The 72,089-nt window shown below is 45.1% G+C and overlaps 2 protein-coding genes across 2 annotated transcripts; both read left to right on the plus strand.

The window, feature by feature from the left end:
• Nucleotides 1–14,576: 14,576 nt before the first annotated feature.
• Nucleotides 14,577–29,326, plus strand: AVP (arginine vasopressin). Its single transcript, XM_073586743.1, has 3 exons — nt 14,577–14,795; nt 19,304–19,505; nt 29,014–29,326. Exons 1-3 carry the CDS (start codon nt 14,676–14,678, stop codon nt 29,178–29,180), a joined length of 489 nt encoding a protein of 162 aa, XP_073442844.1. The 5' UTR covers nt 14,577–14,675; the 3' UTR covers nt 29,181–29,326.
• On the plus strand, nt 19,692–21,073 carry LOC141098738 (uncharacterized; the record flags this gene model as incomplete). The annotated part of the gene is made up of 1 exon (XM_073586708.1): nt 19,692–21,073. A coding segment is annotated over one exon (1,035 nt), but the record flags the coding sequence as incomplete, so codon positions are not given.
• Nucleotides 29,327–72,089: the final 42,763 nt, after the last annotated feature.

Below are 72,089 nucleotides of genomic sequence, written 5' to 3' on the forward strand. Positions count from 1 at the left end.
GAATTGCATTTGCCTTTTTTGCTGCTGCATCACACTGTTGACTCATATTCAGTCTGTGATCTATTAGTATACCCAAGTCTTTTTCACATGTGCTGTCACTTAGCCCTATTCCTCCCATTCTATATATGCTTTTTTCATTTTTATTGCCCAGATGTAGTACTTTGCATTTCTCCCTGTTAAAAACCATTCTGTTAGTTGCTCCCCACTTCTCCAGTTTATTTAAATCTTTTTGAATCCTCTCTCTCTCTTCTCTAGTATTAGCTATCCCTCCTAGCTTTGTGTCATCAGCAAATTTAATCAGTTTACCCTCAATTCCTTCATCTAAATCGTTGATAAAGATGTTGAACAATACAGGGATAGATTTAGTTGGGCCCCTTCCACGGTCTGCACATGGACACCAACATATCCTGGTCATCTTGGATTATGCCACTCGTTACCCGGAGGCCATCCCTTTGCGTAACACGGCCACCAAGACGATTGCCAAGGAACTGGTGCATGTGTTTAGCCGGGTCGGTATACCAAAACAGATACTCACCGACCAGGGGACCCCCTTTATGTCCAGGGTAATGAAGGAGCTCTGCCGATTGTTACAAATCGAACCGTTACGCACATCCGTGTATCACCCTCAAACAGACGGGCTGGTCGAACGGTTCAATAAAACTCTGAAGCAGATGCTGAGAAAGGTGATAGACAAGGATGGGAAGAACTGGGACTATTTACTTCCGTATTTGCTTTTTGCCATCAGGGAAGTACCCCAGTCTTCCACGGGATTCTCGCCTTTCGAGTTATTGTACGCCCGACGTCCTCGCGGACTGTTAGACGTTGCAAAAGAAACCGGGAGGGTCAGGTCACTCCGTTTAAAACAGTGATAGATCACGTCACACAAATGCAGGACCGTATTGCGGCTGTTATGCCTATCGTCAAAGAACACATGATACAGGCTCAAGGAGCCCAAAAAAGAATCTATGATAGGGGCGCCAAGATCCGTACGTTTGCACCCGGAGATAGGGTGTTGATCCTGGTCCCCACGGTGGACAGTAAGTTCCTGGCAAAGTGGCAGGGCCCTTTTGAGATCAAGGAAAGAGTTGGTGAAGTAAACTACAAAGTATACCAGGCAGGTAAACGGAAATCTGAACAGATTTATCATGTGAATCTGATAAAGCCCTGGAAGGATCGGTCTGCCTTGTCAGCGGAGCTGGCCCATCCTGTCTGCTCGCATACCGTACCGGAGGTACGGGTTGCAGAGACTCTCTCGGAGCGGCAAAAGACTGAGGTCCGGCAGTTTCTACTTCACAACCAAAAGTTTTTCTCAGAAAAACCCGGGCAGACTACGCTAGTAAAACATGACATCGTAACGGAACCTGGTGTCACAGTTCACGTAAAGCCCTACCGAATCCCGGAAGCGCGCCGTGAAGCCGTTTCCCGAGAAGTGAAGGCAATGTTAGAGTTAGGTGTCATTGAGGAATCGCACAGTGCTTGGTCCAGCCCGATTGTGCTAATTCCTAAACCGGACGGCACCATCCGGTTCTGCAATGACTTCAGGAAACTGAATGCGGTCTCAAAATTTGATGCCTACCCCATGCCCCGGGTCGACGAGTTAATAGATCGGTTAGGAAAAGCCCGGTGTATTACGACCCTAGACCTAACAAAGGGGTATTGGCAGATCCCTCTGGTGGAGGCTGCCAGAGAAAAGACAGCATTTGCTACCCCAGAAGGTCTATTTCAGTATGTGTATATGCCGTTTGGACTGCATGGAGCACCGGCGACCTTCCAGAGACTGATGGATCGAGTCCTGAGGCCACATAGGCAGTACGCTTCGGCCTATTTGGACGACATTGTCATTTACAGCTTGGACTGGGAGACTCATCTCCAGAAAGTACAAGCTGTGATTGACGACCTGTGGGAGGCAGGTCTAACCGCGAACCCCAAGAAATGTCACATCGGGCTAGAGGAAGCCCGGTATTTGGGGTATGTAATTGGGAGGGGGGTTGTTAAACCCCAGGTTGATAAGATTCAGGCGGTTCAGGACTGGCCGCAACCTGTCTACAAGAAGCAGGTACAAGCCTTCCTGGGGATCGCCGGTTATTATCGCCGGTTCATACCCAATTTTGCAGCCATCGCTACCCCCCTGACGGATCTTACAAAAGGGAAAGACTCCATCATGATTAAATGGAGTTTAGCGGCTGAAGAAGCCTTCCATCGCCTAAAACGGGCACTTTGCTCTCAGCCCGTACTGGTGACTCCGGACTTCCGCAGTGAGTTTGTGGTACAAACGGATGCCTCTGATACCGGTATCGGGGCCGTACTCTCACAAGTGAGGGACGGAGTGGAACACCCAGTCCTCTATCTCAGCAGGAAGCTGAATAAACACGAGCAAAGGTATGCAGTCGTAGAAAAAGAGTGCCTCGCCATTAAGTGGGCTCTAGAGGCCCTCAAATATTACCTGGTGGGCCGAAGGTTCAGGCTGATCACTGACCATGCCCCTCTCAAGTGGATGCACTTGAACAAGGAACGGAATAGCCGGGTGACCCTGTGGTTCCTTGCCCTGCAGGCCTACACTTTTACGGTGGAGCACCGCCCAGGGGTACAGATGGGAAATGCAGATGCCCTGTCCCGAGTGCACTGTTTGGCGGGTGTCATTGCTCGACCGGAGTGGTCTGAGCAGAAGGGGGGGATATGTGAGAATCATGTGGGAATAGTGGATGAGGGCAGGTATATCTCGCCCAGATTCCTTTCCTAGTCTGGTCAGTATCGCACCTGCTTGCTAATGAATAATGGGAGGTGGATATAAAAGGATGCCAGGTGCTTGTGTGAGTGTCTCAGCCTGGGAACACAGAGAGCCTGTCTGTGTGAGAGACACACGTGAGTGGAAGCAGTGCCCACTGCAACTGTGGTTTGGCTGGACGGGAGAAGCCCGCCAGTTGGTAGTTAGGTTGTCCATTGTTTAGTTAGTGCCGGACAGGCAAGGATTTGTTTTATGTTTTATTTCCTTTTGCATTGCTTTCACCGTTAATAAACCTGACCCAGGGTCAGTTACACCCGAATCCCAGCTCTGCGCCTGAGTTTCATGCTGAATGCACGTGACCTTTGACCCCAGCAAAGGCGATCCCGGAGTGTTTTATCACAGAGTGTACTATGTATAATATGTATTCCTGATGTACCCCGTACTGACTGATTGTATATATTATGTTTACTTGTAGTTTCACCGCTCCAATATATCAAGTTCAATAAAAGCACAGACTCAACCTACAGTCTCCTTATTGGGCCCCAGTATAGTGGTTTAGCTGATCTGTATAACTGCAAATAAAAGTCTGCCTTATTCAGTGAGGACAGAACACCATTATACTCACCAGGAACGTACATTGAAGTCATAGGTCACATAGCGGAAGCATAATGCACTTCCCATTATACTTCATATAGTATAATCCACAGTGCATAGTCCTCCCTATAGTATAATGCACCCACATAGTCCTCAATATAGTATAATGCACACCTCATAGTCCTACATATAGTGTATTGCATCCCCTTTAGTCCTCCATATAGTAGAATGTATCTTATAGTTCTCCATATAGTTTAATGAAACCCATAGTCCTACATATCATATAATGGACCCCCATAGTCCTCCATATAGTATAATGCACAGCCCATAGTCCTTCATATAGTATAATGCACAGTCCATAGTCATCCATGTAGTATGCCCAGCCCATAGTCATGTATGTAGTATAATATGCACCGCATATGTAGTATAATGCACAGCCCATAGTCATACATGTAGATATAATGCACAGCCCATAGTCATACATGTAGTATAATGCACATTCCACAGTAATACATGTAGTATAATGCACAACCCTTAGTCATCCATGTAGTATAATGCTCAGCCCATAGTCATACATGTAATGTAATGTAATGCACAGCCCATAGTCCTCCATGTAGTATAATGTACAGCCAATAGTCATACATGTAGTATAATGCACAGCCCATAGTCCTTCATGTAGTATAATGCAAATCCAATAGTCATGCATGTAGTATAATGCATAGCCCATAGTCCTCCATGTTATATAATGCACATCCCATAGTCATCCATGTAGTGTAATGTACAGCCTAAAGTCATCCATGTAGAATAATGCACATCTATTAGTCATCCATGTAGTATAATGTACATCCCATAGTAATCCATGCAGTATATTGCACATGCCATAGTCATCCATGTAGTATAATGCACAACCCATAGTCATTCATGTAGTATACTACACAGCCCATATTCATCCATGTAGTATAATGCACAACCCATAATCATCCATGTAGTATAATGAACATCCCATAGTCATCCATGTAGTATAATGTACATCCGATAGTCATCCTTGTAGTATAATGCTCAGCCTATTGTCATACATGTAGTATACCCAGCCCATAGTCATGTATGTAGTATAATATGCACCGCATATGTAGTATAATGCACAGCCCATAGTCATACATGTAGATATAATGCACAGCCCATAGTCATACATGTAGATATAATGCACAGCCCATAGTCATACATGTAGTATAATGCACATTCCACAGTAATACATGTAGTATAATGCACAACCCTTAATCATCCATGTAGTATAATGCTCAGCCCATAGTCATACATGTAATGTAATGTAATGCACAGCCTATAGTCCTCCATGTAGTATAATACACAGCCCATACTCATCCATGTAGTGTAATGCACAGCTCTTAGTCATCCACGTAGTTCAATGCACTGCCCATAGTCCTCCATGTAGTATAATGCATAACCCATAGTCATACATGTAGTATAATGCACAGCCCATAGTCATCCGTGTAATATAATGCACAGCTCATAGTTATACATGTACTATAATACACAGCGTGTTTTTTTGTTTGTAGATAGATAGACAAAAGATGGATAGATAGATAGATAATATATAAATAATGTATAGATTGTGGATATATAGAGAAATGATTGATAGATTCTAGCAATGATAGATAATAAATGGATAAAAGGTGGACAGACATTATTTAGATAGATAGATAGATAGATATTGTAGATAGATAGATATTAGATAGATAATAAATAGATGATAGATAGATAGATAGATAGATAGATAGATAGATAGATAGATAGATAACAGACAAATAGATAATAGATAGTGATTAGTGATGAGCGAGTACACTCATTGCTCGGGTTTTCCCGAGCATGCTCGGGTGTCCTCCGAGTATTTTGGCGTGCTCGGACATTTAGTTTCTGTCGACACAGTTGCATGATTTGTGGCTGCTGGACAGGCTGAATACATGTGAGGAATGCCTGTTTGTTAGGGAATCTCCACATGTATTCAGGCTGTCTACAAGTCGCAAATCATGCAGCTGAGACGAGGAAAACTAAATCTCCGAGCACGGCAAAATACTCGGAGGACACCCGAGCAACGAGTATACTCGCTCATCACTAATAGTGATAGATAGATAATAGATAGAATGATAGATAGAGACAGATAAATGATAGATGATAGATAGAAAGATAGATAGATAACAGATAGATTTTCCAGCTTTCTTTTGATGGGAAGAGTCTCATTTTCGATCAGTACACATGACAGAGACGGTTCCTATGGATGTGAATGCCTCCTCACCACATAGCTGCACATTATCCATCCCTCATCACTCCACTAATCACAGAAGTTCCCTGTAATCACCAGAGAGAGGCCTTGCAGCCATTCCCTGCTGCCTGTGATCGTCCATCACAGTCAGTGGAGACCTCTCCACTTACCCAGCGGTGATGTTACACTGAGTTTATGAATGGTGGGGGGTGCAGAGATGCGGATGATTTACAGCCCCCGGGAGCAGCTGACGTCATCACTAATACACTGATGCTTGGTTGCATCTTAATTTCACGTAGCCGGGGTCACCCCCTGCGTAGTTGAGGTCCTCCGCGTCTCCTCCTGGGGGAACCATCCTGACACGTTACAGGGAATAATCCGGCACAGATTGAATATGCCAAGTCACTCCCTAATCAGAAGATGAGACAGAGACCTCTGTGAATCCAGATCAAGCAGTTAATGGTAACATATGCCTGCGCAGAGCAGTTCAGGCGGGGTCGCCCCTTATACATAGGTTGGAGTGCTCGCCCTTGTTTACGGGTGTTGAGGCCTGATGACTTTGTGCCAAATGTGCCCGTCATTAATTATCCAATTACCATCACTGCCTCATCTCAGGGGGTAGTTGACTCTTACACTTGGCATGAAGTGGGGTCAATATATACAAATAGAATAAAGCATCATCCCCCACTGGAATTATTCTATAGAAGTTTTATATATCTCGCCTACTGTATTATCACCCATCCCTTGTAGATTGTGAGCCCTCGTGGGCAGGGTCCTCTCTCCTCCTGTACCAGTTATGACTTGTATTGTTTAAGATTATTGTACTTGTTTTTATGTATACTCCTCCTTACATGTAAAGCGCCATGGAATAAATGGCGCTATAACAATAAATAATAATAATAATAATAATTTTCTGAAGGACATGATATCGCTGCAGCCAGCTGGTGGTGGGAAAGTGGTAAGAATTGGAAAACAATTTAAGGATATTAATGGACGGCAAATTGATCTGTGGACACCAGTGCCAGGTGGCTGCTGCCAAGCCACATACAATAAAGTCATGGATGTGAACAGAGATATCATTTAATTCCTGGATCCCAAGTAAAATTCGTTAGAGGCCCTCCACCTATGTGCAATTTATAATACTGGTGAGACATCTTTGGTCTCCTTCCGGGGGCCGATAACGATGGTCTTCATTGGTTCTCTATCTGTGCAATACTTGCATTGTGTCCCACATGTTTAGAAATCAGCCTAGCAAAATTTTAGGATGTTCTGTATCGAAAAGCGGCATGGTTTACATAAACCATACCTAAAACTGGGGTTGGGGTTAAAACACCTTAAAATTGTCAACACCATTATCAGTAACCTTGGCATGTAAAGCACTAGTCAGATGACCAATGGCACATGAGATATTTTTGGTGTGAGAATAAAGTTATGGTGTGAGTGCTAAGACCTACATTGTAAGTGTGGAGCTCCTAGGGAGCCATCTCTTAGGAAAAAAACACTTTGTCCACTATTTTGGTCAATGACTCAATCTAAATGAAGCCGATCCTGGCGGAAGGGGAATGTCGTGGTGAAGTAAATCAAAGCCTTTTTATCCTAAGAATCAGGATGAGCTCAGTGAAATTTTCATTCTGTAATTTTCATTCCTTCATTTATTTTCAGACAACCAGATAAGCAGTTTGCGGCCTGTGGGAGTGTCTCTCTCAGTAATACAGGCTGTGACCTGTGTATATTAGCACAGCCTCAATCCTGCACTCATTTCCTCTTCAGGTACTTTCCCGTTTTCATACAACCAGATATCTCTCTCCACAAGGTGTGTAGTATTACAGCCCAGGTCCATTGAAGAAAAACGGGGGCTGATGGGCAATGCCACTCACAACCTGTGGACATATGTGGGGAAGATTTTAAAAGAAAGCAGGGATATTTTAGAAATAGTTTTGCAATCCAGTTTGATAAATCCCCATTCATAGCACTATGACTTTTAAAAAAAACTGGAGATTTTAGGCTTATACTGTATATTTGGCCAGATCCATTTGCGAAAGTGGAGATTGGCTGCAAAAAGTGCCTGTCTCTGGAGGACCCGACGAGTCAGTCCTTTTCATACACAGTCCAGTCATCTCAGCCGTGTAATTCTTTTTTCCCCCTGTGGAGGCACTGCAGGGGACTCGTACATTTATTGACAGCTTCCTGAAACATTAGAGCTGATTGTGGGGAGTCAATTTGGGATTGGTTTATTATCAGAAGGTATTATCCAGTAATAGCAAAAGTTTCAGTTCTATGGTATGCAGAAAAAAATGTATTTAATAGAAATCCAAGGGTAAAATTTAGGCATCAAATGTCATGTACAAAGTCCATAAAAACAGTGTAGATCTACGCGTTTCATATGACAACCATCCTTAATCTTTCTATATAGCATTATCCAATAATGGACAAGTCCTTTAAATCAAGGTTTGTAGGTAAAGATATATAATATATCCTTGGCAATGTACGTTAAGCACTTTGTACATCACTGTTTCTCCAAAATATTTGTCTAGGTTTTCTATCTTGAAAAAGAAAAGATCTCAAGAACACAGTACAACATCAGGGGGCTTTGAAGAATAATTGTTAGATACATGCAAGAGTTAATTTTTAATAAATGTGCATGAGCCTTGGACCCCAGATACAGCTCTCGACGCAAGGACGACACAGAGATGGCGCGGTAGAACTCAAACTGCCTCAAGTGCGGCAGGCAAGAACAGTGGTGACGGTCTCTTACATGATGGTACAAGCAAAGTCGTAACAACAATGTTGGCACTAATGTTGGTTGTTACGCTTCCATAATGACGCATACAACTTGATGGTTACATTACAATAATGGGGAATAAAGCTTGGTGGTTACATATCAACAATCAGACATAGAGCCTGGTGGTTACAGTTCAATACTGAGGCACAGAGCTTCTTTGCTACTCTTACTTACGAAAGAAACATTTCACTATGGAGGTGCAGAGCTTGCTGGTTACATTTCAATACTAAGAACAGAGCTTGTGGTTACATTTCAATTACTGAGGCACCGAGCTTGGTGGTTACATATCGATACTAAGGCACAGAGCTTGGTGGTTACATATCGATACTAAGGCACAGAGCTTGGTGGTTACATATCGATACTAAGGCACAGAGCTTGGTGGTTACATATCGATACTAAGGCACAGAGCTTGGTGGTTACATATCGATACTAAGGCACAGAGCTTGGTGGTTACATATCGATACTAAGGCACATAGCTTGGTGGTTACAATATTGAGGCACATAGCTTGGTGATTACATTTCAGTACTGAGGCACAAAGCTGGTTGGTAACTTTTCAATACTGAGGCATAGAACATGGTAGTTGATTTTCAATGCTAATGCTCGAGCTCGATGATTAGTTTTTAATTCTAAGGGACAGAGCTTGGTAATTACATTTGAATACGAAAACACAAAGTTTTGCAGTTACATTTCAATACTTAGGCACAGAGATTCATGGCTACACTTCAATACTAAGGTACTTAGTTTGGTGGTTACATTTCAATACTAAGGCACAGAGATTAGTGGTTACATAATAATACTGAAGTACAGAGCTTTTTGGTTACATTTCAATACTAAGGCACAGAGATTAGTGGTTACATAATAATACTGAAGTACAGAGCTTTTTGGTTATATTTCAATACTAAGGCACAGAGCTTGGTGGTTGTATTTGAACGCTAAGGCACAGAGTTTGGTGGTCACATTTCAATACTAAGACACTAAGCATTTTTATACTGAGGCACAGAGTTTGGTGGTTACATTTCAATATTAAGATACCGAGCTTGGCGGGTACATTTCAATATTAAGGCACAAAACTTGGTGTTTACGTTTCAATTCTAAGGCATATAGCTTGGGGGTTGCATTTGAATACTGAGGCTCAGAGCTTCATGTCTACACTTCAATACTAAGGCTCTAAGCTTGATGCTTACATTTCAATACTAAGGTGCAGAGCTTGGAAGTTACATGTCAATACTAACACTCCCCTTTCTGAGGTATTTTATCTGTATAGCTTCTCTTTAAGGGTAGTCTCAGTCGGGGCCCTGTTCTGCTCTGCTATTATTCATTTGGAAGTCCTTTGACACATGGTAAGGTTTTATTACTAGAGAAAGGTTAGGACCATCACAGTGGTTACACCGTGTCGTAGTGGAATGACTTTTATGCTTTTTGATCAAAATATATAAAGTACATTTTTTTCTACTGGCTAACACGGTACCAAACCACTTTTTTCGTTTTGATCAAAATAGTGTTACATTTTATTACTGAGGCAAAGCTTGTGGCTACATTTCAATTACTGAAGCAAGGAGCTTGGTAGTTACATTTCAATAATAAGGTACAGAGCTTGGTAGTTACATTTCCTTACTGAGGCACAGAGCTTGGTAGTTACATTTCCTTACTGAGGCACAGAGCTTGGTGGTTACATTTCATTACTGAGGCACAGAGCTTGGTGGATACATTTAAATACTGAGGCTCAGAGCTTGGTGCTTACATTTCATTACTGGGGCACAGAGCTTGGTATTTACATTTCATTATTGGGCCACAGAGCTTGGTGGTTACATTTCATTACTGAGGCACAGAGCTTGGTGGTTACATTTCATTACTGAGGCACAGAGCTTGGTGGTTACATCTCAATAAAGCACAAAGCTTGGTGGTTACAATTCATTACGGAGGCACATAGCTTGGTGGTTACATTTCATTACGGAGGCACAGAGTTTGGTGGTTACATTTCAATAATAAGGTACAGAGCTTGGTGGTTACATTTCAATAATAAGGTACAGAGCTTGGTAGTTACATTTCATTACAGAGGTACTGAGTTTAGTAGTTATGGTAGTTACATTTCAATAATAAGGCTCTGAGCTTGTTGGCTACATTTCCTTACTGAGGCACAGAGCTTGGTGGATACATTTAAATACTGAGGCTCAGAGCTTGGTGCTTACATTTCATTACTGGGGCACAGAGCTTGGTATTTACATTTCATTATTGGGCCACAGAGCTTGGTGGTTACATTTCATTACTGAGGCACAGAGCTTGGTGGTTACATTTCAATAATATGGCACAGAGCTTGGTGGTTACATCTCAATAAAGCACAAAGCTTGGTGGTTACAATTCATTACTGAGGCACAGAGCTTGGTGGTTACATTTCAATAATATGGCACAGAGCTTGGTGGTTACATTTCAATAATATGGCACAGAGCTTGGTGGTTACATCTCAATAAAGCACAAAGCTTGGTGGTTACAATTCATTACGGAGGCACATAGCTTGATGGTTACATTTCAATAATATGGTACAGAACTTGGTTACATTTAAATACTGATGCTCAGAGCTTGGTGATTATATGTCAATACTTGGTGGTTACACACCACCATGAACAATCTCTCAGTTTGCCAGTTGCGCTACTATACTGTGACATATAACAGGCAGCTATTTAATTTACTTTTACAGTCCCTTTAACAGAAACAGTTGGTGATATCAACTCGCAACAAATACCGTCCAACAGCTTTGGTTAAAGACAATGGTCAGTGCATGAATATTACACGCGGAACAGACCATGGTTTCCTTCTCACAGGAACAGTCTATAGTACTATTACTCAGGGCCCTGCAGATCTCCAAGTCCAAGCCACATCCTTAATCAGTATACCAGGTCACAGAAAGCTCAGTGTCCAGACCACAGGGATCTTCATTTTCTCACATCATCCTTTAGAACAGGGGTGGGGAACGTCTGGCCCGCGGGCCGTATACGGCCTGCCATATCTTCTGATCTGGCCCGCAGCCACTCCAGAGCCGCGATCCGGTACATTGTTGCAGGAGCCAGAGGAGCAGAGGAGGACTCTTGCTCTGCTTCCTAGCCCTGCCCGCCGGATACCACGCACTAATACGTGCACTGACGGGGACTGAGCACACCCCGCCGGACCCCAGCGGCCCCAGTGCACTGATACCGGCTAATCATGGGTATCTGGAGCTGGAGGAGTCACCGCGCGCCGCTACCCAGTGTGAGCTGCGCTGGACTCTGTCTGCGGCCTGCCTTCTTCATCACCCCGGCCTGCCTTCTCCATCACCCTGGTCACTGGTGCGGTGGTGACCGTGTGCTGCTGTGTGTGCAGTGCGGGGCTTGGGGGCCATCCAGCAGGCCTGGTCAGCGGGACTTACTTCCGTCACTGTGTACTCACTGGACCACTCTAACACCAGGTCAGTATGTTCTGCCTAATGGGGACCTGTGTGGCCTAATGGGGACCTGTGCTGCCTAATGATGACATTTACCTGCCTATTGGGGACCAATGCTGCCTAATGGGGACCTGTGCTGCGTAATGTGGACCTATGCTGCCTAGTGGTGACCTGAACTGCCTAATGGGGACATTTACCTGCCTAATGGGGACCTGTGTTGCCTAATGGGGACCTGTGCTGCCTAATGGGGACATTTGCCTGCCTAATGGGGACCTGTGCTGCTTAATGGGGACATTTACCTGCCTATTGGGGACCAAATATAGTTGGCTAATGTTTAAGTTATTCATGAGTGATGAGCGAGTATACTCGTTGCTCGGGCTTTCCTGAGCATGCTCGGGTGTCCTCCGAGTATTTTGGCATCCTCGGAGATTTAGTTTTCGTCACCTCAGTTGCATGATTTCTGGCTGCTGGACAGCCTGAATACATGTGAGGAATGCCTGTTTGTTAAGGAATCCCCACATGTATTCAGGCTGTCCAGCAGCTGCAAATGTTGCAAATGCGCCGATGGATACTAAATCTCCGAGCACTCCAAAATACTCAGAGGACACCTGAGCATGCTCGGGAAAACCCGAGCAACGAGTATACTCGCTCATCATTATTAATAATTTTATGCGGCCCCCGAACTCTATTATAAAATTCCAAATGGCCCTTGGCAGAAAAAAGGTTCCCCACCCCTGCTTTAGAATGTGTTAGACCACAGCGCCACATTGTGACACAGGCCACAGTCCGTATCGCTGTCACAGGTCATGTTGTTATCTCACCACAGGTGGTATCCGTGCAGATATGGTCATTTTAGGGTGTAACTTGTTCTGACTTTGATCAGGCGTATACTCTTTAGGTCGGTCAGGATGTTCTTCCACTTCTGAGGAAGCTTTTACAGTAGTTGTAAGGTGACAGGTCATAACCATTCGATGTTTCCAGAGCCGCTCCACACTCGCAGGTTTCTCACCCGGCACCATTATAATGATATCCATTGGAAATTTACCATCTATTATATGATGAAGGGAATAGACATACATATTCCAATCAGTGTCAGTAGTGAAAGAGGTGATACAGTATATCTTTGCATATATCCAATGCATGAGTAAGGAAAATGGCTGCGCACTGAAGGCAAATCAAGAACCTAATGTTCTGGGCAGCACAAGGCATTACACAATCCCCTGCGGACATTCCTGCAGCGTCTAGACCTCAAGGCTCAACACAGGTGCTACGAAGAGCGTGTCATTGCTAGCGTACAGAGGAAGAAGGATGAGTAACCGCATGTGGAGGAGGTAATGGGTCTCACTGCGTAAGTGGACTGGTAATCCCTGGGGCAAAGAGGATCAGTGAGTGCAAGGATAGTCCAGGAAGAACAGATAGAAATGCTGAAAATGGACTGTATTAAGAAAAAAAAAGTGTTGTACCTGGTACTGCGTTTTACAATCTGATGAACCTGAATTGTCCAGTAAACTTCTGTGTTGAAATAAACTGGGTGTCCCCTGAGTTATGTGTGGCGGCTCTGGAAGATGGAGGCCTGGAGACAACGGCGGCCACTGGCTTACAAGTGAGTGTAACACACTCCACACACGCCAGCACATTGGGACGGGGACATGATTTTTATATAAAATGCAGGAACGTCATGGAGCAGCAGCTTGTCCACGGCTACTGCCTTCCTGCACTATATATAGACAAGCAAAAAAAGGCGGGCAGCGCTGAATAGCAAATTCAATGCAAAAAAATTGGTGTATTTATTGGCCCATGGGAATAGATGGCAACGTTTCAGCTCTTGATAGAATAAAAATAGAAGAAAAACAGAAAAGCAGCACTCCATAGACTTTTCAGTGAAAAAAGTGGATATATTCAGACCCACATGGCATGCGACATTTCGGCTCACACTGAGCCTTTCTCAATCCGCCACAGTATCACTGTGCTTGATTGGCAGCAAAGTCGCCTGACCTTAACCCATAGAGAATCTATGGAGTATTGTCAAGAGGAATATGAGAGACACCAGATCCAACAATGCAGACGAGCTGAAGGCTGCTATCAAAGCAACCTGGGCTTCCATAAACCCTCAGCAGTGCCACAGGCTGATCGCCTCCATGCCACGCTGCATTGATGCAGTAATTGATGTAGAAGGAGCCCCGACCAAGTATTGAATGCATTTACTGAACATACATTCCAGTAGGACAACATTTTGGATTTTAAAATCATTTTTTCAAGCTGGTGTCATACAGTATTCTAATTTACTGAGATAATGACTTTTGGGTTTTCATTGGCTGTAAGCCATAATCATCAACATTAACAGAAATAAACACGTGACGTAGATCACTCTGTGTGTAATGACTCTATAGAATATAGGAGTTTCACTTTTTGTATTGAAGAACTGAAATAAATGAACTTTTTGATGATATTCTGATTTTGTGAGATTCACCTGTATTATCTATTATCTAGGAAGCCAAAAATGGAGGCAACACACCAGTATAAGGTGGAAAAAGTGCTTATCTATCTATCTATCTGATCACATGTAGTGTACCTAGTCTCAGGGCCCGGTTTTGTGTACAGGGGTGCAGTGTTTTGTCCATACAGGGTATTAGGGCGACTAATGACGCTGATGAATGAGCCTTCTCGCCCCAATGCTCTGCCTGCTAATTGCTTGTCACTCATTGTTTGCGTGCTTTGCAGGCGGCACAACAATAGGACACAAACAATTACGTCGGCATTAAGAAGAAATGAATGGCGTATAAATAGGGATCTCGCCCAGAAGTGGCAAACACTGGTACAGCCAAGAGCATCGCTCAGCAGACCGTCCTCTCATCACTGCTGCTCCTCCAGACTGTCAGGATGCCTGAATCCTCCATCCCTGCCTGCTTCCTCTGCCTTCTCGCTCTGTCCTCAGCCTGCTACATCCAGAACTGCCCCAGAGGGGGCAAGAGGTCCTACCCCGACACAGAAGTCCGACAGGTGCAGTATGCAGCCTTTCATTACCGGGACCCCACGTCACATGCGTGTGTATATACTGTATATTCATTCCTGGGACCCCACTCCATGTGTGTGTATATATATATATATATATATATATATATATATATATATATTCATTACCAGGACCCCACGTCACGTGTGTGTGTGTATATACTGTATATTCATTACTGGGACCCCACTCCATGTATATATATATATATATATATATATATATATATTCATTACCGGGACCCCATGTCACGTGTGTGTGTGTATATACTGTGTATTCATTACCAGGACCCCACTCCATGTATATATATATATATATATATATATATATATATATATTCATTACCGGGACCCCACGTCACGTGTGTGTGTGTATATACTGTATATTCATTACTGGGACCCCACTCCATGTATATATATATATATATATATATATATATATATATATTCATTACCGGGACCCCATGTCACGTGTGTGTTTGTGTGTATATACTGTGTATTCATTACCAGGACCCCACTCCATGTGTGTGTATATATATATATATATATATATATATATATATATATATTCATTCATTACCAGGACCTATATATATATTCATTACCAGGACCCCATGTCACGTGTGTGTGTGTATATACTGTGTATTCATTACCAGGACCCCACTCCATGTATATATATATATATATATATATATATATATATATATATATATATATATATTCATTACCGGGACCCCACTCCATGTGTGTGTATATATATATTCATTACCGGGACCCCATGTCACGTGTGTGTTTGTGTGTATATACTGTGTATTCATTACCAGGACCCCACTCCATGTGTGTATATATATATATATATATATATATATATATATATATATATATATATATATATATATATATATATTCATTACCAGGACCTATATATATATTCATTACCAGGACCCCATGTCACGTGTGTGTTTGTGTGTATATACTGTGTATTCATTACCAGGACCCCACTCCATGTATATATATGTATATATATATATATATATTCATTACTGGGACCCCACTCCATGTGTGTGTATATATGTATTCATTACCGGGACCCCACTCCATGTGTGTGTATATATATATTCATGGCCGGGACCCCACTTATATGTGTGCATATATATATTCATTGCCGGGACCCCACTTCATACGTGTGTGCTTGTGTATATATATATATATATATATATATATATATATATATATATATTCATTACCAAGACCCCACTCCATGTGTATATATATATATATATATATATATATATATTCTCATTACCAGGACCCCACTCCATGTATATATATATATATATATATATTCATTACCAAGACCCCACTCCATGTGTGTGTGTATATATATTCATTACCGGGACCCCACTCCATGTGTGTGTATATATATATTCATGGCCGGGACCCCACTTATATGTGTGCATATATATATTCATTGCCTGGGACCCCACTTCATACGTGTGTGCTTGTGTATATATATATATATATTCATTACCAAGACCCCACTCCATGTGTATATATATATATATATATATATATATATATATATATTCATGGCCGGGACCCCACTCCATGTGTGTGTATATATATATTAAGTGCCGGGAGCTCACTTCATATGTGTGTGCTTGTGTATATATATATATATATATATATATATATATATATATATTCATTACCAAGACCCCACTCCGTGTGTATATATATATATTAATTGCCGGGAGCTCACTTCATATGTGTGTGCTTGTGTATATATATATATATATATTCATGGCCGGGACCCCACTCCATGTGTGTGTATATATATATATTAAGTGGTGGGAGCTCACTTCATATGTGTGTGCTTGTGTATATATACAGTATATATATATATATATATATATATATATATATATATATATATATATATATTCATTACCAAGACCCCACTCCATGTGTGTGTATATATATATATTAATTGCCGGGAGCTCACTTCATATGTGTGTGCTTGTGTATATATATATATTTTCATTACCAAGACCCCACTCCATGTGTGTGTGTATATATATATATATATATATATATATATATATATATATATTCATTACTGGGACCCCACTCTCTCTCGCTGTATTTATTTTTTCTCCATTGCGATCACTTAAGTGTGAAGTGTTAAGATCATAGGCTTACTTGCAGTCCTATGTAAAGGAAACTGTCTTGTGCCCTCTGACACACTCAGCTTTACTACTTTACACATGTGGATATTTTTATTTTTGCAGTCCTATGTAAATCCAAAATAACAATTTGTAATTTTAAATAGGAGTTGGGCTAATTGTTAAGCATTTGTTTATCTTTCACTCTCGGCTCTGCTTCATTTTTTGATATCCTGTGAACTTTATGTTCTGAGTAGCGGATGGAGTTACAGAGTAGATATCTCAGAGCTGAATTTGGGGATAAATTATCTGTGCTTGTGCTTTACTCGCAGTCCTATGTAAATCCACAGGTAAGAATAATCTCATAATCTACATTTTTTTGTGCGGTGTGATTGCTCATTCACCTAAAATCAGTTAAATAGGTTTAGGTGCAGTCCCATGTAAAACCAAATGTACAGATTAAGCAGAGCTGAGCTATGCAGTTGTCGCAGCGTGCTGTAATATCATTAGTTCTCTTACTCCCGGGATCTGCATTATACTGAGTGTATAATCCTGGTATTAAACATAGACGACAAATTCAGCTCTGCTACATCTGTGCAGCCATCTTTGGGATCTTGCTCTGATACCTTCAGGAAAAAATTAATCTCTGGTTGCATTTCAGCACCATGCAGAGTGGTCAGACCAGCTGATGGCTTCATATAGACACTTTGCACCTGAGTTTGTCAGTTCGCACAACTTTTTGGAAACTTTTGCACATTGGCCGAGTAGTCAGGGCTGCTTTAATGTCGGTGACACGTTCAGCCCTGCTATATATGTGTACACTCGTAGTAGTGTTTTATGACCATGGATGTTACGTCTGTGTCATGGAAGAGTCTCTGTTAGGCAGAAGAATTGTAGTTGCTCTTATACTCACAGATGCAGCAGAGCTGAGTTTATTTTTTTTTTTTATACCAGTATGAAAATCCAGTAAATATGCCCCTGCTTATCAGGGAAGACTCGCAAAACATTGGGCTGGAGCACAAGAAAAGTACTCCAAAGTAATTGTGAGCCCAGGAAATCTAGTAGATCACAGTGAGCACTTTTATTACTTTTTCTAATGCAGTGATGGGCCCATTTATACTCACCATTTGCTCACAATAGGGTGAATGAGTTTCCCGGGATGGTTACATGTAGTCCACACTTGATCGATGGTCAGGGTCCCTATAATATGAAACAATAGTGTCAGCATATAGCGTGGGAGCATTATAATAATAAAGCCATTATACAGTACACATAAATAACACTTCCATAGTGTGCATAGAACACATAAATACTCCTCCTATACCGTACACATATGTAATGCCATTATACGGTACACATACAGAAGACTGAATTACTATACAAATACCTAGTGCCATTATACAGGTAAAAGAAAAAAACACTGCCATACAGTACATATAACTAATACAATTATACAGTGCATATAAATATCAATGCCATACTGTATTCATAACTAATGCCATTATATAGTGCACATAAAAAGCAATACAATGTTAAACACACCATTTATGTAATTATAGTACACATAAGTAACACAGCGATACCATCCGTACATCTAATGCTATTATACGGTACACATAAATAACACTGCCACACTGTACAGGAAACTAATGCCATTATTAAGTTCACACAAATAACACAATTACAGCTACAGTATAATGGTATTTCCACTACACATATATAACACTACCATGCACATAATTAATGTCATTACATAGTACATGTACATAACATTGCCATACTGTACACATAACTAATGCAATTATAAAGATCACATAAATAACAAATCTATTAGATCCGTATATCTAATGTCATTATCAAGTATACAGAACACTTCCATACTACACATATAATTACTGCTATTATGCTATTATGCAGTACATATAAATAATGCTGCCATTCTGTACCTATAGGCAATGGCATTATACTGTGTACATAAATTACACTCCCATAATGTACACATAACTAATGCTGTTATACAGTATGAATAACACTGCTTTATTGAACACATAACTACTGCCATTATACTGTGCACATAAATTACACTGCCATATAACTAATATCAGCATACAATACAAATAAATAACACTGCTATATTGTACATCTGACTAATGCTATTATATAGTGTGCATGAATAACTGCCATACCATGCACAAAGCTAACTACTGCCATTATAGAGTGCACATAAATATCACATAAGTAATACTAATAAGTAATACTAGTACACAGTAGACATACTGTATATCTCTGCCATACTGTACACATAAGTAATGCCATTATGATGTTTCATTGCAGTGTATACCATGCGGCCCGGGGAATAGAGGGAACTGCTTCGGACCAAACATTTGCTGTGGAGAAGATCTAGGATGTTACGTCGGTACTCCCGAAACGCTTCGTTGTGTGGAAGAAAACTACTTACCCTCTCCATGTGAGGCAGGTGGGAAACCCTGCAGCAGCGGAGGGCGATGTGCTGCACCAGGAATATGCTGCAGTGATGGTAAGACGCCAATCCGAGCAGTCTCTGTGAGGGATCCAGAAAAGAAAAAGGGATCTTTTATTGAGTTTAGCACAAAAAATACTCATTACATGGTGGAAAGCCCTAATAATACTATACTGCGGATGATGGTAGTGATAGGAGATCAGTAGTAGTACCACTGCCGGAAAGAAAGGGATATGAGAAATAGTACAGACTGCTAAAACACTTACTACTATTATACAACTACTACTATCACTACAACTGCTACCACTACTACCACCACCACCACTGCTACTGCTAACACTACCACTACTACTACTAACACTACCTCTACTACTACTAAACACTACTAGTTTTACCCCCACCACTACTACTACCACCACCACTGCAACTACTAACACTACTACCTCTACTACCACTACTATTACCACCACCACTACTACTACTAACACTACCACTCCTACTACTACCACTACTTCTACCACCACCACTACTACTACCACTACCACCATTACTACTACCACCACCACTGCTAACACTACCACTACTACTACTACCACCACTATTACTACCACCACTACTACTATCACCATCACTATTACTACTAACACTATTACAAATACCACTACTACCACCAATACCACTGCAACTACTACCACTACTACTGCCACTACCATTACCACTACTACTACGACTACTACTAACACTACAACTACATCTACCACTACTACTACTACTACCACTATTACTACCACCACCACCACCACTACTACTGCTAATACTACCACCACTACTACTACCACCACCACTACTACTACTATTACCACTACTACTACTACCACTACTACCACCACCACTACTAAAGCTACCACTACTAAAAATACCACTACTACTACCAATACTACTACTACTACCACCACTACCACTACTACTACCACCAATACCACTGCAACTACTATTACCACTACTACTACCATTACCACTACTACTACCAATACTACTACCACTACTACAAATACCACTACTACCACCAATACCACTGCAACTACTATTATTACCACTACTACTACCATTACCACTACTACCAATACTACTACCACTACTACAAATACCACTACTACAAATACCACTACTACTACTACCACTACTTCTAATACTACTACCACTACTTCTAATACTACTACCAATATTTCTACTACCACTACTTCTACCACTACTCCTACTACCACTACTAACTCATGACAAAATAAAGTTACGTTAAAACCAATCACACCATTGTTTTCTTGTGAAATTCTCAATAAGTTTGATGTGTCACATGACCCTCTTCCCATTGAAAAAAATAAAGTTGGATCCAAAATGGCTGACTTCAAAATGGCTGCCATGGTCACCACCCATCTTGAAAAGTTTCCCCCCTCCCATATACTAATGTGCCACAAACAGGAAGTTGATATCACCAACCATTCCCATTTTATTTAGGTGTATCCATATAAATGGCCCACCCTGTACTACTACCACCATTACCACTAGCACTACTACTACCACTACTGCTACCACCACTACCATGGCTACTACTACTACAACTACTGCTACCACTACTACTAGTACTATAACTACCACTACTACTACTAATCATAATAATACAACTACTACTATCACTACAATTGCTAATAACAGAATTAGTACTACCAGACTAGAACTACTATTATTAATCCTGTTATTATTGCCATTATTAATAATACTGCAGATATTATTTTTATCACTACTATTAATTGTAGCAGAAACAGAACAAACCACTCGAATAGAGCTGCTATTTCTACTCCTACTACTATTGTTATTATTGATAATAATAATAATAATGCACGTACCCCTGTTATTATTACTTAAACCAGAAATAGTACTGTGACTACTAGACTAGAACGACTGCTACCAATATTGCTAATAATAATATTACTACAGATATTACTTGTATCACTGCTAGTAACAATATCAGCAGGAATAATACTGACTACTGGACAGGAACTAGTTGTACCAATAATAATACAGTTACTAATAAAATGAATAGTACTGTAACTAGTAGACTAGAACTACTGTTAGTGCTACTATGACAACTAATAATAATAATACAATTACTACTGTTATCACTGCTATTACTAGTAACAGAAATAGTGCTGACTACCAGACAAACTATTAATATTACTTCTACTATTATTACTGACACTATTACCAATAATTAAAACGCTAATAATAATAATAGTGTAATACAAATACTACTTGTACTATTACTAATAATGATTGCTACATTAGAACGACTACTGATAATAACAGCAGTAATAACACTAATATGCAACAATACTGTTATCACTACTATTACTAATACTACTATCAACTACAGCTCTTACTAATCACACGTATTATCACATAAATATTACAAACATTGTACACGTGCATATTTTATACATATAGTGAAAAAAACAATACTTTTAATACTTTTATAGAAATAATACCACCACAACTACCAATATTATTACTAGGAAAATAAATAATACTGTAGCCAATGTCATTAATAATCAAATTACTATTACAATACTAAACATCACAATAATGGAACAATACTGCCGCTGCTAATATTAAGGGTTATTATTGCAGCACTCGCACTCTTATTATTAGTGCTCCAGTATTAATGACTATAATACTAATCATTCTACCACTATTACTGCTACTTCCACTACGACTATAATTACTGCTAATATTACTACTATTACTGCTGCTACTACCACTATTATTATTTCTAATACTATTACTGCTGCTACTACTACCACTACTATTACTCCTTCTACTATTACTCCTAATACTATTACTACTAATACTGCTGCTACTACTACCACTACTATTAGTGCTACTGCTAATATTGCTACTACTAATACTATAATTACTGCTACTATTACTGCTGCTACTAATACCACTAATATTACTGCTGCTACTATTAATACTACTATTTCTACTAGTATTACTGCTGCTGCTATTAATACTACTACTATTACTACTTCTACTATTACTGCTACTTCCACTACTACTATAATTACTGCTAATATTACTACTATTACTGCTGCTACTACTACCACTACTATTACTACTAATACTGCTGCTACTACTACCACTACTATTAGTGCTACTGCTAATATTACTACTACTAATACTATAATTACTGCTACTGTTACTACTATTACTGCTGCTACTATTAATACTACTATTTCTACTAGTAGTATTACTGCTGCTGCTATTAATACTACTACTATTACTACTTCTACTATTACTGCTACTTCCACTACTACTATAATTACTGCTAATATTACTACTATTACTGCTGCTACTACTACCACTACTATTACTACTAATACTACTGCTACTACTACCACTACTATTAGTGCTACTGCTAATATTACTACTACTAATACTATAATTACTGCTACTGTTACTACTATTACTGCTGCTACTATTAATACTACTATTTCTACTAGTAGTATTACTGCTGCTGCTATTAATACTACTACTATTACTACTTCTACTATTACTGCTACTACTATTACTACTATGACTATATTTACTGCTACTGTTACTGCTGCCATGACTACCACTACTATTACTACTACTATTACTACTACAACTGTTACTATTTCTATTATTACTCCTATTTCTACTATTACTACTACCACTACTACTACCACTGCTTTTACTTCTACCACCACCATTATTACTACTACTTCTACTACTACTACTGCTACTACTACCACTACTATTACTACTATTGCTACTACTACCACTACTATTACTACTATTGCTACTACTACCACTAGTATTACTACAACTAATACTATTTCTACTACTATTCTACTACTATTGCTTCTACTTTTATTACTATTACTGCAACTAATATTGCTACTATTATTATTGCTACCATTACCACCGCCACTGTTAGTTTCTCTACTACTTATATTACAAATATTAATACTTCTACAAGTCCTACTACTAATATTCCTATTACTATTACTGCTGCTACTACCACCACTACTACTATTACCACCATTACCATTTCAATTACTATTACTCGATATCGGATTCTGGGCTGAATCCTGACTAATTACCGCCCATTTTTGCCTCATCAGTGATTGGAGTTTATCATGATTTGGACGGGGTTAGACTTGCGGGAAACTCAGACGAGTCTCGCACGTCAACAGCACTCGGATCGGAGTGTTCAGCTGCATGTATTTCTATGCAGCTGAACGCTCTGATCCGAGTGCCCACAGCAGTGCCGGGTATTGATGTGCAAGACTCATCCGAGTTTCTCGCAAGTCTAACCCCAGCCTTAGGTGTTTTAGTTTGTTTCCTTTTTGAGTATTGACTACATGGTCTCAATGGGATTGAGATCTGGCCAGTTTCTGAGCTGTGACCTAAGATTTCAATATTTTATTACCCCGAGCCACACAGTGACCACTTTTCCCCTTAAATATGGTCTTCATCATGTTGAACAAAGCATTGTTCAGCACCAAATTGATCTTCGATCTTTGATAGAAGTTTCTCTTGGAGGATTTTTAGATTTTATTTTTAACTAGCTGAAGAGCTCGGCGCTGCCCGGGCATAGTAACTAACTACGGTTAGTTATAACAAATTATAATGATTATATATATAAAGCTGAGTGTATAGCCCCGCCCACTCCGCATAACCACTACTACCCCTAAAATCCCACATCATCCCGTCACAGCTACCAGACTACTCCCCCTAATATCCCACATCATCCCGTCAGCCAGAGCCACCGGACAACTACCACTAATATCCCACATCATCCCATCAGCCAGAGCCACCGGACAACTACCACTAATATCCCACATCATCCCATCAGCCAGAGCCACCGGACTACTACCCCTAATATCCCACATCATCCCATCAGCCAGAGCCACCGGACTACTACCCCTAATATCCCACATCATCCCATCAGCCAGGGCCCCCGGACTACTACCCCTAATATCCCACATCATCCCGTCAGCCAGAGCTACCTGACTACTACCCCTAATATCCCACATCATCCCATCAGCCAGAGCCACCGAACTACTACCCCTAATATCCCACATCATCCCATCAGCCAGGGCCACCGGACTACTACCCCTAATATCCCACATCATGCCGTCAGCCAGAGCCACCGGACTACTACCCCTAATATCCCACATCATCCCGTCAGCCAGAGCCACCGGACTACTACCCCTAATATCCCACATCATCCCGTCAGCCAGAGCCACCGGACTACTACCCCTAATATCCCACATCATCCCGTCAGCCAGAGCCACCGGACTACTACCCCTAATATCCCACATCATCCCGTCAGCCAGAGCCTCTGGACTACTACCCCTAATATCCCACATCATCCCATCAGCCAGAGCCACCGGACAACTACCCCTAATATCCCACATCATCCCGTCAGCCAGAGCCACCGGACTACTACCCCTAATATCCCACATCATCCCGTCAGCCAGAGCCACCGGACTACTACCCCTAATATCCCACATCATCCTGTCAGCCAGAGCCACCGGACTACTACCCCTAATATCCCACATCATCCCGTCAGCCAGAGCCACCGGACAACTACCCCTAATATCCCACATCATCCCATCAGCCAGAGCCTCTGGACTACTACCCCTAATATCCCACATCATCCAGTCAGAGCCACCGGACAACTACCCCTAATATCCCACATCATCCCGTCAGCCAGAGCCACCGGACAACTACCGCTAATATCCCACATCATCCCGTCAGCCAGAGCCACCGGACTACTACCCCTAATATCCCACATCATCCCGTCAGCCAGAGCCACCGGACTACTACCCCTAATATCCCACATCATCCCATCAGCCAGAGCCTCTGGACTACTACCCCTAATATCCCACATCATCCAGTCAGAGCCACCGGACAACTACCCCTAATATCCCACATCATCCCGTCAGCCAGAGCCACCGGACAACTACCGCTAATATCCCACATCATCCCATCAGCCAGAGCCACAGGACAACTACGACTAATATCCCACATCATCCCGTCACAGCCGCCGGACTACTACCCCTAATATCCCACATCATCCCATCAGCCAGAGCCACCGGACTACTACCCCTAATATCCCACATCATCCCATCAGCCAGGGCCACCGGACTACTACCCTTAATATCCCACATCATCCCGTCAGCCAGAGCCACCGGACTACTCCCCCTAATAGCCCACATCATCCCGTCAGCCAGAGCTACCGGACTACTACCCCTAATATCCCACATCATCCTGTCAGCCAGAGCCACCGGACTACTACCCCTTATTTCCCACATCATCCCGTCAGCCAGAGCCACCGGACTACTACCCCTAATATCCCACATCATCCCGTCAGCCAGAGCCACCGGACTACTACCACTAATATCCCACATCATCCCGTCAGCCAGAGCCACCGGACTACTACCCCTAATATCCCACATCATCCCGTCAGCCAGAGCCACCGGACTACTACCCCTAATATCCCACATCATCCCGTCAGCCAGAGCCACCGGACTACTACCCCTAATATCCCACATCATCCCATCAGCCAGAGCCTCTGGACTACTACCCCTAATATCCCACATCATCCAGTCAGAGCCACCGGACAACTACCCCTAATATCCCACATCATCCCGTCAGCCAGAGCCACCGGACAACTACCGCTAATATCCCACATCATCCCATCAGCCAGAGCCACAGGACAACTACGACTAATATCCCACATCATCCCGTCACAGCCGCCGGACTACTACCCCTAATATCCCACATCATCCCATCAGCCAGAGCCACCGGACTACTACCCCTAATATCCCACATCATCCCATCAGCCAGGGCCACCGGACTACTACCCTTAATATCCCACATCATCCCGTCAGCCAGAGCCACCGGACTACTCCCCCTAATAGCCCACATCATCCCGTCAGCCAGAGCTACCGGACTACTACCCCTAATATCCCACATCATCCTGTCAGCCAGAGCCACCGGACTACTACCCCTAATATCCCACATCATCCCGTCAGCCAGAGCCACCGGACTACTACCCCTAATATCCCACATCATCCCATCAGCCAGAGCCACCGGACTACTACCACTAATATCCCACATCATCCCATCAGCCAGAGCCACCGGACTACTACCCCTAATATCCCACATCATCCCGTCAGCCAGAGCCACCGGACAACTACCCCTAATATCCCACATCATCCTGTCAAAGCCACCAGACTACTACCCCTAATATTCCACATCATCCTGTCAAAGCCAACAGACTACTACCCCTAATATCCCACATCATCCCATCAGCCAGAGCCACAGGACAACTACAACTAATATCCCACATCATCCCATCAGCCAGGGCCCCCGGACTACTACCCCTAATATCCCACATCATCCCATCAGCCAGAGCCACCGGACTAATTGTGAGTGAGCTTCTCCATGGATGAAAAGTCCCCCCACATGTGATCTCAGGAGTCTGTACTGTTGGCATAACACAGGACTCATTTTAGCATTCACCTTCTCTTCTGTAATCATTTTTCCAGATGATTCAAGCACTCTGAAGGAGACATTGCACTCTGGCTCATTTTTTTTGTATTGATTCAGTTTTTTTGTACACTTTGAGCTGTTAATTTTGTTTATAAATCTTTCCACGGATGAGTGGCTCCACAGTCGGGACCCATGTCCTGCTCTGCCCTTATGTAATTTTATGTCTGTTGACACATAGGTGAACTACAAGAGTTAGGTATCACACCGATTTGGTCACCGTGTTGCAGTGGGATGACTTTTATGCTTTTTTTTTGCAAATAATGTTAACTAAGTCCTCAATGTTATTTACATACATTATTGCTATTCATTTACTTACGTCTGTAGGCATCATAATATGGGGAGGACATCATAGTGTCGGGGAATATGGGGACATCATATTGTGTGGAGGGGTGAATGAGGGGGCATAAATCTGTGTGTGATTACTTTAATGGCAAAGGGTTTCATACTGTAGGGGTTTCATACTGTATGGTGGGCACTGTGGGGTCCATGAATGGATACCTTACTGTGTGGGAACACTAATGGGCTTAACCAGGAAAATATTTTTGTGTGGGCTCATATAAAGGACTGGACGAGGTTATGGAAATGTGTTTCTCTTTCCTGACATTCAAAAATGGGAGGTTCAGTAGGGGAAATAAGTATTTGATCCCTGATGTTGTAAGTTTGCCCACTGACAAAGACATGAACAGTCTATAATTTTAAGGGACGGTTATTTTTAACATTGAGGGATAGAATATAAAAAATAAAAATCCAGAAAACATCATTGTATAAATTATATAAATTTATTTGCATTTTGCAGTGGGAAATAAGTATTTGATCCCTCTGGCAAACAAGACTTAATACTTGGTGGCAAAATTCTGGTTGGCAAGCACAGCAGTCAGATGTTTTTTGTAGCTGATGATGAGGTTTGCGCACATGTCAGGAGGAGTTTTGCTTCACTCCTCTTTGCAGATCATCTCTAAATCATTGAGAATTTGAGGCTGATGTTTGGCGACTCGGAGCTTCAACTCCGTCCATAAGTTTTCTATGGGATTAAGGTCTGGAGACTGGTAGGTCACTCCATGACCTTAATGTGCTTCTTTTTGAGCCACTCCTTTGTTGCCTTGGCTGTATGTTTTGGGGCATTTTCTTTCTGGAACATCCAGCCATTACCCATTTTTAATGTCCTGGCGGAGGGAAGGAGGTTGTCACTCAGGATTTTACAGTACATGGCTCCATCCATTCTCCCATTGATATGGTGAAGTAGTCCTGTTCCCTTAGCAGAGAAACACCCCCAAAACATAGTTTTCACCTCCATGCTTGACAGTGGGGATGGTGTTCTTTGGGTCATAGGCAGCATTTCTCTTCCTCCAAACACGGCGAGTTAAGTTAATGTCAAAAAGCTCAATTTTTTTCTCATCTGACCACAGCACCTTCTCCTAATCAGTCACAGAATCATCCAGGTGTTCATTGACAATCTTCAGACGGGCCTGCACATTTGCCTTCTTGAGCAGGGAGACCTTGCGGGCCCTGCAGGATTTTAAACCTTTACGGCGTAATGTGTTAACAATGGTTTTCTTGGTGACTGTGGTCCCAGCTGCCTTGAGATCATTAATAAGTTCCCCCTGTGTAGCTCTTTGGTCTTGCCCATGTTGTAGAGTTTGTAGTTTGACTGATTAATTGAGTCTGTGGACAGGAGTCTTTTATAAAGGTGACTATGTAAGACAGGTGTCTTTAATGCAGGTCACAAGTTGATTACGAGCATCTAACTGGTCTATAGGACTAGGAGCCAGAGCTCTTAATGGTTGGTAGGGGATCAAATACTTATTTCTCACTGCAAAATGCAAATAAATTTATATAATTTATACAATGTGGCAGACTTGGGCAGGTCAAGGAAAAAAAGGTAAAATGTCTTGTGGCATTAATACAGTGTCTGCTCTTCCCACAGACAGTTGCATGGTGGACACCAGCTGCCTGGATGACGACAGTGAGAGGAGACGAGTATCCCCGGAGCAGAACATGACCCAAATGGATGGCTCTGCCAGCGATCTCCTCTTGAGACTCATGCACATGGCTAACAGACAACAGCAGCAAAGCAAGCAGCAGTTCTACTGAGCCCCGCCCCCGCGGAGCTCTGTGCTTCATGTACTACGCCCCCTGGGGGCTCTTCTGTCTCCGGACATTTATTTAAGAATGTATTTACAGAAATGGCTGACAGTTCATTGTACATAGAGCAAATAAAGTCTTATATTGCACTGTCATGTGACTCTGATGTCCTTATTATAACATATACTGTGAGATATCTATTCTCTATCACATGTGCATTATCTATGCGTTTACAATGAAAGCAGCACTAGACAAGACTAACATATCAGAACGGTGCAAGCCTCGGGGTACCGACCCTGAAGCCTCCATAGTTTTTTCTCACGTCAATAGTTTACCTTATGGATAGGACTTACGGTACATGTCACTGTATAAGATATATTCTACATTCCCATGTACATGTAGGATAGGCCATCAATATCAGATTGGTGCAGGGTCACTTCAGTAGCAGCTCAGCTTCAGTACTTAAAAGCGGCAACTACACGGTGTACGGAGCGGAGATGTTCTGTACGATGTATACATTCGGCTGCAGATGAAGCTGCAAACTGCTGTTGCTCACTGATCTGATATTGATGACCTATTTATTTGTATGTTATAGTGATACTCTTTATGTGTACAGCATGGCTGTACTCTCTATGTGCATGGTGTATAACTTATGTGTATGGTATAGCAGTACATTTATGTGTATGGTTCAGAGATACATTTATGTGTATAGTATAGCAGTACATTTATGTGTACGGCATGCCTGTTCTCTCAATGTGTATGGTGTACAACTTATGTGTAATGGTATAGCAGTACATTTATGTGTATGGTACAATTGTACAATTTATGTGTATAGTGCACTAATAAGGTATATATTATAGTGGTACATTTATGAGTACGCTATGCCTGTTCTCTCTACGTGTATGGTGTACAAGTACTTTATATGTATAGAGTATAGTGGTACATTTATGTGTATTGCATGGCTGTTCTCTCTATGTGTATGTTGTACTAGTTATGTGTATGATATAGCAGTAGATTTATATGTATTGAGTATTGGTACATTTATGTATGATATTGTTGTATAATTTATGTGTATAGGTGTAGTATTAATGTGCATAATATAGTACAGTGGCGGCGAACCTATGCCTCCCGGTGGGCACGCGCGCCATTTCCTCAGGACTAGTGCCGCCATCACTCTTCTCAGCCCCTTCACCATCTCCCTCATCACTAGCACTGTGGCAACTCTCCTCTGCAAGCACACTGTCCCATCAGGTCACAAATCCTCCCATCAGTCTGTACGCGGGTTGCGGAGAGTGACGACGCTAGTGCCCACAGGTAGGATTGTGACATATGAAGAGACCAGATCAGCGTGGAACAGGCGGAAGGGAGTAGTTACCGTATTTATTTTTTTTAATGTGAGGCAATTATACTGTATGGAGCACTATGTTGGGCCATTATACTGTATGGAGCACTATGTGGGCACATTATACAGTATTAAACACTATGTGGGGCTATTATACTGTATGGAGTGTCACGTGGAGCCATTATACAGTATGGAGCATTGTGTGGGGACATTATACGGTATGGAGCATTGTGTGAGGCCATTATACAGTATAGAGAATTCTGTGAGGCCATTATCCAGTATGGAGCATTGTGTGAGGCCATTATACTGTAAGGAGCATTATGTGAGGACATTATACAGTATGGAGCATTGTGTGAGGCCATTATACTGTATGGAGCATTATGTGGGGACATTATACAGTATGGAGCATTGTGTGAGGCCATTATACAGTATGGAACATTGTGTGAGGCCATTATACAGTATGGAGCATTCTGTGAGGCCATTATACAGTTTGGAGCATTGTGTGAGGCCATTATACAGTATGGAGCATTGTGTGAGGCCATTATACAGTATGGAACATTGTGTGAGGCCATTATACAGTATGGAGCATTCTGTGAGGCCATTATACTGTATGGAGCATTATGTGGGGACATTATACAGTATGGAGCATTGTGTGAGGCCATTATACTGTATGGAGCATTATGTGGGGACATTATACAGTATGGAGCATTGTGTGAGGCCATTATACAGTATGGAACATTGTGTGAGGCCATTATACAGTATGGAGCATTCTGTGAGGCCATTATACAGTTTGGAGCATTGTGTGAGGCCATTATACAGTATGGAGCATTGTCAGGATAAAGTCACCACATGAGAAACTTTTTAACTCTTTATTCCCAACGCTTTTCGAAATGAAAAACCATTTCTTTCTCAGGGGATGACAAGTGGTGAATAGATACAGCCTTCTCTGGTTAAATACATAAAATGTTTGAATTTAGGCGCCAAAAACCACATGGGATGAGAGGACAGATGTCAGAGTTCAGGGGTTAATGGAGCGTAAAAACCTTTTACAATTGTTCATATTAACAATTATACTTTCTTGATTTTCATTTACAGATAATATAAAAAATATGAAAAGAAAAAGAAGCTTTATTACATATATTGAAAGAAGAAAGAAAAAAAGAAAAAAAGAGAAAAAATGGAACGAACCCATTGAAAAATTGTATGTATATATCTCATGGTCCAAAGCCTATACCATTCGTACAGAGCGGAGTTCGTTTGGAAAGGGAGGCTGCAAACGTCAGATGAGGGAAAAAAATGAAGAAATATTAAAACTGTGTATATAATAAAATATCATAAAATTCCTTTTAATAAAAATGTAAATGTGTTTAAAATATGTATAAAAATGTATAAAAATATGTATAAAAATTATGTATAAAAATGTAAATGTAAATTACACATAATTTTTATACATATTTTAAACACATTTACATTTTTATTAAAAGGAATTGTATGATATTTTATTATATACACAGTTTTAATATTTCTTCATTTTTTTCCCTCATCTGACGTTTGCAGCCTCCCTTTCCAAACGAACTCCGCTCTGTCCGAATGGTATAGGCTTTGGACCATGAGATATATACATACAATTTTTCAATGGGTTCGTTCCATTTTTTCTCTTTTTTTCTTTTTTTCTTTCTTCTTTCAATATATGTAATAAAGCTTCTTTTTCTTTTCATATTTTTTATATTATCTGTAAATGAAAATCAAGAAAGTATAATTGTTAATATGAATAATTGTAAAAGGTTTTTACGCTCCATTAACCCCTGAACTCTGACATCTGTCCTCTCATCCCATGTGGTTTTTGGCGCCTAAATTCAAACATTTTATGTATTTAACCAGAGAAGGCTGTATCTATTCACCACTTGTCATCCCCTGAGGAAGAAATGGTTTTTCATTTTGAAACGCGTTGGGAATAAAGAGTTAAAAAGTTTCTCATGTGGTGACTTTATCCTGATCTCAGCAGCGCACAGTAAGCCTAAATTATTTATCCAAAAGGAACTATATTAAACAGTATTGAGCATTGTATGAGGCCGTTATACTGTATGGAGCATCGTGAGGGGACATTATACAGTATGGAGCATTGTGTGAGGCCATTATACTGTATGGAGCATTGTGTGAGGCCATTATACAGTATGGAACATTGTGTGAGGCCATTATACTGTATGGAGCATTCTGTGAGGCCATTATACAGTTTGGAGCATTGTGTGAGGCCATTATACAGTATGGAGCATTGTGCGAGGCCGTTATACTATATGGAGCATCGTGAGGGGACATTATACTGTATGGAGCATTGTGGGAGGCCATTATACTGTATGGAGCATTGTGTGAGGCCATTATACTGTATAGAGCATTCTGTGAGGCCATTATACAGTTTGGAGCATTGTGTGAGGCCATTATACAGTATGGAGCATTGTGTGAGGCAGTTATTCTGTATGGAGCATCGTGTGGGGCCATTATACAGTATGGAGCATTGTGTGAGGCCATTATACGGCATGGAGCATTAAGTGAGGCATTATACAGTATGGAGCATCATGTGGGGACATTATACAGTATGGAGCATTGTGTGAGGCCATTATACTGTATGGAGCATTATGTGAGGACATTATACAGTATGGATTATCACGTGGGGACATTATACAGTATGGAGCTATATGTGAGGACATTATACAGTATGGAGCATCATGTGAGGCCATTATACACTATGGCGCATCATGTGGGGCCATTATACTGTATGGAACACTATGTGAGGCCATTATATACTATGGAGCATTATGTGGGGCCATTTTACACTATGGAGCATCATGTGAGGCCATTATACAGTGTGGAGCATTATGTGAGGCCATTATACAGTGTGGAGCATTATGTGAGGCCATTATACGGTATGAAGCACAATGTGGGGTCATTATACTGCATGGAGCATTATGTGGGGCCCATTACACTTTATGGAGATCTATGTGAAGCCATTGTACTGGATGGAGGTCTTTATGTGCCCATTATACTGTATAGGGGGCTGTGTGGGGATTACAGTGGAGAATCATACTGTGATGGGGTCACCATTCTTTGTTGGGGGAACTGAAGGAGTGGGGTACAGCAGGGTCATCATACTGTGCGTGTGGAGGAGTTCACTGTGGGGGTATCATACTGTGTTTGGGAGCACTTTTGTCCGCATCATACTTTATTATCTGTTTTATTCAAGGTTTGGTTATCCTTTGTTATTACATATTTTTATTAGGACATTGGGTCATATGCTTTTTACTGCTGCATATTATACTGTATTATTCCACTATAATTCCAAAAGTTAATCGTTTTATTAGATAAGAAAAAAATGTCCTCAATTATAGACATTTTCTTTTTAACAAATATCAAGGTTGGCCGGCAACTTTCTGCAAGCTTTTAACTTTGGCCCTCTGTGTAGTTGAGTGTGATATCCCTGCCTTAAAGGCTTTGCTCTCGTCATAACAAAGGGTTACAATTGTGAAGAGGTTGTAAAAACAAACAACTTTGCAATTTTACTTTTGATTAAAAATCCTTTCCATTCTCAAGAACAGACCTGCAATACAATTGGTGGCTAGTATCTTAGGCTTGGAGTGCAGCGCTTACAAGCTCTTCGATATTGACTCTATAGCGCGCTAATGTACGAGTTGTCTTTCTAATCTAAACCCTCAGTACTCAGGGCACTTTGCGAAAGATAAGTGGGTTTTGGATTCCACTTTGGGCACTCAGTCTCTAACAGGTTCGCCATCACTGGTATAGGGGTACATTTATGTGTACGACACGGCTGCACTGTCTCCGTGTATAGTGTACTATTTATGTGTATGGTATACCTGTACAATTTATGTGTATGACATGGCTGTACTATCTACATGTTTGGTGTGCTGTGCTATTTATGTGTATGGTATAGCTGTACGTCTTATGTCTGTGGTATACCAGTACTATTTATATGTATGATACAGAGGTACACCAATATATATGGTGTAGCATTACATTTATTAGGTGTATGTTCTAGCTGTATTATTAATACGTATGGTATAGTGATCCATTTTTGTTTATGGCATGGTTGTACTATCTATGTATATGATGTAATATTTATGTGTACGGTATAGCAATACTATTTATGTGCATGATGTAAAGATATATTAATGTGTATGGTGTAGCAGTACATTTAGGTGCATGTTCTAGTGGTAAAATTTAGGCATATGGTATAGCTGTACCATTTATGTACAGTATTATTTATATATAACATAAAATAGTCATGTCTGTGTGTAGAGGGTAACAACATTACTTTTGTGTAGGGTATAATATAGATATTCTACATCCTGGTGAACCCATAGACAGAATGCAGCACATTGTATGGTGGTCATCGCTGGGCGCCGGCGGTCGATTGCCCGTTACCTTCTCCATAAATAATAATAATACAATGTTTTCTATCTTCAGAATCATTTCAACAACCAGAACCCAAGATGTTTTATTCAACGCTAATAAATCTGATAATAGGAGCTGAAGGCGCATCAATTAATCCCATTGAGTCTGGGCGGGAAAATAAATTCTCCCGTTATTTCAGGTCTCATTGATTAAATATGGGAAGGAGCGAATAATCTGAAGATAAGTCACAAGTGGAGTGAAGTTTGGATGGGGATAAGCCACAGCTACAGCTGTCCATTCACAGTCTGGTAATCCTCCCCTTCCCCTCAATTCTTAAAGGGATGGTCCACCTTTGGGGGATTTTTTAAAAGTTTTGACCCCCCCAGTTAATTCTAAGCCCCAGTCCAGATCAAAAAATTAATTCAGACCCTAGACCAGTCCCAAAAATGTATTTGGACCCCAGACCAGACCCAAAACTAATTCAGACCCCAGACCAGGCCCATAAATTAATTTCAGACCCCAGACCAGGCCCATAAATTCATTTCAGACCCCAGGCCAGGCCCATAAATTTATTCCAGACCCCAGACCAGGCCCCCAAATTAATTTAGACCTCAGACCAGACCCCAAAATGTATTCAACTCCCACCCAAGACCCAAAACTAATTTAGACCAGATTCATTTTGACCCCAAAACTAAATCAAAACCCTAAATAGATTCAGTTTGCAGACAAAACCCTGAAATCGTTAATTCTCTGGAGTGTTTCTTGAGGCTGTAGCGTCAAAACGTAGCGTTTTTTTCGGTGTTTTTTAGCGGTTTTACCAAATAAACTGCGTCAAAAACGCTTAAAAGAAGCTTACCATTCATTTAAATAAATTCCGCAATTTTTGTGGAGATGTATGCGTTTTTTACAGCGAAAAAAATGCTTTGCGGTAAAAAACGCAGCATGCTCATTAATTTGCAGAAAATTCTGCATTTTTAGCTATTTTCTATGGGTCTGGAACTGCGTGGAAATAAACCGCGAAAAAAACGCGCGTTTTCTGGGAAGGATTCAGGATTTTATGCAGACATTTTCTGCATACGTGCGCACATTGCCTAAATCTTAATAATTTTGCCAATGTCAATAAAATAATTGGATCTGTGTCTGACCAATATTACACTGCTCAGATTTGTAGCCATTCTCAATCCTATGCCACCGAAGAGCGATGGACAACACTGCCGGCGTTATATCTGTGGTGCAGAGTGCACTGAGCGTCTCATTTACTTATAACAACAAAGGATGGAAGCTGGTATGTCACTCTCCACAAGGAGAGACTTTACCCCTTAGACCTCAGTCCAGAGCCTCTTGTGGCGCCCCTGAGGCTCAGTCGCCACAGAGGTACTGCACCTTCTCCTAAGGTGTAGTGCCCCACCGCCTAGGTAAGTTGGGAACTCCTTTCCACACTCCAACACCTGCATCCCACACACAGGAGAGTTCAGTAGGTCCGCCTAGCAGCTTCAGGCTGGGGGTAGCAGAGCACCCTTCATGGAACCCTGCTTCGTAACACGAGATGTGCTGGGAGGTGGGTGGAGTTAGTATAAAAGAGGGGGAAAGTGGAGAATTGTAGGTCAGTCTGACGGGAGGTCAGGCGAGAGGAGTTCAGTTCTGAAGTTAGTTTTGAGTTCAGTTTGAGTTCAGTTTAGAAAGACCTGAGCCAGCTGGCACGGGAAAGAGAAGAGAAGGAGAAAGACGTAGACCTGCAACCTAAGCTTCCATAAGAGAGAGAAAGAACAGCGCGGAACGAAGGAGTAGGAGAACAGAGAGGAGTTGTGGGTTGGAAGAGGAACCCTGCCTATAGGTTCTCAGCGCAAGGCCGGGGCCCGGTCCCCGAGGGTGTATGGACACTTATGGTTCTGCAGCAGACACCGGTGGAGTAGTTGGCTGTAAATGCACTACTCCCATCAAAGACTTGGGACACAACAGCAACTGGATAGAGAGCCAGGACTTCTGAGAAGGAAGTCCCCAATAGAGGCTACAGCTGTCTGTCATACAAGTAAGGTTCTAGGAACATCTGACAGGAGGACTTCCAGAGAATTACGGTACTGGAGCTCTTCACACTAAAAGATGTAATAGAGGAGTCGTTCAGGAAAGGCACATGTTGGCAGAGTGTTGGAGAGGAGAACCCTGACTTGCCCGGGAGGTTGATTGAGTCTCTACCCCGGAGGACACGGCACGGAAGCAGGCACCAGTGGGTACCACGAACTGTGAGTAAAGCTTTGAAACTGCAAGCCCTGGTGTCCTCCATTCATTCGCCGTTAACACCTTCAGCACCGCTACATCTGGGTACCAGCATCTATACCATTCTGCACTTCTCCTCATCCATTGCACCTTCACTGCCCTGGGACTACAGCTCCACCTGTGGGGAGCTATACCATCTTTGCTGCACCACACCATCAGTCCCAGCGGATCTGCACGCAGCGTTGGCTTACCATCTCCCTTGCCAAACACCACGGGTGGCGTCACGAACTATTCAAATAAGCTTTAACACCATTAACATCACCGCCATTGATATTGGGCGCCCAGGGCCACGGACCGGGTCACTACTGCTGTGACACCTTCCCCCGGCCCGGTACCGGGTACGCCGCTGCCCTGGGTGTGAGGGCGACCCACTCTCACCTAGCCAAATCAGTTCTCATACTTTGCACAGACGAGGGCCAATAGCCCGAAACACCGTGTCTGCAAATTGAGATTCTGATTTGTCTTTTATCCTAAGTCATAATAACAAGACTCGTTAAAGGGTTGATTGTGACTTGTAAGATCGCTACTACCAACAGGGGGCGCTTTAGAGTTCAAGTCATCTTTCCCTCTGAAGAGTCAAATTTCATATTATAACAACCAATCAGATTCTAGACACAGAGTAAGATAATATAAAACTGCCGGGGTTATACCCTGCAGTGATTAATGAGGGAATACCTGCTGTCACTACTAGGAGAAAGTGGCTGAAGACAGTGGTTATTGACAGGAAAGAGGAGAGACTGGACAGATTGCTTTAACTGCTGAGAAAAGGATGGAGGCACTGCCTTCACTAACTCTCAATGTGAAAAGCCCTGCTGTGACTATTAGGGTAAGAGCAAGACTGTGCTGTACCTGCAAGTGCAGGGAGAGGCACTGCTGTAACTACAAGTGCAGGGAGAGGCACTGCTGTACCTGCAAGTGCAGGGAGAGGCACTGCTGTAACTACAAGTGCAGGGAGAGGCACTGCTGTAACTACAAGTGCAAGAAGAGGCACTGCTGTAACTACAAGTGCAGGAAGAGGCACTGCTGTAACTACAAGTGCAGGAAGAGGCACTGCTGTAACTACAAGTGCAGGGAGAGGCACTGCTGTACCTGCAAGTGCAGGGAGAGGCACTGCTGTAACTACAAGTGCAGTGAGAGGCACTACTGTAACTACAAGTGCAAGAAGAGGCACTGCTGTAACTACAAGTGCAAGAAGAGGCACTGCTGTAACTACAAGTGCAGGAAGAGGCACTGCTGTAACTACAAGTGCAGGAAGAGGCACTGCTGTAACTACAAGTGCAGGGAGAGGCACTGCTGTACCTGCAAGTGCAGGGAGAGGCACTGCTGTAACTACAATGCAGGGAGAGGCACTACTGTAACTACAAGTGCAAGAAGAGGCACTGCTGTAACTACAAGTGCAGGAAGAGGCACTGCTGTAACTACAAGTGCAGGGAGAGGCACTGCTGTACCTGCAAGTGCAGGGAGAGGCACTGCTGTAACTACAAGTGCAGGGAGAGGCACTGCTGTAACTACAAGTGTAAGAAGAGGCACTGCTGTAACTACAAGTGCAGGAAGAGGCACTGCTGTAACTACAAGTGCAGGGAGAGGCACTGCTGTAACTACAAGTGCAGGGAGAGGCACTGCTGTAACTACAAGTGCAGGGAGAGGCACTGCTGTAACTACAAGTGCAGGGAGAGGCACTGCTGTAACTACAAGTGCAAGAAGAGGCACTGCTGTAACTACAAATGCAGAAAGAGGCACTGCTGTAACTACAAGTGCAGGGAGAGGCACTGCTGTAACTACAAGTGCAGGGAGAGGCACTGCTGTAACTACAAGTGCAGGAAGAGGCACTGCTGTAACTACAAGTGCAGGAAGAGGCACTGCTGTACCTGTAGGAGGAGAGGCCTCCGCCAAGTACCCAGACCGGAACCGAAAGGACCGTCTTCTAGTTTCCTGGGGTATCAGCTTCCAGGGAGCAGAGCTAAGGGATTGATCGCTGAGACTGACAGGGCAGTTGGGGGAGGAGTCTGGTTAAAAGGGGCGGAGAGGGCCCAACTGAGGGAGTCAGCAGAATGGGAGAGAAGGAGAAGGAGACTTGATGAGGGCCAGGGAGCGAGTGCCACGAGCAGCTACCCGGGAGGAGGACAACGACAGGAGGGAGACTCTTGGTGGACCACAGGGCGATGGCGCCGAGCTTACCGACAAAAGAAGACTGCTGCCTCACTCCAGCTCTTGGCTGCGGCTCACTCGCAGCCGTCCGCGGCCGACGCCGCCTCACTCCAGCTCACTGCTGTGGCCTCCTCGCTGCTGCCCGAAGCCACCGCCACTTCACGCCCAACCACGGCGGTGACTCCTCCTTTACCGCCCGCAGCTGCCACTGCCCCGCTCCAGTCCGCGGTAGAGACTGGGCCTGTGCCCGCCGCGGATCCTCCAGTGCGGCCGCAGACTGCGCCTGTAGCCTATCAACCGCCACTTATCACTGTCAGGGAGTTGCGACCTCCACTCTCCCACTCCCAGGCGGTATCCCGCTGCCTCCGCTGGGGGACATCCCGCCAAAGAACTCTCCGTGGGCCTGTTGTGCCCCTGCTCCTCCAGGGCGTCCGAACTCCCGAAGACTACGCCAGATCTTCAGTGGCTGGGCCCAGTGGCTGCGATGCCGACACACCGTGGAACAGAATGCCGAGGGACGTCAGGACGGATAAGTGATACATAGTGACTAAGGACCCGTAGTTGGCCATTCCGCGGCCCTATAGTGACCGGTCTTTGCCGGATTAGCCGTGTTCTCTCAATCCTTGTTTATGTGTATTGGCTCCCTGCGAGGACAACTACTGTTATTCTGCTGGTTGCATAACAATAGCCCTAACGGCATTTATCTATAAAATTTAACGTTTAAAGTCATATCTGTCTCGTCACTGCATCCTGCGCACCTGCTATTACCACATTTGGCGTAGTCGGCAGGATGCTTTCTCCGAGCGTGGACAGCGGCACCCCAGGCCAGAGCGGGGCCATAGACACAGCAAGCAACCAGGCCCCCGGTCCAGCATTTCTCTGGGGGCTATGCTAAACAACCTGCCCAGGTTCTCAGGCTCCAACACCATGCTGTGGAGCTGGGCAGAGCGAATGCGAGGCCTCTTCCGAATGCATCCGATGACCCCTGACCTGGAAGCCGAGGTAGCTCTCATGGCATTAGAAGGGGAAGCCCGGGATTCAGTAATGTTGAGGCCCCCGGGACACCGCAACACCTTTGTTAGGGTCTTGCGGATACTGGAAGAGACCCATGGGGATCCGACAGATGTGGGGGAGTTGAGGACCCAGTTGTTCAGTCGAATGCAGGGAGAGGGGGAGACTATCACCCAGTATATGAATGTCCTTCAAGAGTTATACACGGCCATCGAGCGGAAGGACGGTGTAGGGGTAGGACCCATCGACATTACCCTATGCGATTTGTTAGTGACTGGACTCCGAGACCCGTTGATAAAGCAGGCACTACGGAGCAGGTCCGAGTGAACCCCCATTTAGCTTTCTCTGAGGTGGGGAGTCAGGCGCATGCACGAGAGCAGGAGCAGGGAATGACGGTCCTCGTGGGGAAGGTCCAGAGTGTGGAGGCCGCTGTGACTGCTGTCGGAGAGCCCCAATGGATAGAAGAGATGAAACAAGAGCTGAAGAACATCAGGGGCGAGTTGGCAGAAGTGAAGAGAAGAACCGAGGTCACGTCTGGGCAGCCTAGTTTCAATCCCGGGCCCTGGGGGCCTCGCAATGCTCGGAGTGGCCGGCCCTCACAGCCCCAGTGCTATGAGTGCGGGGAGCTGAGCCACTTCGCACGAGAGTGTCCGCGGCGTGGGAGGCGCCCACCCTGGCCGCCATTAAACTAGAGGGCTCCGGGCTGGGGGGACGCCGCTCGGACCCAGAAGCCACGACATGGGGTGGTGGAAGTCCCGAAGATCTGGTCGCAAAGTGCCCAGTGGTATGGGCAGAAGTCGAGGGCCGTGCCGTACGGTGCCAAGTGGACATGGGGTCACAAGTAACGACCATGCCTGCAAATCTACTTTCGACAGCATTTCCTTGAGGCAGTGAGACCCCAGTGGGGACCCATGATAAAACTGGTAGCCACCAACCAATTACCGGTCCATGTCGCCGGGGTGGTTTGGGTGCAGATGACGCTGTGTTGTAAATCCCTCGGACGCTGGGGAGTGGTCTTGACTCATTGAGAAACCAATGACAAACATCCAGTTATCCTGGGCATGAACATCCTGCGGGAGTTTGGCAATTTACTCCTCAATAACCCCATGCAAGAGACTCTGAACCAGTGGGGTTTCTGCACACCCCAAGGGCAGGTCTTCCAGCAGTTGGTGCAGTAGGCGCGAGTTCTCCAGGATTGTCAGGAGGGCGAGGCACTGGGCAAAGTCATTGCGCCAGCGGCTCCCCCGCTCATACTGCCACCCGGGCAGACAGTGGTGGCCCTGCCCATTCGGGCCCCGGTGCATTTGGAGGGCGTGGAGATGCAGGTGGAGCCATGCTACTCAGAACGCCTGCCTCCTGGCATACTGGTGGCCCGCTCCCTGGCCACTGTGTGGAGAGGGACGGTCCTGGTGCGCTGCGTCAACCTAGAAGACCAAGATATCGTCTTAAGGCCCCGGGTCGAGATGGCCAAGCTGGTAAGGCCGTTAGAAGAGGTGCTGCTAGCCCCTACGGTCCAATTGAAGGTGCAACCCGAGGACCCTTGGGCAGTGACTATTCGAACTTTGCAGACTGCCAAGTCCTCGACTAAGGAAAAGGGCTGAAGCATCTTGGAAAGAGTGTGGGCTGAGCTCTCTGGCCTGGCTCCTGCCCAACTTCTCCAGGTAGAAACGCTACTAGGACAGTACCACGGGGTATTCGCTAGCCACGAGGATGATTTTGGATGCACCACAGCCAGCACGCACGGGATTCCCACGGCAGGAACGGCCCCCATACGGGAAGGATACAGACAAATTCCCCCACAACTATACCAGGAGGTAAAAAACTTTACTGGCTCAAATGCTGCGGAAGGGGGTCAAACGAGAGAGCCAGAGCCCCTGGGCGACTCCCATCGTGTTGATCCGCAGAAAGGATGGCACCCTACGGTTCTGCGTGAACTATAGAAAGCTGAATGCCTGTACCATCAAAGACTCGTACCTGTTGCCTCGTATAGAAGAATCCCTGTCCGCCTTGGGGAAGGCGAAGTACTTTTCAACGTTTGATCTGGCCAGCGGGTTTTGGCAGGTGCCGATGTCGGAAGAAGACAGGGCTAAGACAGCGTTCATTCTTCCTATGGGACTGTTCAAGTTCAATCGAATGCCATTCGAGCTGGCCAATACCCTGGGGACCTTTCAGCGTCTGATGGAGCGGTGTCTGGGGGATCTCAACTTCGAGGCCAAGCTGATATACCTGGACGACATAATCATCTATGCCGCCAAGTTTGAGGACCACCTGCGGAGGTTGGGGCAAGTGCTCGGCCGGCTGCAGAAGTACGGGTTGAAGGTGAAGCCCCAGAACTGCCACCTGTTTCGCACCCAGATTGAATATCTGGGGCATGTCGTCTCTGCCGAGAATGATCGCTTATGGTAGCCGATCACTTCATGACTCCGAGCGAAACCCTGACAATTACAGCTCCTTTAAGATCGAGCTCTTTGCGGTAGTGTAGGCCATGACGGAGCGGTTCGCAGAGTGCCTGGCGGGCTCCGAAGTGGTGATGCGGACCGACAACAACCTGCTGGCCCACTTGGAAAATGCCAAATTGGGGGCTCTGGAGCAGCGATGGGTGGCCCGAATGGCCAAGTTCAACGACAAGATCATCTACAAAAGAGGAGCAGAAAATGTGCACGCGGATGCCCTTTCCAGGATCCGGCACACCCCGCCAGGGAAAAGTCGAGACGACGAATTGGAAGGAGAAGAGACACCGTATGCCCTCACCGCCGCCGTACTCGCGGCTGCCACACGAGAAGGACCCCCAAGGGGTGTGCTGGAGCAATCACGTGACAGATCGATCCAACAGCAGCAATAAGATGAGATCGGGCTCCTACGCCGATGGGTGACCACCGGCAGACTACCCACCGACGCCCAGAGACAGACTTCGTCTCAGGATATGTTGCTGATGCTAAGCCAATGGGTGAAACTAGTCATCAAGAAAGGACTGTTGTATCGTAAGGTGGTATCATGGGCGACGTCTGCAACAACTTGGCACGTAGTCGTGCCCAGAGCCCAACTCAGTGAACTGGCACGGGAAGCCCACGAAAAGGGGACTCACTTCGGAGTCCAGAACACCTTGCAGTGGTTGCAGCAGATAGTTTACCATCCACGCTTGCATGCTGCTGTGGAGGAAACTTTCCGGGCCTTCCGCCTATGCAAACTAGCCAAACCACCCACACAACAGGCCCCGGTGCAAGCGATAGTGACATCAGCACCCCTCGAGCTCTTGACGGTGGACTATGTGACCATTGGCCCTGCATACCAGGGGTATGAACATTGTCTCGTCATGGTGGATCACTTTACCAAATTTGCCGTGGTAACCCCCACTTGAGATCAAACTGCGGAATCAGCCGACTATGCAAGCTGCAAGAACTTTATCCAAGTGTACGGCTGCCCTCAACGGATACATTCGGATCAGGGAGTATGCTTCCAGGGGAAGATCATGGAGGAGCTACACTGCCTCTATGGTATCAATAAATCTCGGATCACACCATACCACCCACAGGGGAACGCGGCCTGCGAACGCTTTAATCGGACACTAATTCAAATGTTGCGTACCCTAGAGAGTGATCGGAAGGCCTGCTGGCCTGAGTATGTCCCTGAACTAGTGTGGGTCTATAACAATCGGGTGCACCGAGTCACCGGCTATACCCACCACTCACTGCTCTTCGGGCGTGAAGGCAAAGGGATCACGGAGGTAGAACTAAACCCGGTGGAACCCCAACCCTGGTCCGGGGTGTCATCACGGGTCCGAAACCACCGACACCGGCTACAGGCATTGTTCAGACAAAACTCCAGGACCTAGAACACCCAGGGGGGACTCTACCTCCACCCCCCAACTTCCAGACTGGGGATCGAATACTCGTACTAGACCAGCACCCCCAGAACAAGCTAGAAGTACTACAAGTACAGAGAGAGAGGCACTGCTGTAACTACAAGTACATAGAGAGGCACTGCTGTAACTACAAGTGCAGAGAGAAGCACTGCTGTACCTACAAGTGCAGAGAGAAGCACTGCTGTACCTACAAGTGCAGAGAGAAGCACTGCTGTACCTACAAGTGCAGGGAGAGGCACTGCTGTAACTACAAGTGCAGAGAAAGGCACTGCTGTACCTACAACTGCAGGGAGAGGCACTGCTGTAACTACAAGTGCACTGAGAGGCACTGCTGTAACTACAAGTGCAGGAAGACGCACTGCTGTAACTACAAGGGCAGAGAAAGGCATTGCTGTAACTACAAGTGCAGGGAGAGGCACTGCTATAACTACAAGTGCAGAAGTGCAGAGAAAGGCACTGCTGTAACTACAAGTGCAGGGAAAGGCACTGCTGTAACTACAAGTGCAAAGAGAGGCACTGCTGTAACTACAAGTGCAGGGAAAGGCACTGCTGTAACTACAAGTGCAGTGAGAGGCACTGCTGTAACTACAAGTGCAGAGAGAGGCACTGCTGCAACTACAAGTGCAGTGAGAGGCACTGCTGTAACTACAAGTGCAGGAAGAGGCACTGCTGTAACAACAAGTACAGAGAGAGGCACTGCTGTAACAACAAGTACAGAGAGAGGCACTGCTGTAACTACAAGTGCAGGAATAGGCAATGCTGTAACTACAACTGCTGTGAGAGGCACTGCTGTAACTACAAGTGCAGGAAGAGGCACTGCTGTAACTACAAGTGCAGAGAAAGGCACTGCTGTAACTACAAGTGCAGTGAGAGGCACTGCTGTAACTACAAGGGCAGAGAAAGGCACTGCTGTAACTACAAGTGCAGGAAGAGGCACTGCTGTAACTACAAGGGCAGAGAAAGGCACTGCTGTAACTACAAGTGCAGGGAGAGGCACTGCTATAACTACAAGTGCAGAAGTGCAGAGAAAGGCACTGCTGTAACTACAAGTGCAGTTAGAGGCACTGCTATAACTACAAGTGCAGGAAGAGGTACTGCTGTAACTACAAGGGCAGAGAAAGGCATTGCTGTAACTAGTAGTTCAGGGAGAGGCACTGCTATAACTACAAGTGCAGAAGTGCAGAGAAAGGCACTGCTGTAACTACAAGTGCAGAGAGAGGCACTGCTGTAACTACAAGTACAGTGAGAGGCACTGCTGTAACTACAAGTGCAGGAAGAGGCACTGCTGTATCTACAAGTGCAGAGAGAGGCACTGCTGTATCTACAAGTGCAGTGAGAGGCACTGCTGTATCTACAAGTGCAGGAAGAGGCACTGCTGTAACTACAAGTGCAGAGAAAGGCACTGCTGTGACTACAAGTGCCGTGAAAGGCACTTCTGTAACTACAAGTGCAGAGAGAGGCACTGCTGTAACTACAAGTACAGAGAGAGGCACTGCTGTAACTACAAGTGCAGAGAGAGGCACTGCTGTAACTACAAGTGCAGGAAGAGGCACTGCTGTAACTACAAGTGCAGGAAGAGGCACTGCTGCAAATACAAGTGCAGGGAGAGGCACTGCTGTAACTACAAGTGCAGGAAGAGGCACTGCTGTAACTACAAGTGCAGAGAGAGGCACTGCTGTAACTACAAGTGCAGGGAGAGGCACTGCTGTAACTACAAGTGCAGGGAGAGGCACTGCTGTAACAACAAGTACAGAGAGAGGCACTGCTGTAACTACAAGTGCAGGAATAGGCACTGCTGTAACTACAAGTGCAGGAATAGGCACTGCTGTAACTACAAGTGCAGAGAGAGGCACTGCTGTAACTACAAGTGCAGGAAGAGGCACTGCTGTAACTACAAGGGCAGAGAAAGGCATTGCTGTAACTACAAGTGCAGGGAAAGGCACTGCTATAACTACAAGTGCAGAAGTGCAGAGAAAGGCACTGCTGTAACTACAAGTGCAGGGAGAGGCACTGCTGTAACTACAAGTGCAGAGAGAGGCACTGCTGTAACTACAAGTGCAGGAAGAGGCACTGCTGTAACTACAAGTGCAAAGAAAGGCACTGCTGTAACTACAAGTGCAGTGAGAGGCACTGCTGTAACTACAAGGGCAGAGAAATGCATTGCTCTAACTACAAGTGCAGTGAGAGGCACTGCTGTAACTACAAGTGCAGAAGTGCAGAGAAAGGCACTGCTGTAACTACAAGTGCCGCGAGAGGCACTGCTGTAACTACAAGTGCAGGAAGAGGCACTGCTGTAACTACAAGTGCAGGAAGAGGCACTGCTGCAACTACAAGTGCAGGGAGAGGCACTGCTGCAACTACAAGTGCAGGGAGAGGCACTGCTGTAACTACAAGTGCAGAGAGAGGCACTGCTGTAACTACAAGTGCAGGGAGAGGCACTGCTGCAACTACAAGTGCAGGGAGAGGCACTGCTGTAACTACAAGTGCAGAGAAAGGCACTGCTGTAACTACAAGTGCAGTGAGAGGCACTGCTGTAACTACAAGGGCAGAGAAAGGCACTGCTGTAACTACAAGTGCAGGAAGAGGCACTGCTGTAACTACAAGGGCAGAGAAAGGCACTGCTGTAACTACAAGTGCAGGGAGAGGCACTGCTATAACTACAAGTGCAGAAGTGCAGAGAAAGGCACTGCTGTAACTACAAGTGCAGTTAGAGGCACTGCTATAACTACAAGTGCAGGAAGAGGTACTGCTGTAACTACAAGGGCAGAGAAAGGCATTGCTGTAACTAGTAGTTCAGGGAGAGGCACTGCTATAACTACAAGTGCAGAAGTGCAGAGAAAGGCACTGCTGTAACTACAAGTGCAGAGAGAGGCACTGCTGTAACTACAAGTACAGTGAGAGGCACTGCTGTAACTACAAGTGCAGGAAGAGGCACTGCTATAACTACAAGTGCAGAGAGAGGCACTGCTGTATCTACAAGTGCAGTGAGAGGCACTGCTGTATCTACAAGTGCAGGAAGAGGCACTGCTGTAACTACAAGTGCAGAGAAAGGCACTGCTGTGACTACAAGTGCCGTGAAAGGCACTTCTGTAACTACAAGTGCAGAGAGAGGCACTGCTGTAACTACAAGTACAGAGAGAGGCACTGCTGTAACTACAAGTGCAGAGAGAGGCACTGCTGTAACTACAAGTGCAGGAAGAGGCACTGCTGTAACTACAAGTGCAGGAAGAGGCACTGCTGCAAATACAAGTGCAGGGAGAGGCACTGCTGCAAATAAAAGTGCAGGAAGAGGCACTGCTGTAACTACAAGTGCAGAGAGAGGCACTGCTGTAACTACAAGTGCAGGGAGAGGCACTGCTGTAACTACAAGTGCAGGGAGAGGCACTGCTGTAACAACAAGTACAGAGAGAGGCACTGCTGTAACTACAAGTGCAGGAATAGGCACTGCTGTAACTACAAGTGCAGGAATAGGCACTGCTGTAACTACAAGTGCAGAGAGAGGCACTGCTGTAACTACAAGTGCAGGAAGAGGCACTGCTGTAACTACAAGGGCAGAGAAAGGCATTGCTGTAACTACAAGTGCAGGGAAAGGCACTGCTATAACTACAAGTGCAGAAGTGCAGAGAAAGGCACTGCTGTAACTACAAGTGCAGGGAGAGGCACTGCTGTAACTACAAGTGCAGAGAGAGGCACTGCTGTAACTACAAGTGCAGGAAGAGGCACTGCTGTAACTACAAGTGCAAAGAAAGGCACTGCTGTAACTACAAGTGCAGTGAGAGGCACTGCTGTAACTACAAGGGCAGAGAAATGCATTGCTCTAACTACAAGTGCAGTGAGAGGCACTGCTGTAACTACAAGTGCAGAAGTGCAGAGAAAGGCACTGCTGTAACTACAAGTGCAGAGAGAGGCACTGCTGTAACTACAAGTGCAGTGAGAGGCACTGCTGTATCTACAAGTGCAGTGAGAGGCACTGCTGTATCTACAAGTGCAGGGAGAGGCACTGCTGTATCTACAAGTGCAGGGAGAGGCACTGCTGTAACTACAAGTGCAGAGAAAGGCACTGATGTAACTACAAGTGCCGCGAGAGGCACTGCTGTAACTACAAGTGCAGGAAGAGGCACTGCTGTAACTACAAGTGCAGGAAGAGGCACTGCTGCAACTACAAGTGCAGGGAGAGGCACTGCTGCAACTACAAGTGCAGGGAGAGGCACTGCTGCAACTACAAGTGCAGAGAGAGGCACTGCTGTAACTACAAGTGCAGAGAGAGGCACTGCTGTAACTACAAGTGCAGGGAGAGGCACTGCTGTAACTACAAGTGCAGGAAGAGGTACTGCTGCTACTACAAGTGCAGGAAGAGGCACTGCTGTAACTACAAGTGCAGAGAAAGGCACTGCTGTAACTACAAGTGCAGAAAGAGGCACTGCTGTAACTACAAGTGCAGAGAGAGGCACTGCTGCAACTACAAGTGCAGTGAGAGGCACTGCTGCAACTACAAGTGCAGGAAGAGGCACTGCTGTAACAACAAGTACAGAGAGAGGCACTGCTGTAACTACAAGTGCAGGAATAGGCAATGCTGTAACTACAAGTGCAGAGAAAGGCACTGCTGTAACTACAAGTGCAGTGAGAGGCACTGCTGTAACTACAAGTGCAGGAAGAGGCACTGCTGTAACTACAAGTGCAGAGAAAGGCACTGCTGTAACTACAAGTGCAGTGAGAGGCACTGCTGTAACTACAAGCGCAGTGAGAGGCACTGCTGTAACTACAAGGGCAGAGAAAGGCACTGCTGTAACTACAAGTGCAGGGAGAGGCACTGCTATAACTACAAGTGCAGAAGTGCAGAGAAAGGCACTGCTGTAACTACAAGTGCAGAGAGAGGCACTGCTGTAACTACAAGTACAGTGAGAGGCACTGCTGTAACTACAAGTGCAGGAAGAGGCACTGCTATAACTACAAGTGCAGAGAAAGGCACTGCTGTAACTACAAGTGCAGGAAGAGGCACTGCTGTAACTACAAGTGCAGAGAAAGGCACTGCTGTAACTACAAGTGCCGCGAGAGGCACTTCTGTAACTACAAGTGCAGAGAGAGGCACTGCTGTAACTCCAAGTACAGAGAGAGGCATTGCTGTAACTACAAGTGCAGAGAGAGGCACTGCTGTAACTACAAGGGCAGAGAAAGGCACTGCTGTAACTACAAGTGCAGGGAGAGGCACTGCTATAACTACAAGTGCAGAAGTGCAGAGAAAGGCACTGCTGTAACTACAAGTGCAGAGAGAGGCACTGCTGTAACTACAAGTACAGTGAGAGGCACTGCTGTAACTACAAGTGCAGGAAGAGGCACTGCTATAACTACAAGTGCAGAGAGAGGCACTGCTGTATCTACAAGTGCAGGAAGAGGCACTGTTGTAACTACAAGTGCATAGAAAGGCACTGCTGTAACTACAAGTGCCGCGAGAGGCACTTCTGTAACTACAAGTGCAGAGAGAGGCACTGCTGTAACTACAAGTACAGAGAGAGGCATTGCTGTAACTACAAGTGCAGAGAGAGGCACTGCTGTAACTACAAGTGCAGGAAGAGGCACTGCTGTAACTACAAGTGCAGGAAGAGGCACTGCTCCAACTACAAGTGCAGGGAGAGGCACTGCTGTAACTACAAGTGCAGGAAGAGGCACTGCTGTAACTACAAGTGCAGAGAGGCACTGCTGTAACTACAAGTGCAGGAAGAGGCACTGCTGTAACTACAAGTGCAGGAAGAGGCACTGCTGTAACTACAAGGGCAGAGAAAGGCATTGCTGTAACTACAAGTGCAGGGAGAGGCACTGCTATAACTACAAGTGCAGAAGTGCAGACAAAGGCACTGCTGTAACTACATGTGCAGAGAGAGGCACTGCTGTAACTACAAGTGCAGTGAGAGGCACTGCTGTAACTACAAGTGCAGAAAGAGGCACTGCTATAACTACAAGTGCAGAGAGAGGCGCTGCTGCAACTACAAGTGCAGTGAGAGGCACTGCTGTATCTACAAGTGCAGTGAGAGGCACTGCTGTATCTACAAGTGCAGTGAGAGGCACTGCTGTAACTACAAGTGAAGAAAAAGGCACTGATGTAACTACAAGTGCCACGAGAGGCACTTCTATAACTACAAGTGCAAAGAGAGGCACTGCTGTAACTACAAGTACAGAGAGAGGCACTGCTGTAACTACAAGTGCATGAAGAGGCACTGCTATAACTACAAGTGCAGAGAGAGGCGCTGCTGTAACTACAAGTGCAGAGAGAGGCACTGCTGTATCTACAAGTGCAGTGAGAGGCACTGCTGTATCTACAAGTGCAGGAAGAGGCACTGCTGTAACTACAAGTGCAGGAAGAGGCACTGCTATAACTACAAGTGCAGAGAGAGGCGCTGCTGTAACTACAAGTGCAGTGAGAGGCACTGCTGTAACTACAAGTGCAGGAAGAGGCACTGCTGTATCTCCAAGTGCAGTGAGAGGCACTGCTGCATCTACAAGTGCAGGAAGAGGCACTGCTGTAACTACAAGTGCAGAGAAAGGCACTGATGTAACTACAAGTGCCGCGAGAGGCACTTCTGTAACTACAAGTGCAGAGAAAGGCACTGCTGTAACTACAAGTGCAGTGAGAGGCACTGCTGTAACTACAAGTGCAGGAAGAGGCACTGCTGTAACTACAAGGGCAGAGAAAGGCATTGCTGTAACTACAAGTGCAGGGAGAGGCACTGCTATAACTACAAGTGCATAGAGGCGCTGCTGTAACTACAAGTGCAGTGAGAGGCACTGCTGTATCTACAAGTGCAGTGAGAGGCACTGCTATATCTACAAGTGCAGGAAGAGGAACTGCTGTAACTACAAGTGCAGAGAAAGGCGCTGATGTAACTACAAGTGCCGCGAGAGGCACTTCTGTAACTACAAGTGCAGAGAGAGGCACTGCTGTAACTACAAGTGCAGGAAAAGGCACTGCTGCAACTACAAGTGCAGGGAGAGGCACTGCTGCAACTACAAGTGCAGGGAGAGGCACTGCTGCAACTACAAGTGCAGGGAGAGGCACTGCTGCAACTACAAGTGCAGGAAGAGGCACTGCTGCAACTACAAGTGCAGGAAGAGGCACTGCTGTAACTACAAGTGCAGAGAAAGGCACTGCAGTAACTACAAGTGCAGAGAGAGGCACTGCTGTAACTACAAGTGCAGGAAGAGGCACTGCTGTAACTACAAGTGCAGAGAGAGGCACTGCTGTAACTACAAGTGCAGAGAGAGGCACTGCAGTAACTACAAGTGCAGGGAGAGGCACTGCTGTACCTACAAGTGCAGGAAGAGGTACTGCTGCTACTACAAGTGCAGGAAGAGGCACTGCTGTAACTACAAGTGCAGAGAAAGGCACTGCTGTAACTACAAGTGCAGGAAGAGGCACTGCAGTAACTACAAGTGCAGAGAGAGGCACTGCTGCAACTACAAGTGCAGGAAGAGGCACTGCTGTAACAACAAGTACAGAGAGAGGCACTGCTGTAACGAAAAGTGCAGGAATAGGCAATGTTGTAACTACAAGTGCAGAGAAAGGCACTGCTGTAACTACAAGTGCAGTGAGAGGCACTGCTGTAACTACAAGTGCAGGAAGAGGCACTGCTGTAACTACAAGTGCAGAGAAAGGCACTGCTGTAACTACAAGTGCAGTGAGAGGCACTACTGTAACTACAAGTGCAGGAAGAGGCACTGCTATAACTACAAGTGCAGAAGTGCAGAGAAAGGCACTGCTGTAACTACAAGTGCAGAGAGAGGCACTGCTGTAACTACAAGTACAGTGAGAGGCACTGCTGTAACTACAAGTGCAGGAAGAGGCACTGCTATAACTACAAGTGCAGGAAGAGGCACTGCTGTATCTACAAGTGCAGGAAGAGGCACTGCTGTAACTACAAGTGCAGAGAAAGGCACTGCTGTAACTACAAGTGCCGCGAGAGGCACTGCTGTAACTACAAGTACAGAGAGAGGCACTGCTGTAACTACAAGTGCAGAGAAAGGCACTGCTGTAACTACAAGTACAGAGAGAGGCACTGCTGTAACTACAAGTGCAGAGAGAGGCACTGCTGTAACTACAAGTGCAGAGAGAGGCACTGCTGTAACTACAAGTGCAGGCAGAGGCACTGCTGTAACTACAAGTGCAGGCAGAGGCACTGCTGCAACTACAAGTGCAGGAAGAGGCACTGCTGTAACTACAAGTGCAGGAAGAGGCACTGCTGTAACTACAAGTGCAGAGAGAGGCACTGCTGTAACTACAAGTGCAGGGAGAGGCACTGCTGTAACTACAAGTGCAGGAAGAGGCACTGCTCCAACTACAAGTGCAGGGAGAGGCACTGCTGTAACTACAAGTGCAGGAAGAGGCACTGCTGTAACTACAAGTGCAGAGAGGCACTGCTGTAACTACAAGTGCAGGAAGAGGCACTGCTGTAACTACAAGTGCAGGAAGAGGCACTGCTGTAACTACAAGGGCAGAGAAAGGCATTGCTGTAACTACAAGTGCAGGGAGAGGCACTGCTATAACTACAAGTGCAGAAGTGCAGACAAAGGCACTGCTGTAACTACATGTGCAGAGAGAGGCACTGCTGTAACTACAAGTGCAGGGAGAGGCACTGCTGTAACTACAAGTGCAGAGAGAGGCACTGCTGTAACAACAAGTACAGAGAGAGGCACTGCTGTAACTACAAGTGCAGGAATAGGCACTGCTGTAACTACAAGTGCAGAGAGAGGCACTGCTGTAACTACAAGTGCAGGAAGAGGCACTGCTGTAACTACAAGGGCAGAGAAAGGCATTGCTGTAACTACAAGTGCAGGGAGAGGCACTGCTATAACTACAAGTGCAGAAGTTCAGAGAAAGGCACTGCTGTAACTACAAGTGCAGGGAGAGGCACTGCTGTAACTACAAGTGCAGTGAGAGGCACTGCTGTAACTACAAGTGCAGGAAGAGGCACTGCTTTAACTACAAGGGCAGAGAAAGGCATTGCTGTAACTACAAGTGCAGGGAGAGGCACTGCTATAACTACAAGTGCAGAAGTGCAGAGAAAGGCACTGCTGTAACTACATGTGCAGAGAGAGGCACTGCTGTAACTACAAGTGCAGTGAGAGGCACTGCTGTAACTACAAGTGCAGGAAGAGGCACTGCTATAACTACAAGTGCAGAGAGAGGCGCTGCTGTAACTACAAGTGCAGAGAGAGGCACTGCTGTATCTACAAGTGCAGTGAGAGGCACTGCTGTATCTACAAGTGCAGGAAGAGGCACTGCTGTAACTACAAGTGCAGAGAAAGGCACTGATTTAACTACAAGTGCCGCGAGAGGCACTTCTGTAACTACAAGTGCAAAGAGAGGCACTGCTGTAACTACAAGTACAGAGACAGGCACTGCTGTAAGTACAAGTGCAGGAAGAGGCACTGCTATAACTACAAGTGCAGAGAGAGGCGCTGCTGTAACTACAAGTGCAGGAAGAGGCACTGCTGTAACTACAAGTGCAGGAAGAGGCACTGCTGCAACTACAAGTGCAGGGAGAGGCACTGCTGCAACTACAAGTGCAGGGAGAGGCACTGCTGCAACTACAAGTGCAGGGAGAGGCACTGCTGTAACTACAAGTGCAGGGAGAGGCACTGCTGTAACTACAAGTGCAGAGAGAGGCACTGCTGTAACAACAAGTACAGAGAGAGGCACTGCTGTAACTACAAGTGCAGGAATATGCACTGTTGTAACTACAAGTGCAGGAAGAGGCACTGCTGTAACTACAAGAGCAGGAAGAGGCACTGCTGTAACTACAAGGGCAGAGAAAGGCATTGCTGTAACTACAAGTGCAGGGAGAGGCACTGCTATAACTACAAGTGCAGAAGTTCAGAGAAAGGCACTGCTGTAACTGCAAGTGCAGGGAGAGGCACTGCTATAACTACAAGTGCAGACGTTCAGAGAAAGGCACTGCTGTAAGTACAAGTGCAGGGAGAGGCACTGCTGTAACTACAAGTGCAGTGAGAGGCACTGCTGTAACTACAAGTGCAGTGAGAGGCACTGCTGTAACTACAAGTGCAGAGAAAGGCACTGCAGTAACTACAAGTGCAGAGAGAGGCACTGCTGTAACTACAAGTGCAGGAAGAGGCACTGCTGTAACTACAAGTGCAGGAAGAGGCACTGCTGTAACTACAAGTGCAGAGAGAGGCACTGCAGTAACTACAAGTGCAGGGAGAGGCACTGCTGTACCTACAAGTGCAGGAAGAGGTACTGCTGCTACTACAAGTGCAGGAAGAGGCACTGCTGTAACTACAAGTGCAGAGAAAGGCACTGCTGTAACTACAAGTGCAGGAAGAGGCACTGCAGTAACTACAAGTGCAGGAATAGGCACTGCTGTAACTACAAGGGCAGAGAAAGGCATTGCTGTAACTACAAGTGCAGGGAGAGGCACTGCTATAACTACAAGTGCAGAAGTTCAGAGAAAGGCACTGCTGTAACTGCAAGTGCAGGGAGAGGCACTGCTATAACTACAAGTGCAGTGAGAGGCACTGCTGTAACTACAAGTGCAGGAATAGGCACTGCTGTAACTACAAGGGCAGAGAAAGGCACTGCTGTAACTACAAGTGCAGGGAGAGGCACTGCTATAACTACAAGTGCAGAAGTTCAGAGAAAGGTACTGCTGTAACTGCAAGTGCAGGGAGAGGCACTGCTGTAACTACAAGTGCAGGGAGAGGCACTGCTGTAACTACAAGTGCAGTGAGAGGCACTGCTGTAACTACAAGTGCAGGAAGAGGTACTGCTGCTACTACAAGTGCAGGAAGAGGCACTGCTGTAACTACAAGTGCAGAGAAAGGCACTGCTGTAACTACAAGTGCAGGGAGAGGCACTGCTGTAACTACAAGTGCAGTGAGAGGCACTGCTGTAACTACAAGTGCAGGAATAGGCACTGCTGTAACTACAAGGGCAGAGAAAGGCATTGCTGTAACTACAAGTGCAGGGAGAGGCACTGCTATAACTACAAGTGCAGAAGTTCAGAGAAAGGCACTGCTGTAACTGCAAGTGCAGGGAGAGGCACTGCTATAACTACAAGTGCAGAAGTGCAGAGAAAGGCACTGCTGTAACTACATGTGCAGAGAGAGGCACTGCTGTAACTACAAGTGCAGTGAGAGGCACTGCTGTAACTACAAGTGCAGGAAGAGGCACTGCTATAACTACAAGTGCAGAGAGAGGCGCTGCTGTAACTACAAGTGCAGTGAGAGGCACTGCTGTATCTACAAGTGCAGTGAGAGGCACTGCTGTATCTACAAGTGCAGGAAGAGGCACTGCTGTAACTACAAGTGCAGAGAAAGGCACTGATGTAACTACAAGTGTCGCGAGAGGCACTTCTGTAACTACAAGTGCAAAGAGAGGCACTGCTGTAACTACAAGTACAGAGAGAGGCACTGCTGTAAGTACAAGTGCAGGAAGAGGCACTGCTTTAACTACAAGTGCAGAGAGAGGCGCTGCTGTAACTACAAGTGCAGGGAGAGGCACTGCTGTATCTACAAGTGTAGTGAGAGGCACTGCTGTATCTACAAGTGCAGGAAGAGGCACTGCTGTAACTACAAGTGTAGGAAGAGGCACTGCTATAACTACAAGTGCAGAGAGAGGCGCTGCTGTATCTACAAGTGCAGTGAGAGGCACTGCTGTATCTACAAGTGCAGTGAGAGGCACTGCTGTATCTACAAGTGCAGGAAGAGGCACTGCTTTAACTACAAGTGCAGAGAAAGGCACTGATGTAACTACAAGTGCAGCGAGAGGCACTTCTGTAACTACAAGTACAGAGAGAGGCACTGCTGTAACTACAAGTGCAGGAAGAGGCACTGCTGTAACTACAAGTGCAGGAAGAGGCACTGCTGCAACTACAAGTGCAGGGAGAGGCACTGCTGCAACTACAAGTGCAGGGAGAGGCACTGCTGCAACTACAAGTGCAGGGAGAGGCACTGCTGCAACTACAAGTGCAGGGAGAGGCACTGGTGTAACTACAAGTGCAGAGAAAGGCACTGCTGTAACTACAAGTGCAGAGAAAGGCACTGCTGTAACTACAAGTGCAGGAAGAGGCACTGCTGTAACTGCAAGTGCAGGGAGAGGCACTGCTGTAACTACAAGTGCAGAGAGAGGCACTGCTGTAACTACAAGTGCAGAGAGAGGCACTGCTGTAACTACAAGTGCAGGGAGAGGTACTGCTGTAACTACAAGTGCAGGGAGAGGTACTGCTGCTACTACAAGTGCAGGAAGAGGCACTGCTGTAACTACAAGTGCAGAGAGAGGCGCTGCTGTAACTACAAGTGCAGGGAGAGGCACTGCTGTACCTACAAGTGCAGGAAGAGGTACTGCTGCTACTACAAGTGCAGGAAGAGGCACTGCTGTAACTACAAGTGCAGAGAAAGGCACTGCTGTAACTATAAGTGCAGGAAGAGGCACTGCTGTAACTACAAGTGCAGAGATAGGCACTGCTGTAACTGCAAGTGCAGGGAGAGGCACTGCTGTAACTGCAAGTGCAGGGAGAGGCACTGCTGTAACTGCAAGTGCAGGGAGAGGCACTGCTGTAACTACAAGTGCAGGGAGAGGCACTGCTGTAACTACAAGTGCAGGGAGAGGCACTGCTGTAACTACAAGTGCAGAGAGAGGCACTGCTGTAACTACAAGTGCAGGAAGAGGCACTGCTGTAACTACAAGTGCAGGAAGAGGCACTGCTGTAACTACAAGTGCAGGAAGAGGCACTGCTGTAACTACAAGTGCAGGAAGAGGCACTGCTGTAACTACAAGTGCAGGGAGAGGCACTGCTGCAACTACAAATGCAGAGAGAGGCACTGCTGTAACTACAATGCAGGGAGAGGCACTGCTGTAACTACAATGCAGGGAGAGGCACTGCTGTAACTACAAGTGCAGGGAGAGGCACTGCTGTAACTACAAGTGCAGGGAGAGGCACTGCTGTAACTACAAGTGCAGGGAGAGGCACTGCTGTACCTACAAGTGCAGGGAGAGGCACTGCTGTACCTACAAGTGCAGGGAGAGGCACTGCTGTACCTACAAGTGCAGGGAGAGGCACTGCTGTAACTACACGTGCAGGGAGAGGCACTGCTGTACCTACAAGTGCAGAGAGAGGCACTGCTGTACCTACAAGTGCAGGGAGAGGCAATGCTATACCTACAAGTGCAGAGAGAGGCACTGCTGTACCTACAAGTGACACTGAGATAGCTGTCTGCCCAAAAGGGTGCAGAATTGTAAATTCTGCTCTGTATATGAACCAAATATCAGGTGTCTCGTTCTTTGCTGCTCCTTTTCCACTTCCACAGCATAAAGACTCCGCATGACTGAAAGTCACCCACAACTCCACCTTCATCATGAATTTCTATAAAAATACTGCTACATATAAATAATAATGCTAGAACACAACCACCATAACTGGACAGCTAAATACAGACCTGACCCCCTCCCCACAGTCTGACTCACAGGGACTCACGTGTGAAACCTCCTCTGAGATCACTTGCCCCATCTATTCTATCTGGCCCTGACCGTCATGATGTTTTCCCCCAGTTGTGATGCATCTCTGGAGATTTGGCATCGGAGGCATTTTTTGCTTTTCACTTTAATGCAAATACCTTTTGAAACTTCTACCAAATACTCCTGAGGAATGTCCCTTATACGACACTCAGGTCATTCATGCCACCCACAATGCTCCATGCCAGTGAAGCTGGTTCGATGAGACCTAGACATCTTCATCCCTACTAGTTTTCACTTGTACCCATGTCCTATGGACTTAGACACCATTGAACGTGGCAATCACCATCAATGGTCACCCAGGGGCTCTACGCAAAAGACCTTTGCATTATTTTAAGTGACTTTTCTTGTGGCATTCATTATGTTTTTGTTGCAAATTCTTCAAAATGGCGCTCGTGAAATGACGAATTTTGCACAAACTCAAGGAAGATCTTTTTTGTTATCTTTGTCATTTTTACAATTTTTTTAGAGCAAAATATTCACACGAGAAGTCAAAACATCTCACGTGAGTCATCCACTGTGCCAAAAATAAAATTAGACAGATTTTGTACTCCATTAGAGCACTGGAGTAAAATTCGGGAAACATTTTGTCACATATCGAAAAGTCACAAATGATGAATTATGGGTGGTCTAAAACATCAGAATGTGGAAAATCAAGGCCAGAATTCTGAGAAGAAGAAAAAAAAACACAAATTAAATTTTAAAAGGCGCAAATGAATTAATGAATGAACCAAATTTACTCTTGGCAAAAAAAAGCAAAAACAATGATGAATCGGACCCTGGTGTGAACGACAAACTGACATCGGCTAGAAAAAGAATAAAAGTGTATATATATATATATATATATATATATATAAACAACGACAAAGCAAAGTCCAGCAATAACGTGAGCAATCCAGGATGCTGTTAAAAATTTTTTTCTTTTTATTCATAAATCCATTAAAATGCAATGGTCCAAGCAGTTCAAAACAGCAATAACGCAGGAAAGTTGTGCAGTGTCCTATCTGAACGACTTTCCTGCGTTATTGCTGTTTTGAACTGCTTGGACCATTGCATTTTAATGGATTTATGAATAAAAAGAAAAAAATTTTTAACAGCATCCTGGATTGCTCACGTTATTGCTGGACTTTGCTTTGTCGTTGTTCACATTTGTATGGATGGACTCCTACATCCAGATCCGGGCACGACGGAGTTAACCAGGTCAGCTGAGGTTCCAGGTGGTTCACAGGAGTGAGCTGGTCTACATTGTTGGATATATATATATATATATATATATATATATATATATATATATATATATATATATATATATATATATATATATATATATATATATATATATAAAATTGAAAAACTTTTTACAAAAATTTTGGACACAACTTTATAAACTGAGGTCCATGCTCTAAACCAGGGCGAAAGGTGCGAAAAAAGTGGATTTGAATCCAGCTCGCCTATAGCGGCAGTCGGCCGGCTGAAGCAAGGAGTCCGTATAATAAAAAATATATTCCAGCTTCATAAAAATCCAAAGTTTATTAAGACGTTTTTAAAAGTTAATTACAAATGTAAGGTCTGCATGACGACCTACGAAGCAACGCGTTTCGAACGCTCATGGGCGTCCTTTTACAGAGCAGCTTTGGACACCTGTGAACATTTGAAACGCGTTGCTTTGTAGGTCGCCATGCAAACATTACATTTGTAATCAATTTTTAAAAATGTTCTAATAAACAGTAGCAAATGGGGTAGCACTCTACGGACGAGTTGATCGTTCCCCTGGGCACAAGAAAGTTTGAAATTGTCCATAAATCCTTAAGATTGAGTTTGGAAAGTTTAATAGTAATTGCACCCCCCACCTTCTTACCTCTACAGCCGCAGGGGTCACATAGAAGATTCTGTCTGCAGGTCTGGATCACATAATGTCACCTTCACGTATATGACATCTTAAGATAAATGCTCCCCGAAGGTGCAGCCTTTATAAAGACACAGGGGGAGAGGAGGAACCTCCGGCAGCTGTCTCACTTCACCGTCCTAATCACAACACGTATGGAGAAACTGTTCTTTTCCAGGAAAGATGCAAATATTCTCATTTCCTGAAGATTCACAGTTCAGGCCGGTGGCATAGTCGCTCTGCTGGTCCAAACTTTGCGACTTTTACCTCTACGACTGATATCACAACCGTTGGGTGGCCATATACAGATACCTAGAACATAAATATCTTCAAACAGAGTATCACAAAATCATGTTTTGTTTTGTTTTTTTACAAAGCTTTCAAAGATTTTCTCTGCTTCACCTCTTTCCCCGTTTTAGAACAGAGTCTCTCTGGAGTTTTGCTATGTTCCTTATGATCTGGTTCAATAACTAAAGAAAACTTTGTCCTACGTATTAGTCCGTAACTTCAGGCTGCAAAACAGGGACGTTCCTGAAACTCAGCCTCTTTGCCCCCAACCCACATATCAAATCTTTAACCGCCTCAAACTTTTTTTTGTAGACATCTAATACAGAAAAGGACCCCGGCTCTCTGGTTTGATGACTACATCCCATTCCTCAGAGTAAAGTCGATCACACGGTATCAGGAGTGTCCAATAAGCTTGGACAGGTTGCATAAAGCAAACAGTTATCTTTTTGTTGTCCATGGGGAGCAGGTCCTGGGATAGAGTAGAGGGGCTTCTTGGGCCTCCTCCGTGGAAGGGGTCCCACTTCTGCCATGAGATGTTTTGCCATGTGGTGCATCCACCCGATCGATATACCACCATCTTCTGCTGCTGATTAGACACTTAGAGGTTAATAAAAATCTTAAAATTAAGAAGCTTTGTCTAATTTTTATCCTTAATTAAGATTTACATATCCACCACTTAAGATGTCATCCAGCCTAATAAGCCAATATGCTGGGTGCTAGCTCCTTCATGTGAGGTCAGAACATTAGCTAAGCAGGTTCCCTCTGCAGCCTAATTGCCCTAACGAGCTCCGCATTTTGACAACCTGACACCTCTCGACTATTAAGACCCTTCATTGCATTGCATTAAGCAGCTAAGTGGCTGGCATTTAAGCTGTGTGATCCTCAAGAACATTAAGGTGATGACCGGTTCCCTCATTGTCGCGGCAGCATTGGATAAGAGGTCTTCTCTATAACTGAACCACGCCGGCTCTCATTAGGAAATAATTAGGTATTAGGGTTGCGAGGTATTGTTCTATGGAATAGGAGCGGCTCTGTAGTACAACAGGAGAAGTCGGAGGTGAAGTGACCTTCTGCTCAATATTTCGAGATATCTCCTTAATGACGAACTTCACAAGGGTCAGTGTGAAGGTTAATCGTCTCTTTTATGAGGTCCCAAGAAATCTTCATCTTGGTTTCTGTATTCCCGTTCCAATAAGATCTTGAACAAGGGAGATTAGGACATTGGGAGCATGTCTGTAAGAGGAGATGACTGATGCCTGGTTGTTGGATGATCAATGTAACTTGGGATTAGGAATGCAGAGAAGTCTATACAGCGTCTACCTCTGGCTTCCAAGTTATACGAGTTCTAACTATGGTATGGCTTTATCCATCCCAAGAACATACCCTTGACCCACCTTGGCAAACTAGGTGCACTAACTAAAAGGTCAGACCATCAATGGTGTAACTAGAAGCTTCAATGCAAAATATAGAGATTCTTGAGTTTGGCATTTGGAAAACTGAGGAAATCATACAACTCTCTAACATTTGTTTCTGAGACATTGGACCTGTGACTGTGCCTTATAGAGTTTTACTACTTTAAAGAACCCATTTCAGAATGTCTCGTTCCATACTGAGATCTAAATGATCCCCCTCCTATGTACATATGGATCATTTGCTTTGGAAAATGGTACTTTGGTTCCATGGTGTGACCATCAGTGGTGTCACTAGAAGCTTCTAGATTCCAACTCAAAATTACAAAATTATTAATCTTGAGTTCTTGGAAAAGGAGGAGATCAAACATCTATGGCTGCCATGACCATGATGTGCCTCCTATTCAAGAAGATCGGGTGGAATACTGATATCTAAGGGTTCAACTTTATTGATACATATCATAAATCTGCCTTTGAAAATTATGCCCTGGCTCCAAGTCCTGACCATCAGTGGAGTCATTGGAAGCTCCTAGATTCCAACGCAAAATTGCAAGATCCTTGATCTTGGCATTTTTGGGAAGCGGAGGAGATCATACAGCTGTCTAACTTTGGCATCAGAGACATTAGAGTCGTGATGGTGCTTTATAGAGTTTTACTTCTTGACAGCACCCATGATAAAAGGTAGGGGTCCCATACTAAAATCGAAATGTTCTCCATCCTGCAGACATATGTTTTGTCTGCGTTTGAAAATGGTATCCTGACTCCATGCTGTGACCATCAGTGGCGTCAATAGATGCTCCTAGGTGTCAATGCAATATTATAACATTCTTGATCTTGGGATTTGGTAAATGGATTAAAAAATTTTGCCTTTGACTGCCAAGACTGTCTTATTGCCTCTTTTTCAAGACCCATTCCAGAAGGCTGGTTGGCATCCTGACACCTAAAGGATTGATCTTCTGAGTAGGTAGCATAAATCCGACTTAGAAAATTATGTCCTGGCTCCAAGTCCTGATCATCAAAGGTGTCATTGGAAGATCATAAGTTCCAACACAAAATTGTAAGATATTTGATCTTGGCATTTGGGAAACGGAGAAAATCATGCATTTCTCTGCCTTATTTAGCTTTACTCCTTTACAGGACCCATTCCAGAAGGTTGGGACCCATAGTAAAAATAAACCCTCTCCTGGGTACCTACGATTGATCGACGTTGCTAAAAGTGTGCCACAACTCCAAGCCCTGAACATCAGAGGTGTAATCAGAAGCTACTAGGTACCAGTGCAAAATCTCTCGTGTCTCTTCAATCTTTGCGCCCCTTTAATCCGTGGGAGGTAAAATAATCATCCGTGATCGTAACCCAAACAGACCCCATCACACCTGACTCGCCAACCTCAAGTACACCCTCTCAGTGGATCTGCAGAATCACTACTAGCCCAATATTCTGCCTTTGCGGCACAGTTCTCCTCCAAGACAATGACCCCAAATTCAGATCTGATAGACCATGAGGGAGACAGAAGATAATGGTCACGTATTTTCTTCCACGTAAGAGGACAACAGCGATATAATAGTGATTCCTGGGTGGGTGGTTGGTATGGATTTTGCCCCGGGGGGCACAGGAGCAGCACTCTGCACCTCTGGATGTATCCAGTATCAGGGGAACACACTCCATGTAAACTGTCGACACATCTGGATTATGAGCGTTGTGTATTGAAGTCTCCTGATGGATATGGATGAGCCAATAATGGCAATATAAGGCATTGATCCTAGTCCAGACACTGTGACGCTCTCATCATCCTCACCCGGCGCTCTACAGGACATCAATTTTCTCATGAAAAGACATCGAGATGTAACAGAAAGTTTATGAATATGGAGTTATCTGATGATAATACCGTCACATAGACAATAAATATTACTTCTATACTGTTACAAATGATGTACAGTAAAAAATATGCTATTGTGGTATATTGTTAGCAAGAAAAATGGAAGTAAATACTTTTATGCCCCCAAAAAAGCAAAAGTGTCCCTAGGAGTGATACCTATATTGGCTAACCAGAAAAATTATATTTGCAAGATTTCAGAGCACCGAGGTTCCTTCATCTGACAGGTTTACAAATAAATGACTGAGTTGAGCCTCTGTGCTCTGAAATCTTACAAATATTATTATTATTATATAATAAAGGTATCACTCCTAGGACACTTTCGTCTTTTTGGGGCATAAAAATATTTACAGTTATACTATTATCAATAAAGCTCATTGTACAAAAAACAATATTATCTGTTGGAATAATGCTTACGGTATTATTGGATATATTGCAACAACTGCTACAGACGCTTCTCACAAAATTAGAATATCATGAAAAAGTGAATTTATTTCAGTTCTTCAATACAAAAAGTGAATCTCGTATATTATATGGAGCCATTATAAGCAGTGTGATCTATTTCACGTGTTTATTTCTGTTAATGTTGATGATTATGGCTTACAGCCAATGAAAACACAAAAGTCATTATCTCAGTAAATTAGAATACTTTATAACACCAGCTTGAAAAATGAGTTTAAAATCGGAAATGTTGGCCTACTGACATGTATGTTCAGTAAATGCACTCAATACTTGGTCGGGGCTCCTTTTGCATCAATTACTGCATCAATTCGGCGTGGCATGGAGGCGATCAGCCTGTGGCACTGCTGAGGGGTTATGGAAGCCCAGGTTGCTTTGATAGCAGCCTTCAGCTTGTCTGCATTGTTGGGTCTGATGTCTCTCATCTTCCTATTCACAATACCCTGTTATGATGAGTCACCGAAGGAGGAAAAAACAAAATACTAGCTAAGTCCAGAAAAACCAGAGAGGTTGGCAGCTATCGGATTGCAGACCCCTGAACCTATCCACAACAACTAGCAGTAGCCGTGGGGGGTTCCTACGGTGCCCTAGACCCCTCGATCAAAGCCGGAGAACTACATAGCCTAAAGACAGAAAGGGGAAAAACTAAACTGCCCCAGAGCAGACCCCAAAGCAATAGGCAGCCCCCAACATATAATGACGGTGAAGGAAGATGAAAACACTAACATAGATAGAAAGATAGGTTGAGCAAATGATGGGGCCCAAGCTAACTAAAATAGGACAGGATAGGAAAGCTGCTGTCTGCCATCCGCAAAAACCCTAACCAAAATGTGCCAACCGACTGATAGGAAAAACAGGCCCTGAAGTCGCTAGGCTTCAAAAGACTAAATCAGCACTCAGATATATTCTGAAGACAGAGCAAAAGATCAACAGATCAGAGACAAAAAATGGAATTCAGCTCACCCCTGGCCGGGGATGGCAGAACTCCCAAAAAACAAGGCAAAACAAAAACAAAACTGAAGTGTACAAAGCAGAGCAGAAAAACTTAGCTTTGAGATGTAGGAATCAGACTGGTCTCCAAGAATCCAGCAGGATCACCAGCAAGGCAGAAGGGCGTCGGCTGCCTTATATCCAGTCCTCAATTCCAGCCACCCAGTCATCATCTAGCTGCCCAGGTGCTGGGTAATCAGCCTCACTACCTTCCTTCACCAGAGGAGGGAGTTCATCAGACCTCAACGGTGAAGGGAAAAATGAGCTCACAACAATACCCCATAGATTCTCTATGAGGTTAAGGTCAGGCGAGTTTGCTGGCCAATCAAGCCCAGTGATACTGTTGTTAGTAAACCAGGTATTGGTACTCTTGGCAGTGTGGACAGGCACCAATTCCTGCTGGCGAACAAAATTTTCATCTCCAAAAAGCTTTTCGACAGAGGGAAGCATGAAGTGCTCTAAAATTTCCTGGTAAACGGCTGTGCTGACTTTGGTCTTGATAAAACACAGTGGACCTACACCAGCAGATGACATGGCTCAACAAACCATTATTGATTGTGGAAACTTCACACTAGACCTCCAGCAGCTTGGATTGTGGTCTCTCCACTCTTCCTCCAGACTATGGGACCTTGATTTCCAAATGAAATACAAAATTTACTTTAATCTGAAAACAACACCTTGGATCACTGACAACAGTCCAAATCTTTTCCTCCTTGGCCCAGGTAAGACGCTTCTGGCGTTGTCTATTGGTCATGAGTGGCTTGACACAAGAAATGCAACACTTGTAGCCCATGTCCTGGATACGTCTGTGTGTGGGGGCTCTTCAAGCAATGACTCCAGCAGTAGTCCACTCCATGTGAATCTCCCACAAATTTATGAATGACCTTTTCTTAACAATCCTTTCAAGGCTGTGGTTATCCCAGTTGCTTGTGCACCTTTTTTTACCAAACTTTTTCCTTCCACACAACTTTCCAGTAATGTGCTTGGATACAGCACTCTGAACAGCCGGCTTCTTTAGCAATGACCTTTTGTGTCTTACCCTCCATGTAGAGTGTGTCAGTGACTGCCTTCTGGACATCTGTCAGGTCAGCAGTCTTCCCCATGATTGTGGAGCTACTGAAACAGACTAAGAGACCTTTATAAACACTTAGGAAGCCTTTGCAGGTGTTGTTTGCTAATTATTCTAATTTACTGAGATAATGACTTTTGGGTTTTCATTGGCTGTAAGCCATAATCATCAACAGTAACAGAAATAAACACGTGAAATAGATCACTCTGTAATGACTCTATAGAATATATGAGTTTCACTTTTTGTACTGAAGAACTGAAATAAATGAAACCACCTGTATTTACTACTGTTTATTAGAACGCAAGTTTCTATCTTCTTTAATCTTTCTTTATTTTTTTTTTATATAGCGCTAACATATTCCACAGCGCTTTACAGTTTGCACACATTATCATCACTGTCCCCGATGGGGCTCACTATCTAAATTCCCTATCAGTATGTCTTTGAAATGTGGGAGGAAACCGGAGCGCCCGGAGGAAACCCACGCAAACACGGGGAGAACATACAAACTCCTTGCAGATGTTGTCCTTGGTGGGACTCGAACCCAGGACTCCAGCGCTGCAAGACTGCAGTGCTAACCACTGAGCCACCGTGCTAGTGTTATGTTGCCAATAAAGCATTGTCAAAAAAAATCAGGAAGTTCCTGCTCACTGTATGAGCTGAGCACATTTTACTTTAACTTTTTAACATGACAGACAAGATGCTACAATCCTAAACTATAAGGCTAAGTTCACACGTAGCGGAACTCTCGCAGAAATTACCGCGAGAGTTCCGGAATTCCATTCCGCGATAAAATCGCATTTTAAATTCCCGCGATTTTCCCGCGGAAAAACTAGCATTTTGCAAGCGTAATTAGCTTGCAAAATGCTAGCGTTTTCCAAGCGATCTGTAGCATCGCTTGGAGAACTGATTGACAGGTTGGTCACACTCGTCAAACATAGTGTTTGACAAGTGTGACCAACTTTTTACTACTGAGGCCGCCTATGCAGCATCAGTAGTAAAAGATAAAATGTAAAAAATAATAAAAAAAAATAAAAAATATTGTTATTCTTACCTTCCGACGTCCCGCGCAGCCTTCCCGCCTCTCTCCACGCTCCCGTTCCCAGTAATCCTTTGCAAAAATGCCCGCGATGACGTATGTTCTCGCGGGATCGCGACGTCTCACAGAGACCCAGAGACCGAAAATGAAACAGAGAAAACAACAACAGTGCACTAAGTAGAAGAAGAAGAAGCAAAGATGGCCGTCAGCAGCAACTCGGTGAAGTTCACAGTGCTGAATATGGCTAACCAGAACTACCAATCCTAGGAATTCAAGGTAAAGATGCTACTGATAAGAGAAAGTACATGGAAATAGACACAGGAGTCTAGACCTGACCCACTACCAGAAGACTGGGTAGAGAAGGATCAAAAGCACAAAGCATTATCTCCCTTAATATTCAGCTCTGGCAAAAATTAAGAGACCAATTTCAAATGTTCAGTTTGTCTGATTTTTCTCTTTATAGGTATATTTTTGAGTAAAATGTAAATTGTTCTTTTAGTCTATAAACTTCTGACAACATGTCTCTGAATTTCCAATCAATACATTTTTTATTTTTTTTCTGACAAAGAAAAATGGTCAAAATAAAAAATCAACAACAGCAACAACAGTGCTTTCAGACCTCAAATAATGCAAAGAAAACAAGTTCATAATCATTTAGAAATAACAATACTAATGTTTTAACTCAGGAAGAGTTCAGAAATCAATATTTTGTGGAATAACCGTGATTTTTAACAACAGTATTCATGCGTCTTCTTTCACATTGTTTCTGGTGCAATAATTTAGCAGTTCTTCTTTGTTTGATGGCTTGTGACTATCCATCTTCCTCTTGATTACATTCCAGAGGTTTTCAATGGGGTTCAGGTCTGGAGAATGGGCTGGCCATGACAGAGTTTTAATTCCTAGGGTCCCGTCACACTAAACGATGCACCAGCTATCCTGACAACGATACCACGTTGTCACTATCGCTGGTGCATCGCTACATGATCGCTGGTGAGCTGCCAAACTGGCAGATCTCACCAGCGATCAGGACCAGCGAGGACGCTGGTATCCAAGGTAAATATCGGGTAACTAAGTGAGCGCGGCACTTAGTTACCCGCCTTCCTGAGGGCTTCATACTCAGGCCTGAACCCGTGTCTTGACCTTGTTCCTGTGTCTGTCCTTGTCTGTACCTAGTTCGTTCCTTGTACCTGTTCGTATCCTTGCCTGTTTCCTTCCCTACACAGCTGTGTGTAGTCTTGTGTCTACTCCTTCTGCTCTGCTCTCTGCTCCGTACCCTGCGGCTCTGCTCTCTGCTCCGTACCCTGCGGCTCTGCTCTTTGCTCCGTACCCTGCGGCTCTGCTCTTTGCTCCACACCCTTTGCCTCTGCTCTGCTCTTTGCTCCGCACCCTCCGGCTCAGCTCTGCTCCGCACCCTGTGGCTCTGCTCTTTGCTCCACACACTGCGGATCTGCTCTGATCTTTGCTCTGCAACCTGCGCCTCTGCTCTGCTCTTTGCTCCGCACCCTGCAGCTCTGCTCTGCTCCGCACCCTGCGGCTCTGCTCTTTGCTCCACACCCTGCGGCTCTGGTCTTTGCTCCACACCCTGCGGCTCTGCTCTGCTCTTTGCTCCGCACCCTGCGGCTCTGCTCTGCTCTTTGCTCCGCACCCTGCGCCTCTGCTCTGCTCTTTGCTCCGCACCCTGCGGCTCTGCTCTTTGCTCTGACCCTGTGGCTCTACTCTGCTCTTTGCTCTGCACTCTGCGGCTCTGATTCCTACCTGTTCTGTTATACTACTCGTACCTGCCTGTGTTCCTGCCCTACCCATTATGGTTCCGGTCCCTCCAGTCTGAACTGGTTCCTACCTGTCTCTTATCCTACCCGTGCCTGCCTGCCAGAGTGCCAGCTGTGCCCGCCTGCCTGCCAGAGTGCCAGCTGTGCTGCTTAGTTGCCAGGTCCTGTCCTGTTTTCTGCCTCTCTGAGGCCTGCATACCCAGGCCCGTTTCTGTGCTCATTGTGTCTTGTGTTCTGCCTTCCTGAGGGCTTCATACTCAGGCCTGAACCCATGTCTTGAGCTTGTTCCTGTGTCTGTCCTTGTCTGTACCTAGTTCGTTCCTTGTACATGTTCATATCCTTGCCTGTTTCCTTCCCTACACAGCTGTGTGTAGTCTTGTGTCTACTCCTTCTGCTCTGCTCTCTGCTCCGTGCCCTGCGGCTCTGCTCTTTGCTCCACACCCTGTGGCTCTGCTCTGCTCTTTGCTCTGCACCTTGCAGCTCTGCTCTGCTCTTTGCTCTGCACCCTGCGGCTCTGCTCTGCTCTTTGCTCCGCACCCTGCGGCTCTGCTCTGCTCTTTGCTCTGCATCCTGCGGCTCTGCTCTTTGCTCTGCATCCTGCGACTCTGCTCTTTGCTCTGCACCCTGCGGCTCTGCTCTGCTCCACACCCTGCGGGTCTGCTCTGCTCTTTGCTCCGCACCCTGCAGCTCTGCTCTTTGCTCCGCACCCTGCGGCTCTGCTCTTTGCTCCGCACCTTGCGGCTCTGCTCCGCACCCTGCGGCTCTGCTCCGCACCCTGCGGCTCTGCTCTTTGCTCCACACCCTGCGGCTCTGCTCTTTGCTCCGCACCCTGCAGCTCTGTTCTTTGCTCCGCACCCTGCGGCTCTGCTCTTTGCTCCGCACCTTGCGGCTCTGCTCCGCACCCTGCGGCTCTGCTCCGCACCCTGCGGCTCTGCTCTTTGCTCCACACCCTGCGGCTCTGCTCTTTGCTCCACACCCTTCGGCTCTGCTCTGCTATTTGCTCTGACCCTGTGGCTTTGCTCTGCTCTTTGCTCTGCACTCTGTGGCTCTGCTCTTTGCTCTGTACCTTGCGGTTTTGCTCTGCTCCCGTTGCGCACCTTGTGGTTATTCTCTGCTTCCGTCCCGCATCCTGCGGGTCATTTTCCTTCTATTCTAAACTGGTTCCTAACGTTCCCTGACCCTCCAGTCAGAACTGGTTGATAACAGTTCCTGTACCTGCCTGTGTTCCTGCCCTAACCGTTATGGTTCCGGTCCTTCCAGTCTGAACAGGTTCCTACCTGTTTCTTATCCTACCCGTGCCAGCCTGCCAGAGTGCCAGCCATGCCCGCCTGCCTGCCAGAGTGCCAGCTGTGCCCACCTGCCTGCCAGAGTAAAAGCCGTGCCTGCCAGAGTTCCGGTCGTGCCTGTCTGTACTTGCCTGCACTTGTCATTAGTGTTCGGTCCCCTGTGGGATCAGCTGCGACAGCCAGACACCGTCCTGGAGTGGTTCCTGGCAACTACCTGCCGCACAAGCATGACCTCACCACTAGAGGCTCCAGTTGACACCAAGCTTCTTTGTCACGCCTCTCCGGGTTAGTCTGGTTTGTGGCACAGAGGGGACACAATCCTCGCTCGCGCCACCCAGTCAGGGCGTGAGCGTTACAGTTTGCTCAGGCCATGGTCCCCGCTGAGTCCCATGGCCTTTCGCTCTCAGAGCGAGATGAACTTTTTTCCTGCCAGCATGAGCAACCGAATAATTTTTTTCCCTTTTGCTGCACTAACCCAAATCACAGCTTCTGCAGAAGTATTTGATCAACTCGTATCTTGCGCTCCAAGAGTTAAATGCTTCCCGGCCGATCTGCCAAGGTACAATGCGGATCCTAAGCAGTGCCATATGTTCTTGGAGCAGTGTGTGCAGTACTTCGAATGGTATGCTCCCCATTTCTCCTCTGATCAGGTCAAGGTGGGATTACTAATATCCTACCTAGCAGGAAATGCCTTGGAATGGCTCAACCCCCATTGGGAAGCAGGGGATCCCATCATCACGGACCTAGAGGCCTTCCTGGTGGCGTTCCGCAAAGCCTTCGATATGCCTAGTCCTGCTTCTTCTGCAAAGTTTTCCCTCCCAAGTTTCCAGAGATGGACCAGATGAAGAGGAACTACCTGTGGGTAAACCGTCACATCTGTCCGCGACCATCAAAAATGCACCTGTTATTCAAACTGCAAAAGCAGCTACCCGAGCAAAACACAAGAAGACTTACAAAAGTGGGCTGGCAGAGCAGCTGCCTGAATCCTGCCATGAGAAGGGAATGCGGTATCTCAGCGGTTGTGTGGAACATCCTGACGGTCTCTGCCCTGAGAAGCTTAAACTTTAAAACCTTGGGCCAGTAGGAGAGGCTGCTCTTGGCGAGAGTACTTCCTCTCCACTGAAGTCTAAGACTGTTTCTGTGCCTTGTGGGAGCTTCGGTCCAGCAGAGGTATTAAAGCTGCAAGCCATACGAAGTCAGTGTGTGGTTCCTGTTCAACAGCTCCAGAATCCAGTGACTGTGTTCTCTGGTGATGGCCGAGCCCTACTTAAGAGCAGTCTAGTCTTGCATGGACAATTACAGCTCCAAGTCAGAGCAATATACATGGAGAGGATCTTCTTTCACATGCTGTATGGTATGGCCATCGGTCATTTAGAGCCAAGAACTCTACTGCCCGTTCTGGTCTGGAGACCCAGCGTGGTGCTTTGTTTGGAACAACCAAATCGCGAGATGTGTCTGGTTCCCATACGTCAAAGTCAGTCAGCAGTGTCATCATCTTCTCCACCTGATCTGCTAGTCGTCTTGTCATGGTGTGGTGACATTACCGAAGAAAGGGAAGCGGTGGCATTCTCTCCACACATCTCCAACGATGGTACCAATGATCAGATTCCAGGAACATCCTTGTCTCTAGGGTGTCTTTCTCTGGATAACGGGCAGAAGATTGACCCAATGATGGGGCCTTCAGTTTCCAGGTGGCCGATTGATGTAGATGTCAAAATGGAAGCTTTCAAGTCTCTTCTTTCCAATGATCAGATCCCAGGAACAATCATATCTCTGGGGTGTCTGTCTCTGGATAACGGGCAGAAGATGGACCCTGTGATGAACAGCCCACCGCCGTTCGTCTACTTACGGGCGACACTAACGGGGATCCCGCTGCCACCAAAACGCGACGGACAGCGGACCCTGTGTCACCACTATGTCACAATCCCACCACTGACACGGGTGTATCAGCGGACGGAGGGACGTGACACAATGCCGGCACACGGCTATCACAGGCACCGTTGGGGCTTATCTTAGTTATCCCACCACCGGCACCATGTGACAAAAATATCCAGCAAGCTAATCTCGCTCTACAATTTGCCGCAGGGGGAGTTTAATTTGGATGCCCCACCACTGCCATCAATCTTCCAAGTACTGCGGGGATTTATGTATATCCCACTTTCTCAGTTCCACTTTGGAACTCGCAGCTCTCCGGCACCCCCCTTACCCTCAGGTCAGTCAGGGAACTGCACCTAGGATAATTGGTCGCCGGACGGGCTGCCTGTTGTGAACCGGCAATTAGGCTTCTGCAGTA

This window comes from Dendrobates tinctorius, unplaced genomic scaffold (assembly GCF_039654945.1).
Source record: "Dendrobates tinctorius isolate UK_male_01 unplaced genomic scaffold, ASM3965494v1 ptg000095l, whole genome shotgun sequence".
In the NCBI taxonomy this organism is placed as follows: domain Eukaryota; kingdom Metazoa; phylum Chordata; class Amphibia; order Anura; family Dendrobatidae; genus Dendrobates; species Dendrobates tinctorius.

What these genes read in the sequence shown, in the direction of transcription:
- AVP (XM_073586743.1), top strand. Translation starts at nt 14,676, where the DNA reads ATGCCTGAATCCTCCATCCCTGCCTGCTTCCTCTGCCTTCTCGCTCTG. An exon ending in CCGACACAGAAGTCCGACAG is followed by an intron (nt 14,796 to 19,303) that starts GTGCAGTATGCA and finishes GTTTCATTGCAG; the next exon opens with TGTATACCATGCGGCCCGGG. An exon ending in AGGAATATGCTGCAGTGATG is followed by an intron (nt 19,506 to 29,013) that starts GTAAGACGCCAA and finishes CTCTTCCCACAG; the next exon opens with ACAGTTGCATGGTGGACACC.